The 72,089-nt window shown below is 36.3% G+C and overlaps 4 protein-coding genes across 13 annotated transcripts; 3 read left to right on the top strand and 1 right to left on the bottom strand.

The window, feature by feature from the left end:
- The first annotated feature begins 2,933 nt into the window (after positions 1-2,933).
- Positions 2,934-5,274, top strand: LOC150037987 (uncharacterized). The gene is made up of 5 exons (XM_090311101.1): positions 2,934-3,161; positions 4,063-4,242; positions 4,336-4,536; positions 4,635-4,759; positions 4,866-5,274. The coding sequence occupies exons 1-5, from the start codon at positions 2,934-2,936 to the stop codon at positions 5,272-5,274; spliced, it is 1,143 nt and encodes a 380-aa protein (XP_090167227.1).
- Positions 5,275-29,529: 24,255 nt separating this feature from the next.
- On the top strand, positions 29,530-40,210 carry SETH2 (UDP-Glycosyltransferase superfamily protein). Of its 9 annotated transcripts, XM_039023374.2 has the most exons (15): positions 29,530-29,650; positions 29,810-30,142; positions 30,498-30,568; positions 34,119-34,258; positions 36,009-36,254; positions 36,340-36,372; positions 36,459-36,581; positions 37,066-37,220; positions 37,864-37,954; positions 38,077-38,193; positions 38,308-38,411; positions 38,583-38,673; positions 38,765-38,894; positions 39,363-39,627; positions 39,775-40,210. In XM_039023374.2, exons 4-13 carry the CDS (start codon positions 34,139-34,141, stop codon positions 38,855-38,857), a joined length of 1,173 nt encoding a protein of 390 aa, XP_038879302.1. In that variant the 5' UTR covers positions 29,530-29,650; positions 29,810-30,142; positions 30,498-30,568; positions 34,119-34,138; the 3' UTR covers positions 38,858-38,894; positions 39,363-39,627; positions 39,775-40,210. The 9 variants fall into 9 exon arrangements, with proteins under 9 accessions (XP_038879302.1, XP_038879297.1, XP_038879300.1 ...); XM_039023369.2 differs by having other exon boundaries at positions 36,009-36,581; XM_039023372.2 differs by having other exon boundaries at positions 36,009-36,581; positions 39,363-39,483; positions 39,775-40,207.
- A 9,430-nt stretch (positions 40,211-49,640) lies between these two features.
- On the top strand, positions 49,641-51,976 carry LOC120071019 (alpha/beta-Hydrolases superfamily protein). Its single transcript, XM_039023004.2, has 2 exons — positions 49,641-50,329; positions 51,420-51,976. Exons 1-2 carry the CDS (start codon positions 49,981-49,983, stop codon positions 51,740-51,742), a joined length of 672 nt encoding a protein of 223 aa, XP_038878932.1. The 5' UTR covers positions 49,641-49,980; the 3' UTR covers positions 51,743-51,976.
- EML3 (Emsy N Terminus (ENT)/ plant Tudor-like domains-containing protein) lies at positions 51,945-57,122 on the bottom strand. 2 transcript variants are annotated; one of them, XM_039023003.2, is made up of 10 exons: positions 56,532-57,122; positions 55,220-55,425; positions 54,973-55,082; positions 54,621-54,852; positions 54,318-54,503; positions 54,173-54,241; positions 53,114-53,359; positions 52,901-52,969; positions 52,759-52,822; positions 51,945-52,287 (listed from the first exon to the last, which is right to left on the bottom strand). In XM_039023003.2, the coding sequence occupies exons 1-10, from the start codon at positions 56,557-56,559 to the stop codon at positions 52,241-52,243; spliced, it is 1,257 nt and encodes a 418-aa protein (XP_038878931.1). In that variant the 5' UTR covers positions 56,560-57,122; the 3' UTR covers positions 51,945-52,240. The 2 variants fall into 2 exon arrangements, with proteins under 2 accessions (XP_038878931.1, XP_038878929.1); XM_039023001.2 differs by having other exon boundaries at positions 51,945-52,290; positions 56,532-57,118.
- Between the last annotated feature and the right edge of the window lie 14,967 nt (positions 57,123-72,089).

Raw genomic sequence — 72,089 nt, 5'->3', positions numbered from 1 at the left:
GGCTTGTTATTAGATTTTACATGTTTATTTCTCTATTTTGTAGGTATTGAGCGATCATGAGGTGGAATCGGTGATTTTCAGCCAAGTAAGGTTAATTGGAAGCTTAAGAGATGATTTAAACTTTTAGGCTTAAAAGGAATTGAGGCAACCAAATTACCATCGAGCACAGTCAACCATTGAGTTATATTGAGTCAAATTCCACCAAGAAAACAAGTATTAAGCACCGAGGAAGAAAACAACGAGTATCAAGTAGCAAGCAACTAGTATCGAGTATCTGGCAGAACACTCAACATTGCAACACTCTTGTCAAGCTTTGGTCCAACCTCACTCGACGCTGGAAGGCAGTAGCATCAAATGTAGGGCAGCGTTGCAACTCTTCCCCAAGCGTCATGACGCTCCGTTGATAAATCAATGCAAGCATTACAATGCACCTCGACGCTCGACACTCAACACTGTAAGGCAGTGAGCTTATCGTTGCAACGCCCCCTTTATGTGTTGCAATGCTACGACAATTGACGCAAAATTGACATCTGTGTGGCACAAGCAAGCATTGCAACGCTACTTTGCAGCGTTGCGACATTGCGAGCAACCTATAAATGGAACGTTAATTTTCAGCAATCGACACAAATGCAAAAGATTAAAAAGTGACAGCCGCCAAACGTTTTCGTCTTCCAAATAAAGCGAATTCTGAGAGTTTAGTTCAGTCTAAGAGCCATTGAAGCCAAATTCCGACCGATCTTCATCAAAGTCAGCCTTGACTCATTCATCTTTTCATTGTAATATGCCTTTTAGAGGCTAGGTAATTTTCTTGGGATAGTTTGTATGTCTTAATTCTTGAAGTTGCTATTTAATTTATTCAATTTTTGTGAACCCTTTGGTGGATTTGATTTATTAATATTGAAATTTGATGAATTTTTCTGACAAACTAATTTATTAAATTTCTTGTATGCAAAATCATTCTAGCCTGTGAATAATTGAGTGATTAAGTTGCACATATTAGGATCGCATGTTTAGGGTCTAGACTTTTTCTAGCCAAATCCATGTATGCCTTAGTATAATCTTCCCAAATAAATCGCGCTATAAGATGTGGCTTTCCGGCTTGTAGTGTGTCTCGATACTTGAACCCTTTACTTAATTCTTTTCAGTATTAACTCGTATGTCACTGAAAAGGAAAAGTTTAAAACTGATTTAGAGCTAATTTAGATTGTTATCAAAATTGGCTAATTGGACTATTAGAATTTCTAATAGGTTGAGAGGTTCACATAAGTGAAAAATCAAATAGTAACTAATGATAGAAAAAAAAAATGCAAACTAATCCCAAGATTTTCCATTAATTTGATTCAATCTCTTTTATGTTCTACCTTTTATTTATTCTTCTTTGTTTGGCCTTTAATTTATTTTGCAAACAAAATTTGAATAACCAAACCTTTTTTTTACTTGGAATTCATTAATTGATCTGAGCTAATTCAACAATCTCCCTGTGGATTCGACCCCGGTCTTATCACTTTGCTACATTTGTGGTTTAAGTCTTGGATCAGTGAAAATAAATTATCTTTGCTCAGGCTGGGGTGCTCACGACATGCTAGTCTCAGAGTCCGAACAAAAATGACGTCGTTGCCGGGGAGACTTGGCAATTAGCTTAGAAATTTTTTGAATTCCTCTTAAATAAAAAACAAAGTATTTAAGTTCCCTTTGGTTTATGACCCGCTCCTCTGCAAGTGCATATTTTGTTTTCCTTGCAGATATTGACCAAGAGGAGAGGAGAATCCGAAGGAGATGTAGAGAAGAAATCCTAGAAGAAGAACATCCAGGAATAGCTAACAACATAACCATGGGAGAGGTAGTCCATGAGAAAACCTTGAGGGAGCTGGCAGAGCCCGACATGGACCAGCAGCCCCTGTGCATCATATTTCCACCTAACACGGTGTCGTTCGAACTAAAACTATGGTAATCAATTTACTGCCAACCTTCAGAGGACTTGCAGGGGAGAACCCTCATAAACACATCAGAGACTTCCATATGGTTTACGTAAGTATGAGATCCCATGGAGTCACTGAAGAGTAACTAAACCTTAGGGCGTATCCTTTTTCACTACAGGATGACACCAAGGATTGGTCATACTACTTGGCTCCAGGATCAATCACTACTTGGAATGATTTGAAAAAGAAATTTCTTGAAAAAAAAAATCGGCTTCTAAAGCTCATTCCATAAGGAAGGACATTTATGGAATTAAACAATTTGTGGATGAATCTTTATCTGAGTATTGGGAACGCTATAAACGATTATATGCTAGTTTCCCTCATCACCAAATTTCTTACCAATTACTAATTCAATATTTCTATAGTGGCTTGTTGACAGATGATAGGAACTCAATCGACTCAGCGGGCGGAAGTGCGCTTGCTGACAAAACACCTAGGGAGGCCCAGGAGTTGATATCACGCATGGCGGAGAGTAATCAAAACTTTGGCACCAGGGCCAATGAATCCGATTTAACTGGTAATTTTGAAGTTAAAGAATTAAAATCCCAACTTTCTAACTTGACTTCTCTTGTGACGCAGTTGGCCTAAGGATGAGTGGTTCAAGTTAAAGCCCGTGGAGCCTGTGGAGTGTCAGGACACGCATCTGAAGCATATCCCCAAGCACAAGTAAATGTAATTGGGGGTTACCAAAGGAAGTACAACCCGCATGGCCTAGTTTACAACCCAAGATGGTGTGACCACCCTAATTTGAAATGGGGAGGTCGAAGGCAAGGACAAGGGCATGAAAATTTTAATCAACCATTGTCGTCTTCCTCAGGTATGTCTTTAGAGGACATTGTTAAAACTTTAGCTGATAATTCCCTCAAATTTCAATAGGAAATTCAACAGCTGCAAAAAGACTCCCTCCAACTATCAAAGGACACAAAGACCTATCAACAAGAGACTAGGACAAGCATGGCCAATTTAGGAACTCAAGTCACACAGTTAGTCGTCACGGTAAGTCGTATAGAAACCAAGGGTTCAGGGAAGTTGCCTGCACAACCGAACCATGCCAACGTCAATGCCATCACACTGAGGCGTGGCAAGGAACTTTTGTCAAACAACCTATCACCAACTAGTAAGACTGATAAAGAAACAGAAAACAATGAGAGTGAATCTGGAACACCATCATCCACTCCCAAGGTAAGTAATCCTCCTACACTTGTTATTGAACCTTATATGCCTAAAGCTCCATTTCCTAGTAGACTAGCGTGACCAAAACAAGAACAGAGGGACAAGAAGTTAATTGAAATGTTAAAAAAGGTTCAGATAAACATTCCTCTCTTGAACGCAATCCAGAAAACCCCCAGGTACGCTAAATTCCTAAAGAAGTTGTGCACCAAAAAGAGGACAGGTAAGGATAAAGAAAAGGTAGTGGTAAGTAAGAATGTATCGGCTTTCCTGAAATATAATATTCCTGAAAAATGTCGAGACCCAGGTATGTTCACTTTACCTTGCATAATTGGTAAGAGAGTAATCTGGCATGCCATGTTAGATTTAGGAGCCTCTTTTAATATTATGCCTTACTATGTTTATGAGGATTTGAAATTGAATGATTTGCAAAAAAAACTATTGTATGCATCCAACTAGCTGATAGATCTTATATTCAACCCTTAGGAATTGTTGAGGATGTATTGTTGCAAGTTAAGGACTTGATTTTTCCAATTGATTTCTATATATTAAAAATGGATGACATCTCTACACCTTCATCTTCTACAATTATGTTAGATAGACCATTCATGAAAACTGCTAAAACTTAGATTGATGTAGATAAGGGTTGTCTATCTGTAGAATTTGATGAGGAGGTTGTATCTTTTAATATTTATGGTGCTATGAGATTTCCTGAGGAATATCTATCCTTGCGTTTAATTAAGACCATGATGTGATATATGAGATTGTGTTGGATGATGATAAAAACTCTAGCATGTTGGTTGCCCCTTGTATTGAATTGGATTCACCTGATTCACATGACTTATCTCTTCTTGATGTTGATAATAATAAAGTAGTAGAATCTTCTTCTAACTTCGATATTCTTGATTTGCAGGTACAAGGGATTGAGCTAAAGGCTTTCCCTAGCCATTTGAAGTACGTGTACCTAGGAGAAGAAAACACCCTTCCCCTCATAATCTCCAAGGAGTTGACAGCTGCCCAAGAGGAATCCTTGATTAAAACTTTGAAAACTTACAAGGAGGCAATTGGGTGGACTTTAGATGATCTCAAGGGAGTAAGCCCTTCACTTTGCATGCATAGGATCCCTCTAGAGCAAGGTGTCAAACCCACAGTCTAGCCCCTTAGAAGGTTAAATCCCAATTTGAAGGATGCCATTCTCAAAGAAATCATCAAACTCAATGAAGCCACAATCATTTACCCAATTCTTGACAGCAAATGGGTAGGTCTTATCCATGTTGTTCCCAAAAAGACTGACATGGCAATTGTTGAGAACGATAAGGGAGATATGGTGCCAATGCATGTACAAAATGGATGGAAAATGTGCATTAATTTTCGAAAGCTCAATGAGGTAACCAGGAAAGATCATTTTCCCATTCCTTTCCTAGATCAGATGGTGGAATGGCTCACCAGAAAACCATTTTTCTATTTTCTTGATGGCTTCTCTAGATTCTACCAAATCCCCATTGCCCAAGAAGACTAGGAAAAAACCACCTTCACTTGCACTTACGGTACATATGCCTTAAGGAGGATGCCATTTGGGCTTTGCAATGCCCCATGTACCTTCCAAAGGTGTATGATGAACATATTTTCTGATTTTATAGAGAAGTGCATAGAGGTGTTTATGGATGATTTTACGGTTTACGAAGAATCTTTTAAAGATTGTTTACATAATTTTAGCTTAGTATTGAGACGTTGCATTGAAGCTAACCTTTTTTTGAATTATGAAAAATGTCATTTCATGGCCTCTCATGGTATTGTTCTAGGACATCTAGTCTCTGAAAAAGGAATAGAGGTAGATAAAGCTAAGGTAGATGTTATTCCTAACCTCTCCTATCCTACCTGTGTTAAGGAGATTCGATCTTTTCTTGGTAGTGCAAGTTTTTACATGCATTTTATCAAGGACTTTTCGAAGATGGCACTTCCACTGTCGACATTGCTTCAGAAATATGTCCCATTTGATTTTGACAAGAAGTGTAAAGAGGCCTTTGACACTCTAAAGGAGAAGCTAACCACCACCCTGATTTTGCAACCTCTAAGATGGGATATACCGTTCAAGATCATGTGTAATGCTAGCAAGCAGTACTAGGACAAAGGGTCGATAAGAAGAGTCATGTCATATGCTTTGCATCAAGGACCCTGAATCCTATCCAGATCAACTATACCACGACCAAGAAATAATTTTTTGCCATTGTTTTTGCATTAGATAAATTTCATCCTTATATTCTTGGCTTTCCTTTTACTATCTTTACTGATCACTCTGCTCTCAGGTACTTGATGATCAAGAAGGAGTCGAAGCCTCGACTAGTGCGTTGAATGCTCCTTCTTCAGGAATTCAATTTGACTATAAAGGACAGAAAGGGAGCAGAAAACTTGGTAGCTAACCACTTGAGCAGGATTGTACAAGAAGAGGACCCCGTACCTATACGAGAAGATTTTCCAGATGAGTTCTTATTCTAGATTGCCATACCCACTCCATGGTATGTTGACATGGTGAATTTTCTGGTTACTAGTAAGTTCCCTTATGACATGCTTAGTTATAGGAAGGCCAAATTAAGGTGTGATTCAAAATATTTTGTTTGGGACCCACCCTACCTTTAGAGGATTTGTTCTGACCAAATCATTAAGAGGTGTGTCCCATATGAAAAGTTTGAATCTGTGCTTGCATTTTGTCATGAGATGGCCTGTGGTGGGCATTTTAGTCCTAAGAGAACTTCTAGGAAAGTGTTAGATAGTGGGTTAATTTGGAATTTTCTATTCGCCGATTGTTTTGCATTTTGTAAGTCTTGTGAGAGGTGTCAGAGATCAGGATCCTTGTTTAGGAGTAATAAGATGCCATTAAATTCAATCTTAGTGTGTGAGGTTTTTTATGTGTGGGGGATAGATTTCATGGGCCCCTTTCCTTCTTCTTATGGCTTTTTATATATTCTTTTAGCAGTTGATTATGTTTCGAAGTGTGAGGAAATCTCCACTAAGACTAACAATGTTGTTGTGGTTTCATGATTCTTAAGAGCTAACATCTTTTCTAGGTTTGGCATACCTCGAGCTATAATTAGTGATCAAGGTACTCACTTTTGCAATCTAACTAGAGGCACTCATGAGGAAGTACAGAGTGCACCACCAGGTCGCCACTTCGTACCACCCTCAAACAAATGGACAAGCTGAAATCTCTAATTGTGCGATCAATAGTATCTTGGAAAAGACTGTCAATCAATCAAGAAAAGATTGGAGCACGTGCCTTGACGATGCTCTTTGGGCCTATCAGAATGCATTTAAAACCTCTATTGGAACAACGCCCTTTAAGCTAGTCTACGGCCAGTCATGTCATCTACTGGTTGAAATTGAACATAGAGCATATTAGGTTGTTAAGAAATGTAATATGAACTTAGCCCAAGCCTGAGAGGAGAGATTATTGGAACTACAAGAATTGGAGGAGCTACGCTCAAAAGCCTATGAGAACTCAAGAATATACAAGGAAAAGTCAAAATTAATACATGATAAGGGTCTCTTGATGAAGGAATTTCGAGTTGGGCAGAAAGTGTTACTCTTCAACCCAAGACTATAACTTATGCCCAGTAAACTAAATTCTAAATGGCTTGGTCCTTTTGAGATTGTTAACTTGTTTTCTTATGGTGCAATGGAGATTAGAAGCCCAGAGACGAGGAAGGAGTTCAAAGTGAATGGGCATCGCCTTAAAATATTCAACGAAGGAGAAGTTAACGTGGTTTGCTCAAAACTCATGTTGACTCCATCGTCTATCTCTTGAGCCCGTATCACCAGGCATCGAGCAAAAGATGTTAAACGTTGCGCTACCTGGAGGCAACCAGGAGCTTGAATTTCTTTTGCTTTGCTTTCTTTGTTTTTTTTTTTTTTTTGTTGTTGCTAATAGAAAAGAGGCCGACTTCATTTATTTTCCTTAGGATCAAAATTTCTGCTCTTGAAGGAAGGATTTCAATCGTTCATGCTTGTGCCCAAAAATCCAGGGGAGTTTTTCTATTCCCCTTGCCCCTTTTCTTTTTTTTGTCCTTAGCCTTAGTTAAAGCATCACTATATATTGAGGACAATACATGTCTTTTAAGTTGGTGGTGGGTGAAGCATGCTTCGGGTGATTTTTTTTTTAAATGTAAAAGTTTTTGTTATGATAAATGTTTGAATATTTGCTCTGTTTGTCGTTTCCTTTCAATGAAAATTTGATGACACACTAAATGGGTTGCTTGTTCTTAAAAAGGGGTGATTTTCACAATTTTGAGCCTTTTATAATTTTTTTATGAAGAACCATGTAAAATAAACCTAGGTTGAAAATTTTTCTATTTTAAGTCCCTTAAAGTCTTAGAAACGAATTATCTATCTCGGATTTTCGTTGTCACCTCGAAAGGCCTCCTATTGGCTTGGGAGCAATATGTAGTGCCTGAGGGAAAAACTAGACAGTGAGAAAATAATAGCCTTGTATGTGAGAGAGAAAAAAAATAAGAATTATACTAGTTGCTTTTATCTTGAAAAAAATGCATAAAAAATGAGGCATAATCAGTGTGCCTGAAAAAAAAATATTGTGTGTGTGTGCATGGATAAAGGTGAAAAGAGCTACCTCCACCGTGCCTAGTTAGGACCCGCGAGAAACGAGTGATAGGTTCCCGACGGTTGAGTATGAAAGTTAGCCCTCTAGGTAAAACCGATGCCTTTTTCGTTTTGTGTGCGTTAGTTTCGGGCACCCTTAGATAGTATTGCTCTTTGATATGCAATAACAGTATGTCTCGAGCTAATGACCAAGCCAGAGTAGAGGGAAGATGAATTGAAAGTAGGATAAAACTTTTCTGGGTACTTTTCGATTTACAAAAAAGTTTCTGCCTTTTATAACAAGTTTCAATTGAGTAATTATTTGATTTTGATATATGATGCGACCTTTAAGACTGTTGGGAGTAGAGAAAGGATTTGAAAAATAGAGTGAATGATTGCTTTATCAAATTTATGACTGGGTGTTATGATCTTGCTCGGGAAGATCAATTCTTAAGTTGGGGGTGTTTGTTAGCTCTAAAAAAGAATTATTATTCCTAGCTTAATTCTGGCTCGTTATTGGATTTTACATGTTTAATTCCCTATTTTGTAGGTATTGAGTGATCATGAGGTGGAATTAGTGATTTGGTACCAAGCAAGGTTAATTTGAAGCAATTAAGAGATGATTTAAGCTTCTGGGCTTAAAAGGAATCGAGGCAACCAAATTACCATTGAGCACAGTCAACCATCGAGTTCTATCGAGTTCAATTCCACAAAGAAAACAAGTATTGAGCACCGTGGAAGCAAGCAACAAGTATCAAGTAGAAAGCAACGAGTATCGAGTATCTAGCAGAACACTTAGCATTGCAACGCTCTTCTCAAGCTTTGGTCCAACGTTCACTCGATGCTGGAAGGCAATAGCATCAAACGCAGGGCAGCGTTGCAATGCTTCCCCAGGCGTCGTGACGCTCCGAAGATAAATCAACGTAAGCATTGCAATGCACCTCGACGCTTGATGCTCGACGTTGTAAGGTAGTGCACTCAGCATTGCAACTGAAGGAACTCTTATCAAAGAAGACCTATGGGCGGAAGCAAGATCGTTCCAAATTCATTGTGACAGAAATACCACATTCATAAACATACAACAAGTTATGCATTTAATGACAAATTACGACATGCTTTGAACAATTAAATAACAAAGGACTAAGAGACATACCTCTTGAAGAACTTTTCTTCTTTGATCTCTCGCTCTCGTTAGGAATGATAACTCACGCAGTCACTGTGATCGCCCAGTTTATCATCCACCAAATTTTGCTTTCGTCTACCACCGAACGGTCTTCTACACGAACAGGCAGCAAGGAGGACGCAACCACTCAGTAACCTCGATATTCTCGGAGTGAGAATCAAATAGGTGTGGGCTCTGTTGGATTTGGTAAAGGGGAGAAGGAACAACGATCGTTTACAGCATCCAAGCAAGTGGGAAAGGCTTTGTGTCTATCACGTAGACGAGTGTTTGATCGTTTAGCAAAGGGTGCACGATCGTTTAGTAAAACAAGGCTGATCGTTTAGGTAAATCGCTTTCGCACGTGATCGTGTAGAAAAAGCTAGATGATCATTTAGCAAAGCTGCGTGCATACACGATTGTTTAGGACACCTTGAGCTATCGTGTATGCTCTCGTTTACTAGGCAATGGGCAGTGTACTGATCGTGTAGCAATTATCTGATCTCCTTGCAAATTGAAATTTATTTTCATTTTATCCTTCAGTTACTAAAACTGAATGCAACCTCCCACTATCTCATTCGATTATGGAGAAAAACCACCACCAACTATTTCATAATTGTTTAATTAAAATAAATATAATCATATTATATTTATAACCTATAGTTTAATATCAAATCATATGCAACATTTAAACCATAGTATTTTTCTCCTCTATTAGATATAAATCATATTTATATCCTTTTCCTCCAATTAATGTATCTCATATATCATGTCAACTATATCATATATAATTAACCAGTTCAATCATATCATATATAATCGAACTCCCTCTTGTCAATTTGAACACTTCAAACTGACCCAAAAACTGATTTTCAACTTAAATCCATTGAGCTACCAAGGGGACCTTATGATCCTATGGTTTGAAGCTCCAACGATATGTGAATAATTAACTAAACTCTTTAGCCACGAGATCTACCATTCGTTCACTACCAGGCATTCCACTAAAGACCGATCGTTGCACTCTTCTCACCATAGATATATTTATGTGTCCATCGGATATAACCAATCAACATTACAATAACCCTTCACAGATGCTCGTAAGTAAACCTGGGCCAATTTACCGTTTTGCCCCTGTAGTTACATTTAATTCCTTAAGTACCACTATCCCTCTAATGAATAATACAACATAGTCCTACTATGTGTGGACACCTCTCGGGTTATGAGAAGGTGTGTGGCACCACATCATTCAAGCCCTAGAATCAGCCCTTAAGGGATCAACCTATTTATTTACCCTTGCTTCGGGGAAGGAGTGAATTCCATCTTATGTAGCTGAGTTCCCAACTCCCAAATCAAACGAATCCCCAAAGTGGTAGGTTTGAGTTGGCAATCTGGCCACTCACACCCATGCAAATAAAAGGATCGCCCTCAAAGGTAGAAGTTCCCAACTCACTCAAGATTAAGGTCATGCGCCTATGGTTGTTTAGGTGAGATGTAAGTCTCTAGTATCAATGACATCATATACAGAGTCTAGTCATCTCGTGGTCAGGTCTTATATAAAATCTTTGTATAGGACACCCCTGCTTGCATGTCTCCACATGAATGGTCAGGATCTACCATCTGTAGTAGTTTACAACACTTGCAAACCTCTACAAAGCTGACCGTATCCGTAGTATCACCAGGATCAGGTATTCCACCTTAATCTTTATACTACAAACCTATCTAGGTTATCACTTAAGGCATGATCCACTTGTATATCTCATATACATGCTTAAGTTTACATAAGATAACCATGGAGCTTTGTTTATTGGATATGAGTAAATGTTAGAATGAAATAACAATTATTTTATTCATAAAACAATGTGTATAATTACAAACAACAAGACTCCGGAAGAATTAGGACACCAATCCCAACAGTTAATATACCAAAAAAATATTTGATAGACTAATGTATAATCATGTAACAAATGTATATATAAATAAATATTTAAAACATTTTGGTTGTATAATTATTTTTTTTTCAGATTAATTAGACGTCATACACACAAGATATTTGGTCATCACTACCTGATTACTGTCATGATGGTGAAGACATCTGGTTGATCGTTAGCCCTTTTATATGCTTCCATATAGTAGAGTGACATCATCCAGATTGTGTGTTGAGACAATTCGGTCTGCGACAAACGATACCTTCATTGTGCTATACACTCCAAGCACTACACCAGATTGATTTGAGAGGTAAGCACGACTAAGATGACGTCGAATTCACGCGAAATATATATCCTACTAGCATGGATGACATGATCGTTGCACAGGGAAAATAACAAATGGGCCAGCTGTATTAGATGACTACTTTCCCTGGTACAATTCAATCACGAGGCGATTTATCACACCTGACAACGCTTACTATTACTGCATGGTAAGAGATTTAACATAAAAAAAATTTCAAATATATGATATGAATATTTTTTAATATTTATTTTTTTCATCGTATAGAATAATTTTATCGGAGATGTACAACAATATTAGTACATCACAATTTACCAGAGTTGGTTCAATTTGTCACCAAACATTGGTCAACATAGAAAGTATTATTCAACAAACAAGACGATTCGATGTTGCTGACACTGACCGACGACGTATTCGTCGTAGACGACAATGAAAACATGGTGAAACTAATTTAGAGGCACACAAAGACAACCCCCATGTAGGGTAAGAGCCAGGGGGATCGTCTTTAAATTTCATGTAAATTTCTATTTTCAAATTCATGACATCTTTTTTTTTTTTAATATGAGTGCAGAATAATTATGTTTTTATTGTAGATTAAATATATAATTAAGTTTAATAATGAAGGAATTTGTGGACCCGATCCACGAGTCTTAATATTGTTGTACATATCCGATTAAAAAAAATTAGTCAATCGATTTTTTTAAAAAAAAAATCGTGGACCCGGTCCACGAGTCTCTCTTCGTCCGGTCCACCAACTAAGCTAACGTGGTACTGACTGGATTAAATGTTAATCATGTATCCCGTACACGATATCCCTTCATACCAAAACTACCCTATTTTTGTCAACATTTTCCATTCCCACCTATTGTTAAAAATTCTTTCCCATGTACCCATTTTTGTCAATAATTTGAAAATCCACAATATTTTCGAACTTGATCCTAAAAATTCAAGCTAAGATTTGAAAACTTATAAAAGTACCTTTGTCAAAACTTTTTTTTTTGTTTTGGAATTTGGTTCAAAATTTAGATTTTGAACGATACAAAGAATATTAGTATGGCCCTGTGCAAGGATTAATTTTTAGCAATCCGGTAGACTGGATATTGCCTTCTTGCCATGCTATATTGGAGTGAGAAAAACTTTACTAAACAGAATCTTGTGCCAAGTCTTTTTTGTTATCCATTCTGTTGTATCAATACAATATTTCCCTTTGGCTATATGAACTTTGTCCTTCATGTTTTTTAATTTAGCTAATTTCTTCTAGCTTTGTCTTTTGTATTCACTAGCAAGGAACTATTTTAGTGTTATAATGGGAATTTAGTTGATGTTTATATTCAGTTTAAATTTAGTTGCTTTGTGCCTTATAAAGCAACTACCTGTAAGACAGTATGGAAGATGCCTCATGAACCAACGACCTTAATTCAGTCGGTTTTGATTGATTGGATGTTTATGTTCATTTGTTTTAAAAAGAGTCGAAAACCGATTGACCGACCTCGAGCCTCGACTGACCAACCTTAATTCGATCGGATCGATTTTTGGTGCTTTTATGTACACCCCTACTATTTGATTACATTTCGTTTTGTTTATTGTATCATACTAAAACTTGGGCCCCACTCCAAAATCTGGAAAAAAAAAAAAGAAAAAAAACAACAAGATCAACAACAAACAAACTTATTGATAAGCAGAGGTGTTCAATCCAATTGCATCTGAAAATTACAATAATATTGTTACCACATGAAAATTATGGACTGATTTCTAAAGAAATAAAGAATAAGGAATAGTCAGAAATGAAATCATCTTTTCTATATTGAAGAATGACTAACATGATGGCTTTTATATAGGAAGCCCATTGTGCGAATACAATAAACAAATCATACAACTGAATAATAATAGAAACTAAAAACCAATTTATCAGTTGTAACAATAAAATAAAATAGAAATCAACTTAACAAAATCACTTTCAATGAGCTCTCTTAATACCCCCTAAAGCAAACGTTCTGTGATGAATAGTTTGAAGGAAATCGGACTCGAGATGTCCATAAGCAGCGAAAATAAGATCATTCTAAATTACAATCATGAATGAACATTACAAATTACAGTTGTACAGAAACATGCGGTTATACAATTAATATAGAAATTATAGCATGAAAACTCAAATGAACAAAGAGAAAACTCTATGAACATTTGAAGATTCGTCTCCACGCTCCTTTGCGTGACCACTTGAACAATAGCAACCTCGATCGTTCGATCTATACGACTGCAACACAGCATGAACACTTCGCGCTCGAACTCAGCGATCACCTCGATCACAAACTCCTCAGCAAAAACATGAACGGCCTCCACAGCATCTCGAGGGTGTCGAGTTGAGTATGACACCGCCAACAAGGCTACCTTGATGTTCTCGGTGTGAGAATCTAGAGGGTGGGCTCTGTTCGGACTTAGAATGAGGCAGTGAAGGAGAAAATACCGATCGTGTACACGATTGGGCAAGTGAGAGATGGCGGAGACCTATCGTATAGGTCGATGCCCAATTGTTTAGCTAAAGCTATGTGATCGTCTAGCAAAAGCTATGCGATCATTTAGCTTGGTCTTTTGCCTACAGACACTACACAATCGTTTACTTTGGGCAAGCGATCGTTTAGCAAAAGCCATAGTTCTATACGATCGTTTGGTAAATACTATACGATCGTTTAGCTCGCCACTGCATGATCATTTAGCTAGCCCAAGCCGTCGTTTAGTAAATCTATATTTACTTGATAACTCCGTGAGATTCTTTTTGCCAAGAGAAATCTAAAAAAAAACTTTTATGAAAAACTTACTAAAATTAGGGAAACCATTTTTCTTTTATCTCACGGTTACCATGAAAATCCAATAACCACCCACTCAATTGGTTATTAAAGAAAAAGAATTAATTATCCAATAATTAATATTATTATACATATAAATGATAACCAACTTATCATACTATATTTATAACCTATAGTTTTAATATTTCATCTCATGAAACATATAAATCATAGTTCTTTTTCTATTCCATGGTACTTAATGTAAATCTCATTTACATCGATCCTCCACTAGATATATCTTATACATCATACCAATTATATCATATATAATCAAAATACCTCTTGTCAATTTGAACATTTCAAATCAACACCAAGAACGGATCCTCAACTGAATCCATTGAACTACCAAGGAGACCTTATGGATCTGTAGCTCGAAGCTCCAATGGTACGTGAATAACTGACTAAACTCTTTAGTCATGGGATCCATCATCCGTTAACTGCCAGACACTCCACTAAAGACCGACAGTTGAACTCTCCTTACTACAGATATATTATGTGTCCATCTTAACCAATCAACAGTGCGACAACTCTTTACAGATCGCTCATAAGTACAGCTGGGCCAATAACCGTTATGCCCCTGTAGTCACATTTGTCTCTTTAAGTACCACTGATCCCTCTAATGAACATAAGTCATAGTCCTACTATGACCGAGTCTAGAGATGTCCAATTTTCCCGCAGGGACCCGGGATTCTCCGATTGGGCGGGGAATGAGGGAGGGAGTAGGGGGAAAATTCCCCATGAGCTAAATGAGGAAGGGGATGGGGAATGCATTCTTCGGCCCCACCTCAATTAGCTTTTACATATTTATTTATTATAGTTATCTATTGTTATGTTATTATATTATTATATAAATATTACATTTAAATTTCAAATTTGATTAATTATTGGGAAAGATAATGAATATGTTTAAATTGAATGTTTAAATTTAGATTATATATGTGAATAATTTAATTTATATTTATTTCTTTCTACTAAAAATTTAATTAGCTTTTTTAGGCCAAAATTTGAGTAATATATCTTTAAATTCAAATTGTTATATAAAACTAGCCATAATAAACAATTTAGTGATAAAGTTAATTATTTAATTAAAATTTGCTTACATTAGTGATTTAAATTAATTGACATTTTATAAAAAAAAAAGGTAACAGGGAAAAATTCCCCGTGGGGAACCCGATCCCTGTGGGGAATTTCACAGGGATGGGGAATGAAATGGGGAGCGGGGACGGGGATGGGGAATGGCATCCCTGACCCCGCCCGCCCCGTGGAAATCTCTAACTGAGTCTTCTCTTCCAAAGAGAAGTTGTGGCCACTATGTTCAAGTCCCAGAATTAGCCCTTAAGGGAGCAATCTCTCTACTTATCCCTGTTTCGGGAAAAGAGTGAATTCCATCTTATGGATTGAGTTCTTAGCTCCCAGATCAGACAAGTCCCCAAAAAGGTAGGCATGCTGAGTTGGCAATCTGGCCACTCTCATCCATACTAATCAAAGGACCGCCCTCAAAGGCAGAAGTTCCCAAAACACTTAGGATTGAGGTCGTGTCACCTATAGTCGTTTAGGCGAGATGCAAGTCTCTAGTATCAACAGCGTTATATACAGAGTCTAATCATCTCGTGGTCTAAGTCTTATACAAACTCTTTGTATAGGACACCCTTACTCGCACATCTCCACATGAATGGTCAGGATTTACCATTTGTAGTAGTTTGCAACACTTGCAAACTTCTATAAAGCGAGTCGTATCCATAGTGTCACCAGGATCAGGTATCCCACATTAATCCTCATACTATAGACCTATTTAGGTTATCATTTAAGGTATGATCCACTTGTATATCACATATACATGCTTAAGTTCACATAAGATAACCAATGAGCTTTGTTTATTGGATATGAGTAAATTCCATAATTAAATAACACTTATTTTATTCATTTAAACAATGTGTATCTTTAAAAAACAACGAGACTCTGGGAGAATTAGGACACCGATCCCAACACAATCATTTAACTTGTCTTTCAAAGGAAGGAATTTAGCAGTTGGTAGAGACTTTATGAACAGATCAACAATTTAAGCACTAGCTGGAAGATGTTGTATTCGAAATTTATTATGATAAACAAGATCTCTGACAGAATATATGTCTATTTCCACATGTCTAATGTGAGAATGAAAAAGTGGATTTGCACTTAGATGAACCACACTAAAGTTATCACACCATAGAGTTGGAGTTTTCCATAGCTAAACATGTAATTCTTTGAATTGAGAATGTAGCTAGATTAATTCATAAAAGACAAGAGCCAAACTCCTATATTCTGCTTCAGTACTAGATCTAAGGATTACAGCTTGTTTCTTTGAAGCCCAACGAATCAAATTTCCTCCAAAGTATAAACGTACTCCTAAAGTTAACTTTCTATCATCTGGATCTGATGCCCAATCAGCATTAGCAAACCCCTAAGCAAATCTTTTGGTTTCTTAAACAACAATCCATGATCAATAGTACCTATCAGATATCTCAGGATCCTTTTCATAGCTTGCCAATGAAATTGATTTGGAGAACGCATAAACTGGCATACCATGTCAACACTATAGGCAATCTCTGGACTCGTTAAAGTCACATATTGCAAGGAACCCGCAATATTTATATACAGTTTCACATCATCAAATCCTTCACCATGAAAGGCTGATAAAATAGAGCCACTTACCATTGGAGTAGAAATGGCATTGGCATCTTGCATTTTTGCCTTGTGTAACATATCTGATATATACTTCTTTTCAGACAAGAAGATTCCTCTATTCTCTGGATATGACACTTCAACTCTTAGAAAGTAATTCAATAAACTGAGATCTTTGAGAGAAAATTTATTGTTCAAGTCTGAAACTAGTTTATAAATCATTTGAGGTGAGTTGCCTGTGATAATAATATCATCAACATATACCAGAAAATAACATACCACTCCATTTTTACAATATATCAGAAAAGATGAATCAGCCTTGGAATTTGTAAATTTGAGTAAGTGTAGAAAAGAAGTAAGCCTTGGAATTTGTAAATCCGAGTAAGTGTAGAAAAGAAGTAAGTCTATAAAACCATGCTCTAGGAGCCTGTTTCAAACCATACAAAGCTTTCTTTAATTTGCATACTTTGTAGGAGCTAATTTAAATCATACCTGGTGGTTGTATCATATATACCACTTCTTCTAATATACCATGAAGAAAGGCATTATTTATATCTATTCGTCTTGACTTCCAGCCATGGTATAACACAATAGATTTTACTATTAGACTAAACGTCTCAGTATAATCAAGATATGCAACTTGATTGTATCCTTGGGTTACCAATCTTGCTTTATATCTAACTATGGATCCATCTGAATTTCTTTTGATCTTGAACACCCATTTGTATCCTATCACTTTCTTATCAATTGGTTGGGGCTTTAAAGACCATGTTTCATTTGCTATCAGTGTTTTGTATTCCTCTGCCATGTATTGTACCCAATGAGAACACTTCAAAGCTTCTTTCACATTTGGAGGCTTTACTTCAATATATTCGACTAAATATATTTTTGGTTTGAAAATGCCATTCTTCCCCCTGGTGACCATTGGATGTTGATTAACAACAATAAATGTATTTGGTATTGATGCAGGAGAGAATGACCCCTCAATCTCATTTGGATCACAAGTAGGCTGTGAAGAAGAAGTAGAAGAGGAAGAGATGGAATGTGAATGTGAATCAAATGGGGAAGTTTCAAGTAAATGTTGAGGCAAGTTATTATCCAATGGTAATGATGTAGAGGATTTGCTGGGTATTTTATTGGTACACTGGCTAATAGGATGTAAAGGATTTGATGGGTTGGATGTAGACAGGGTATTATGAGGACATGAAGATGGGTTATTTGATCAGGTAAAAGATGATTGATGATGTTTCAATATGGATAGAGAGATCGAGATATTAGGTGTGTAAGAAGGTTTTGAGTTTAGCTTGAAGAAAGATATTGTAGGAAATTTAAACTCATCAAACAGTACATGTCTGAAGACATATACACGACCAGATTCGGCTAGGCATTTATAGCCTTTATGAATATTGCTATAACCCAAAAAAATATAAGGGGCTAACCTAGGATCAAGTTTGTGTTTATTATATGATCTCAAATATGGATAACACAAACAACCAAAGGTTTTTAGAAGTGAATAGTTAGGTTGATACCAAAAATCTTCTCTAAAGGAGATGTTCGTTGATGAACTAATGTAGGTAGTCTATTAATTAAAAACTACAGTGGAAAAAGCATTGTCCCAAAATTCAAGGTTTGGAGAAGAATGTGATAATAAGGCTGGACGATTTCAACAATATGTCTATGTTTTCTTTCTACAATACCATTTTGTTATAAAGTATGAGGACAAGTCATTCTATGTTCAATACCTTGAGATTTTAGATAGGGAATAAATGAACGAAATTGACCCCTCCATTAGTTTGAAGACAAAGTATTGGTTTTCCTATAAGTTTTTTTTAATGTTTGTTTAAAAGATAAAAAAGTACTAAGTGCCTCAATTTTATTTTTAAGAAAATAGATCCATGTATATCTAAAAAAGGCATCAACAAAGCTAATGTAATATTTAAATCCATTCCAAGAGGTTTGATAAGATGGTCCCTAAATATCACTCACGATTAGTTGAAGGGAGAAGAATAAATAGTCTAAGAATTAGTAAAAGAAATATTATGGCTTTTAGAGATAGCACAATCATGACAAATCGAAGAGTTATCTTTTATTTGAATAGGAAATGCTACAAGTAGTAAGGACATGTTTAACAGTGTTTAAGCTTAGATGTCCTAGCCTATTGTGCCATATATCAAGTCAAGTGTAGAACATACACGAGACAGTTTGGTAAGAGATTGTGTGACTGAAGTAAGGAAGACTTGAGAGTTGTCTGTTGAGATTGAACGAAGGAAGATAGGGAATCTTGAGACTCAGCTTTTTCCACTGCAAAACAGTAAAGTCCATCAACAAGGTTTCCTTGGAGAAGAATTTTCTGATTGAGATCCTTCACAAAACAAGTATTATAGTGAAATTCAAAATAGACATGGTTATCTTTAGCAAACTGGCTAACACTTGAGATTTTGGTTATTTTGGGAACATGAAGTAGATTTCGAAGTTAAAAGATAGTATTTGGATATGTAGTAGCTAAGAAGCACAGACACCGACACGCGACACGATGACATGTTGATTTTCAAAAAAAAATAGGACACGACACATCGGGGACACGTTATTTTTTTAATTAAAAAATTAAATATATGTTGTGCAATCAATATATTGTGAAATATTCCATTTATAGCAAGACGCCGGCGTGTTTGGGCGTGGAGGTTTGGCTGATTGTTGTGGAGTGTGTCTAAGCGTGGAGTTTTGGGTGTGGAGATTGTTGACTGTTTGGAAGGTTGAAGGAATGAAGGCTGGTTGGAGCCTAAAGAAGTGGAATATGAGTTGAGATTTTGATAAATTAAAAGAAAAAACACAATAACCCTAAAAGCTAAGTTTTGGGTTGGGCTGATATTACAAGTTTTTGGGCTAAAAAATGGCAGTTTCATTGTTTTTTCATTCTAATTTTGCAGGTCCCATGTCCTGAACGTGTCGCAGTCATGTCCTTCAAGTGTCTAGTCGTATCAAAAATTAGAAAAATAATAAAATAATTGACACGTGTCCGACACCGACACTTGGCCATCTTAGGAGTGTCGGTGCTTTATAGTGTAGTAGGAAGAGAAGATTTTAAGAAGGAGATCCTATATGAGAGACATTCAAACTTGCACCATTGTCAACCAACACCATGTTGCTACCAGTGTATTCTGATCCGAAGGTCAAATTTGATGCATCATTTGTGACGTAATTCGTGGCTCTGGAGTATGGAAACCATTGATTTTCCCTGTTGAATTTATTTTGAATCGACATTATATTTATAGAGGAATATTTCATATTATGCCCTTGATTATTCATAGAAAAATGATGCCCATGTTGATTCAGATTTGGTCCTTGAAATCACTTTTCAAGAAGAAGATAACACGTCAGAGCTATATGACCAAATTTGCCACATACTTGATGTTGAGGTTTGCCATTACTATTGTAGAAACGTTTATTTTACTTATTCTTCTTATTTTTGCCTCTTCTATTTCCATCATTGTTATTTGATTGAGGGGAAGGATTAGGAATTTGTTTCGACCATGTTTGAGTAGTCAAGTTTACGGAAGGAGCATATCCATTTGAATTTATTGAACTATGCCTTTCATTTCGATTTTCTTGAGCAAGCAACTGAGAATACACTCTTTGTAAAGAGGGACATTCATTTTTATCAGTGATGACTGATATAATGGAATCAAATTCAGGACCTAATCTTACTAAGATATGCATAATATGTTCTTCATGTGATATTTTTTGGCCAGCAGCTTTCAAGGAATCAACTAAATTTTTTATCTTTTGAAAATATTCTTCTAATTTCATGTTTCCTTTCTTCATCGACTCCAATTTTCCTTTCAAATCAAGAACTTGTGCCATATTTCTAGAAGAAAAACTAGCATACAATATACTCTAAACTTCTTTTGACGTCAAGCAGTCCAACATCTTTGATAGGATATCTTTCGTCATGGCGCCAAGTAACTAGGAAAGAGTAAGACTATCTTGTCTTACCCATAACTCATAATCGAGATTCTGAAAGATCTCTTACCGAAGAGTTCCATGAGTATGTTTGGATCGCTCCGATCTCATCGTGATCGAAATACACAATTACATTCAAATGCACAGTTATGCAAACCACCAGTCAATCATCGGCATGCTTTGAACAAGAAAATATAAGGGAGGGAGGTGTCATACCAATTGAAGACAGTCTTTAAACTTTGGAACTCAAAGCAGCGGAAACCTCTACCTAGTCAACCAATGCCCAACAAATGTGTCAACTGCAGCAGCACGAACAACCGCAAACTCGTGAACGCCGCGGGGACGACACCACCAGAAAAGAGACCCAGGTATTCTCGGAGTGAGAACCCAAAGTGTGGTCTTTGGTGAATTTGGTAGAGGAATGAGAAAGAACGAATCGTGTAGGCGATAAGCAAGTGGGAGGGTAAAAGACGTTATCGTACAGCAAGATGCTTATCGTTTAGGAGAAACTACACGATCGTGTAGATTTTACTGAAAGACTTTAGAAATGGTATACGATCGTTTAGCAAACTCGGCACACTATACGATCGTTTAGGGAAGCTATTCAATCATGTAGGAACTAGCGTGCGATCGTTTAGGCGCGAGGTGGACGATTGTTTGGGCGCAGAGCGACTATCATATAGGCTCTTGATTTACTTAAGCGATCGTTTACGATTTCACCAACGCACGCCTGCGATCTTTTTTCGGACGAACGACGGACGATTCAAAATGAAACCAATTTCATTTTTATTCATCGGTTACAATAATCGAAGCTACCCCACTAATGCACGTTCGAATGTGATTTTGGGTTAATTATCATATAATTAACCAATTAAAATATTAATAAGTATAATCATATTATATTTTTACCCTATAATTTGATATCACAAACCTATTATAGTAATTTCTCTTCTACTTGATATAAATCATATGTAATCTAATTTCCTCCAAAATAATGTATCTCATATATTTAGCCAATTATATGATATATAATTAACTAGTCCAATTATATCATATATAATCGAACTTCCTCTTATCAATTTGAACATTTCAAATTAACCCAAACACTGATTACTTTATCCAAGCTACCTAGGGGACCTAATGGACATGTGGCTCGAAGCTCCAACGGTCCGTGAATAGCTGACTAAACTCTTTAGCCATGAGATCTACCATCTGTTAACTGGCAGACATTCCACTAAAGACCAACAACTGAACTCTTCTTACCACAAATATATTTATGTGTCCATTGAATAACTAGGCGCAAAAAACCAACCAGACTGACCTATTGGATAAATCAGCTGGAAGTTCTTCTCAGATACAAGGAAATGATTCAGTTCCAGAGCTAAAGATCGTAATTCTCGAACGAGCAATCAAAAAGATTCTGGAGTACGGTTTCATGTTCTATTTCACTCCCCGATGGGGGTTCTTTTCACCCTTCCCTCACGGTACTACTTCACTATCGGTCACCCAAGAGTATTTAACCTAACCAATCATGAGTACAATGACCCTTCACAAATGCTCGTAAGTACAGCTAGGCCAAATTACCGTTTTGCCCCTGTAATTACATTTCACTCCTTAAGTACCACTAATTCCTCTAATGAACAATACAACATAGTCCAACTATGTATGAACACCTCTCGGGCCAAGAGAAGGTGCGTGGTGCCACATTGTTCAAGCCCTGGAATCAGCCCTTAAGGAAGCTATCTATCTACTTACCCCTACCTCGGGGAAAGAGTGAATTCCATCTTGGGTAGCTGAGTTCCCAGCTCCCAAATCAGATGAATCCCCAAAATGGTAGGTTTGAATCAGCGACCTGGTCACTCGCACCCATACAAATCAAAGAATCGCCCTCAATGGCAGGAGTTACCAACTCACTCAGGATTGAGGTCATGTTACCTATGGTCATGCTAGTGAAGTGAAGTCTCTGTCATGAACGGTGTATATAATGAGACGTTAACACTTCGTGGTCAGGTCTTATACAAACTCTTTATAAAGGACACCCCGCTCGCATGTCCCCAACATGAATGATCAGGATCAGACCATTTGTGACAAGTCACAACACTTGTGACCATTTCATAAAGCGGGTTGCATCCGTAGTGTTGCTAGGATAAGGTTTCCCTCATATATCCATATACTATAGACCATTTTGGTTATCACTCAAGACATGATCCACTTGTATGTCATCATATACATGCTTGAGTCACATAAAGATAACCAGGGATTTTATGTTTATTGGTTTGTGGTAAAGCAAATAAAATAAGCAACTGAGCAAAATACAAGATGTGAAGTATATATCATATATTATACAACACAAGCATTCGTACAAGCTGTTTACAAACTACAGGACACGAAACTTTAGGGCATCAACCCCAAAAGATTCAACATTCTTGTTGAGGATGCGGATGATTCAGCAGCTTACTTCCCTAGAATCCCATTGAAATGGCCCTAATTTCAAATCCAATCTAAAATCAGTCAAAATCTCGTGGTTCTAACTTTCAAGCAAAGATTCATTTCGATTGGTTTCATGAAATCCAAAAATTATGATTCTCGAAGCTTACTTGTCAATAAACAGTTGCATTCTCACCCTTCTTCAAAACTCCATACTTCTTTCCCCTCATTGCTCTTCAATTTATAGAATATTCATCTCAAGCTACATCTATAGATTCCCATAATTTTTGTGAAATTTCACAAAATTACCCGAAACCCAAAAAATTTTCTATCAATGACCTTTTCCTAAAAACTTTTCTACCACTGACCTTTCCCCCATGTGAAATTTCAAAATTACCCCCAGTTTTTAGGCCTTCAGACCGTTTGGTGAACGCACCTCTACGAATACTTTAAGCGAGCATTTAGATATTACTAAGCGATCGGATAGAGATTACTAAGCGATCATATAGAGAATATTGAGCGATCGTTTAGATATCTATTATGCGATCGTTTAGTTTTTTTTATACGATCATTGAGATATCTATTGTGCGAATGTTTAGATATCTGTTATGCGATCGTATAGTTTTTGTTACGAGAATACTAAGCGATCGTTTAGCTAACTGTTACGCGATCGTTTAGATATCCATTATGCTATCATTTGGATAATTATTACATGATCGTTTAGTTTTTTTTTATACGATCGTTGAGATATCTATTATGCGATCGTTTAGATATCTGTTATGCGATCGTATAGTTTTTGTTAAATGATTGTTTAGGTTTTGTTATGCGATTGTTTAGATTTTGTTATGTGATCGTTTAGATAAATTTGTGCTAAATTTGTAGAATACAATTGGTGTTGTACATTTAAGTAAGAAAATAAATAACTAAGCGATCATTTAGATAAATTTGTGCTAAAATTACATATTGTACAATATAATTGGTGTGGCGCGGAATATAACTGGTGCTAAAATTACATATTGTACAGTATAATTGGTGTTATACAGAATATAATTGGTGTTAAAATTACATATTGTATAGTATAAATTTGTACAGTATAATTGGTGCTAAAATTACATATTGTATAGTATAATTGGTGTTGTATAGAAAAAACGAAGCGAAAATTACATATTGTTTAGTCTAGATGGGCCAGTGCCAGGTGTTATCAATGTTTGTCTGCATGTTTTCTTGTTATGTCCTCTTTGACCACATCGTGTACACCTGTGTATTTGTCGTGGCTCCTCTCCAATTGATGTGTATATTAAACATATCCAGATCGATATTCAGTCGTTGGTGCATCATAATCACTAATTCACTGACTGTTATATCATTTCTGACTTTCAAACCTTTCATATGACCACCAGCATAATTTCTTCCGGACTCATCCCAATCCCCACCAAATTGTACAAAGATGCGAAGTAGTGCCATTGATCTACAATTGGATAAACAAATTATTGATAAGTGAACGATCGTATATAAATTACTATGCGATCGTGTATAAATTACTGCACGATCGTATATAAATTACTGCACGATCGTGTATAAATTACTACACGATTGTGTAGTAAATGATTGCATAGTAATGTCTAAACGATCCCATAGTAATGTATAAATAATCGCATAGTAATGTATAAACGATCATATTGTATAAATTAGTACATAATCGTTTATAAATTACTATGCAATCGTGTATAAATTACTAAACGATTGTGTATAAATTACTACATGACCATGTAGTAAACGTTGCATAGTAATGTATAAACGATCGCATAGTGATGTATTAACGATTATGTATATATTACTAAACGATCATTTATAATTTACTAAATGATCGTGTATAAATTACTACACGATCATTTATAATTTACTATACGATCGTGTATAATTTACTATACGATCGTTTATAATTTAGTATATGATCGTATTGTAGTTTATGAACAATCGTGTAGTAATCTATACACGATCGCATAGTAAACGATTGCATAGTAATGTATAAATGGTCGCATGATAATGTATAAACGATCGTCCAGTAATTTAATGCTAAACGACACTTATTATGAAAGCGATTTGGGAGAAGAAATCGTACATTGAATGAAGGGTTGAAGAAACTATTGAAGGAAGAAGAAATGTGGACTGAATCCGACGATGAAAGCTACGAGAAAATTCGAAGATGTTGGGTTGAAACTCTAAGAGAAAGCTGCAAGAGAACAATAAGAGAATTTCGTAGGGAGTTCGATGACAGAAAGTGAATAATGAGAGTGACGTTCCATTCTCTTGAGAATATTAGTTGGAAATAAATGTTTTGGTGGAATATTGGTGGTGTATTGAATGCACATTGAATGAAGGGTTGAATAAATCGTAGAAGGAAGAAGAAATGTGGTACGATCTGAAGGTTGAAGAAAATTGGAGGCAATTTTGAAATTTCATATGGGGAAAAGGTAAGTGGTAAAAAAAGTTTATAGGAAGAGGTCATTGATAGAAAATTTTTTGGGTTTTGGGTCATTTTGTGAAATTTTTAATCATTTTTGCTCAATAATATTCTAAGCACAATTAATCATTCATTCCCAAGTAAATCAGGAAATTTGTACGGATGACCCAAAAATTGGGCCCAAAATGTCAAATGACTCATTTTTAAAAAATAATGTCAATTGATCCTCTGCTAACATCATTGCCATACCAAATTACGTAAATTGCCCTTACATCAGTCTCACGAGGTAAATCTCGCTCTCATCTGATTAAATGTTCTCGCTTTCGCTTGAAATTCCCTGGTTTGATGTGATTGCTCGTTAGTGTACTGTTGATTTGACAAAATGTCACAACGAAAGCCTAAAATCAAATTAATAATACCTAAACACAATACAATGGTGATTTCTTTAAACTCTAACTCTATTTCAAAGGTGATTACTTCTCTGGTTTTCGACGGTATTTGTTGAATGGAGATTTTTCGAACAAGGATTTCTAAGACGAGCTTTCTCATAAAGGAACAGCTTTTTTAGAAAGGTGAATTATTTTGAGCCTGTTTAATTATTTTTTAAGTGTTATTTCTGAAAAGGTAGCATTACGAAATTTTGTATTGGGAGAGAGTAAGAAAAAAGAAGAGTAAGAGAGAGTGTGAGATTAAGAGAGAGCGAGATTTTGAGAGAGCGAGATTATGAGAGAGCGAGATTTTGAGAGAGCGAGATTAGGAGAGAGAGCGAGATTACGAGAGAGAGCGAGATTTTGAGAGAGAGCGAGATTGAGAGAGTGAAAGCGAGATTTTGAGAGAGTGTGAGATTGAGAGAGCGAGATTTTGAGAGAGAGCGAGAGTACACTTCAATTGCTTGTACAGCTTAATAATAAATGTTCTCTTGCTTTGTAGGATGACAGAAAAGTGTCTATTTATTCGATTTGGAAGTAATTGGGATGAGAATGAAAGTTCGTATATTGGGGGACAGTTGAAAGGAATCGTTGTACCCCCTACATTGAATTATGAAGAGCTTAAATCTCGCATTTACAGGGCTACAAAAGTCAGTTCTTTAGAGTTTGATCTTATCCTAAAAGTTAAATATAATCTTGAATTTGAAGCCCCTCCACAATGCATAATGGATGATGATGATGTTCACTTCCTTCTTTTGCGATAAGAGCTTAGTAGACTTCAGATAGTTGTAATGTTGAAGTCTAAATAGGACGAAAGGGTTGGAATGGGGTTTGGAAATGTGAGTTATGAAGATACGGCTGTGGACAGACAATACGAGGAATCATACCAGTTTCGTCGGGAAGAGGATGATATTCCATTGTCTACCAACACTGTACCATCAACATTCGATTATATGGATTGTGGTCCTTCAGTGGATGTGGATGTGAATGAGCAACCAGTAGGATTGAATGAAATGGATCGTGATCATGGAGATGTGCGTCGTTCTACAGCAGCTTTAGTGGTTCCACTATATGTGTCTTCAAGTCATAGGACAGAGTTGATTATGTCTGGCACTTCTTCATCTGGGACAGAGGACGTTGAAGTTGGTCAACTATTTTTGAGTAAAAAGGACTTGAAAATGAGATTATCTATTATGTCCATCAACATAAATTTTGAATTTAAGGTCAGGAAATCAACCAAATCTCTGTTCACTATCAAATGCATTGAAGAGACATGTAAATGGAGCCTTTGTGCAGTCAAAATGGAAGAGTCTGATATATTCAAGATCACAAAGTATTGCAGTTCGCACAAATGTTCCATAGGAATTTTGAATCACGACCATAGACAAGCAACTGCTACGGTTGTTGGTCAACTCATCAAAGATAAGTTCACGGGCATGGGACATATTTATAAACCTTGTCATATCGTTGAGGATATGAGGAGAGATTATGGCGTGAACATAATTTATGATAAAGCGTGGCGTGCAAGGGAAGCCGCGTATGATCTCACTAGAGGTATTCCAGAATACTCATACTCCATACTACATGCTTATGGAGAAGCGCTAAAAATAGAGAATCCGGGTACAGTCTTTGAAATCGAACTTGAAGATGAGGTGCATTTCAAATATATGTTTATGGCATTAGGGCCTTGTATTAGAGGTTTTGCAAGCTGTCGACCTTGTATTATTGTTGATGGGTCGCACTTGAAAGGAAAATACAAAGGCACCATATTGGTTGTGGTTTCTATGGACGGGAAAAATCAATTATACCCACTAGCATATACAATAGTGGACAATAAAACCGATCGATCATGGAAATGATTTATGTCAAACTTGAAATGCAGTATCGGAGAACCAGATAATCTGGTGTTTATGTCTGATTGGATGGTATCTATCGACAATGCTATTCGTGCATTTTTTCCCATAACATTTCATGGATTGTGCACATAGCATATAGAACAAAATCTTGTTACAAATTTTAAGGCTAACACGGTTGTTGGGATATTTAGAGATGCAGCAAGGGCATTTCGCATGACAGAGTTCCAGACAAAATAGGACGAATTCCGCAGTTTTAGAGATGGTGCTGTCACGAAATATTTGGAAGACATCGGTCTTCAATGGTGGGCACGGGTTTACCAAATAGAACGAAGATATGATAACGTGTCATCCAACAGTGCAGAGTGTTTCAATTCCTTAATTAAAGAGTACCGGCTAATGCCCATAGTATGCTTGATTGAACATGTTAGAGGAATGCTCAAATCGTGGTTCTACGAACGGAGGAATTACTGAGCATCTCGAACGACATTGCACTTTGACTACTGTGAAACCCGATTGGCAAGTGAAGCCGATAAGGGCAGACAATATCGGGTGAAGCTTATTGATTGTTATCGGGTACACGTGCGAGATAATCGATTGGACACGTGCGAGATAACTCTAAGTCCTTGTATTTTTCTTCAAGTTGACGGAGGTGTAAAGTGTCCTTCATCGCTCAATTACCAAAATAATTGATAGTAAGTTCATATGAGGACTGCTGGTTCCGATTAACTCGTGTTGGGGATTGCCATAACCAGTCATCAACAAAAGGTCATCCTTCGAAAAAGTGACAACCTTCCCACAAACAGAGAATGACATTGAGTTTGATCTTGTCCTCTTCACTTCTCTAAGCAACATGTGATGGACAATTGGACTGTTAAATACCATGTCAATGTCTACAATCGCCCCAAAACTGTTCTCTTGAACATGTCCAACTGCGTCGGCGTGAGCTTCTCTTTGACAATCTTGTTTGCATTAGCAATGTGGGCCAAACTGGTTACTTAATCGGAAAATCGGTCGGCTTTGGCTATTCTAAAACATGTGGCCATCTTAAATCACTCCTGCATGAAATAAAAATTCAATCGGTAAACTCCTTCAGGAAAAAAAAATGTAAAACAACATTCTGTTTAAATCTCACTGGATTCGCTCTCGCTGGTGTCACTCTCTCCAGTATCGCTCTCTCAAGTATCGCTCTCTCCGATGTTGCTCTCATTTATCTCCCTTACATTCTCTCTTTTTACTCGTCTTCAACTACTTAACACATCGAAAACCAGAAAAACAAACAAAAAAACCATAGTTCACTCATCTCGCTCACATTCGCGCTCTCCAGTGTCGCTCTACCAATTTCACTCTCACTTATCTCGCTCACAAACTCTTTCTACTCGTCTTCAACCACAAAACACATTGAAAACCAAAAAAACAAACAAAAAAAACCATATGAGTGTATTTCTAAACCCAAAACGAGCCACAAAGCCCCATTACCGATCAATGTAAGACATTTTCAGGCACATATTGAAAGATTTATCGATCAGATTCAATTTGTCAGCGGCAGTAGAATTGTTTGCAAGTCGGAAATAATTTTTTCGTTTATGAGCGATACGAAGCCATTAGCCATGGAAAATTTGAATGAAGAATAGTTTAGTTTTGGTGGATTCTCAGTAAAAAGGTAAGAAGACGAAGAAGTAAGGGCAACTTACGTAATTTGATATGACGATGATATCAGGTCAATTGACATTATTTTTTAAAAATGGGTCATTTGATATTTTAGGTTCAATTTTTGGGTCATCCGTACAAATTTCAAATAAATCCTTTTTTGGGCATCCTCCATTTCACCGGTTATTCTTTCTCTCTTCGCCTTTTCCTTCTCCACTTATCGATGCTGAATGCTGAATGGTAATGGTGTTCTTCTTATTGAAGTTTGTTTGCGGGTTTTCTTGTATGCAATATCACGAGTTGTTTGCTAGAACACTAGTGGGGTTTGTTGATTTATTAAGGCGAACCACATTTTCTATCTGAATTACTTGTACAGTCATGAACAACATCTTCTTGCAGCCGTTGCAGACCTCTTCGCTGGCGACCACAGACCACGAGCGACCGTCATGAGTCTCCTCCTCCAGGGACGCTACGGCAGTACCCACGAAACCCAACCCAGGTGATTGTGTTAGCTTGGTTGGTGTACTCTCTTTTCGACGGTGAACACTAGCGACACTTTCGAACGCTGCTCCAGCAGTGATTTTCAACGACGGTATGTTGCGTGTTTGGTGGTCGAATTCTTGGCTCACGCTTAGATTGTCCTCAAATCAGTCTACCATCTATCCATAAGGTTTGGATCAGCAAGTTTAGACATATTCGGACACCAATCGACAAAGAACGAAGCCCTTTTTGGTAAGATTCAATGAGTGTAGTTGCTCGATTTTTCCTTTCAGATTGGATTTAAGTGTTCAAATTAGATTATAAGTCATTGGAATTCTTCTATTGTTATGTTTGGATCAATTTTGAAGTATTCGATTAAGGTTCAGTAAGTATTAGCGCACTTTGAACCCTTTTGAACTCGATCAAAGTATGTTAGATCAGCCTGTGACTGGTGGGAACTTTCTATTTGTAGTTTTGGACTATTTTGTAGTGATCGATTAAGATTTATAGTGGATTTTGACTTAGAATATATCTTTTAAACAATCTCTTGGTCTCGATTAAGGTTTTTGAACTGAGTTAACTTCTAAACGTTGTCTTATTTTTTTAGGCCTCTAGAAGATTGGAATTCAAGAAGGTGAAATTGAAATTTTGATTGAGATTATAGAACTGTTAATCGAGGTAAGTAGCTGCATCCCTTACAAAGCAGAAAATTGTTTCAACAATTATGTTTTGAATGTCTGACAAATGTATGAAAGCATGATTTATGTGATTTGAGGATTGAGTGAAATTGTTTTGTGTATTTTAATTGTTTCTGTCACATGAAAGTATGTGATGGTTCAAAATTATTTCAAACGAAAAATATGTTTTTGAAATGTTTGAATGGTTTAGTTTGTTGAATTCTTTTGTTTTTGATAGAATCAACTGCTTTCATTGATAAAAGAAAATGAAAAAAACACAAAGGATACAAAAAAAGAAGCCACGAAGAAACCTGCTAGAGAAAGGTTTCCAACTAAGGAAGATGAATTCTTCTACTGAAATTGTTATTTGAAATTGCATATTTTGTTTCAAATATTATGAAAGATTCAATTAGGGCTATCCGGATATGCCAAATTTTGTTTTGGGATTGTATGTTTGTTGTGTAGTAGCCAGATTTGGAATTGATGGTAAATGGCATGATTGAAACATATTTGTGGGAAGACACTTTATAGTCGTTTGGCATTCCATTGGCATGAAGATTTATATGTTGCACTCAGACGGCTTCACACTTAAGTGCATTGAATTTTCTGGTAGATTTTTAATCATCATATATGAATGAATAGTGTTTTGAAAAGCCCTCTCGGGCGCTCATCTAGGCGCGTCTAGGCTTAAGACCAAGGTCTGGTTCAAGGCGAGGCTCACAACCTTGCACATTGGTTTCTTTTTTTTTTTTTTTTTTCATTATTTTAAAAAATAGTAATAATTAGAGCTTTTCCTTCCTTATTAACTAAAAAATAGCCCGCACTTTTTTTGCTCCTTGCGCTTAAGCCCAAAAGACTATTGTGCTTTATTGTGCTTTGAGCTTTAAAAAAGACTGAGAATGCATGACGTAACGATTAGTGTTACCAATGGGTAACATATGTCTGGTCTACTCCAATTATGCATTTTTTCCACTTTGTTAAATGAAAGTATTGAATGATTGAAAGTTTTATTTAATTAAAAGTATTTGAAAGTTTTGTTTTATTGAAAATCTATACAGGAAATTGAGAAGTGCTTATTGAGAATTTGTTGTTCTTATTGGAAAGAAAGAGGAAAATTGGGGAAGTGTATATTTTATTCAATCACTTCTCACTATAAATTAGGAATCCAACAAATAATCCAAAATCTGAAAAACCGAACTAAACCACTAGTTTGGTTTGATTTTTTAGTATAAAATTGGATGTCTTGATTTGTATTTGGAGAAAATAAAAAATTATTGGTTTGGAGCTTTTCTTGATTGAAAAGACCATTCAAAACCGAATTGAGTCGAGGGTATATATATACCCTTAAAAATAAATTCTAACCTTAGGTCCCTTTTTAGTATTTTAATTATTATGGTGCATTTATATTTGTTGTTTAGAAAAATGACCAAGTATTATGGTGCATATATTTTTGCTACTTAAAAAGAGCAAAAAGGACCAATTTAAAACAAAAGCACAAAAAAAGGAAAAAAAAAAAAAAAGAAAAAAGAAAAAAAGGAAGGCAAAAGATTGAGAACCAAACCGACAATAAATTGAATCGAATAAAAATCAATCTGTTGGTTTTGTTCTTTATTGATATCAGTTTGGTTCATTTCTTTGTAAAATTGATCGGGTTGGTTTGGTTCTTGGTGTGCCCCAAAATTGACAAGCCAAATTGACTTTCGCCTCTACTATAAATACCAATTCGGAATGCTAAAATTAGTTTAGCTAACAACATGAAATCAACAACAAACTCCACTAACCTAATTCTTCAAAACTATCCACTGACTCCAAATATAGATACTTAAACTAACTATCTATCAACAACTTTTCTAGAAATAGGACCTTGGACTATTTCAAAACAACTAAAAATTGACTTGCAACTTGAGTTAACTAACATACTCTTCTCGACTCAAATGCTGGCATGTTGTAAACACCTAGCTTGCTCATAAGAACTTGAAAATGACTAACACTGAAAGACTTAGTGAAGATACTTGCTATTTCCTCCTCTGCATTGCAATTGCAATGAATTAGTTGCACTTCTCCTTCCTTTTGCATCTCTCTCAAAACTTAAGGGAGTGTTTGGAGCATTGAGTTGGTTATTATAGTCAATGGGTTATAATAGTCTGTTTTGAGGTGTAGATCATTTTAATTTGAGTGGTAATAATCCGTATTTTGGGTGCAAACTATTTTAGTTTGGGTAGAAAACAGTAAACATTGTAACAAAGAGGGAAAAAGGGGATGAGTAGGAAATAGTAAACATTATAAATTGTAGGCTATAATAGTTGGAAACACCAACTATTAAAATTGGAGCCCCAAACATAAAACCCACTCCACCCACTTGAAGTTGGGGGCCAAACACCACCTAATATATTATCTTAAAATGTTTGGTCCTTCCATGGAAAAATGGATTCAAAGAAATAACTCAATTAGCTTGATTACCTACAACGATCTTCATACTCTCTTCTTGCTTTAGATGTAAATCATGCATCCTTCACCCAAACAACTTGGTTTATTGTTGCAACTGCAACAATGAACTCAAAGTTGAGATATAGTGGCTCAATCAGTTGCAATAGTGGCTTAATCAACTACAGAAGTTGAGTTCATTCCGCAACAGTTGTAGTAGTAAACCTAGTTGTTTGGTTGAATAAGTTGATGTATGACTTACATTTGAAACAAGAAGATAGTGTGAAGGTGTTTGTGGATAATCAAACTACTTTACTGCTTCGAATCCAGTTTTTCCTAGGACCAAACATTTTAAAATAATTTTTTTTTTGAAAGATATGCAAAAGGGAGGAGAATTGTAGTTGGTTCATTGCAACTCAGAGGAGCAAACAACAGTTATATTTGGTAAGTCTTTTAGTGTTGTCATTTTTGAGCTCTTAGGAGCAACTTAGGTGTTTGCAGTATTTCAGACAGGAGGAGTATGTTAGTTAACTTAAGCTGCAAGTCTATTTTTAGTTGTTTTGAATTAATTCAAGGTCCTAGTTTCCAAGGGAGTCGTAAAGAAACAGTTAGTTTAAGTATCTATATTTGGAGTTAGTGGCTAGTTTTGTAAAATTAGGTTAGTGGTGTTTATTACTTATTTTATGTGGTCAACTAAGCTATTTTTAGTATTTAGAATTGGTATTTATAGTGAGAAATGATTGGATAAAATGTATACTTCCCCACTTCTCTTTCTCTCTAATAAGAACAACAATACTTTTCTACTCAATTTTGTTTTTTTTTGAAAATATTTTCACCTGAAGGATCGGGTGGTAGTTTTGGAAGAAATGAAGTTTGGTGCATTTTGGCACAAGGCATTGAGAGATTTATTTTCAGGATCTGATAGCTTATCTTAGATATCGTTTGTAATAGATTTTTTATTCGGCTGTATAGTGTTCTAGTTTTTTAATTTTACTTTTCACACTTTTGTTTATAATAACTGTATAGTACGGGTTGTTGCAACTATGTTGTTTGTGTGAAACCAATTTTGTTTCTTGTGTACGAGGGTGGTTGGCTGTATTGGATCACAATGTTTTGCTCATCGGCAGGTTTTTGGGAGATCTTTGTGATGAGTGATCAAAGAAGACACAGAATTTTGATGGTCTCTGATTTCTTTTATCCCAACTTTGGTGGTGTGGAAAGTCACATTTATTGTCTCTCACAATGTCTTCTGAAACTTGGTCACAAGGTTAGAGATGACCCTTCAATGTTTTGTTTTGTTTTATTTTGTTGTTTTTATTATTATTATTATTATTATTCTTTTAAGGAAGCATAAACTATTCATGGATATGATGAATTGGAATACAAAAAAAAAAAAAAAAGTTTTTATCAGTTAACAACTACAAAAAACACCTTCAGTGATTAGCAAGGGTAGTTAAGCTATAATTATAAAACAGAGGAGAAAATTTTCTTCAAGCATGGCTAAAGGAGATCTAGATTCTATAAAATAGTTTATCTTGACTCTCATTTGTGAAGGTGCGGCCTACAAGCATTGCATTTGAACTAAAGATTCCATAAGAAAGATGTCCTTCTATGAAGCACAAACACGGATAGGATACGATGATACGTCAATATCCAAAAACTAGGATACTGATACGTTAAAGATACTTTTTTAAAAAAAATTAGGATAGAGGTAAATTTAATATAAAGATACCAAATGTAATCCACTAAGTCCATGAAAAATCATAAAATGTCTAGTTAATGACAATAGTACAAAATACAATACAAACACTAAAATACAATTCAATAAGCAACATTAGAGACATTGAACTATAATAGTCAATTGAATGCAATAGAAAAAGGGACTTAGATTGATTATAGAATAAAAAAAAGATCAGAGAGAGAAGTATGAAGGTAAATGAAGAACTTCTTCGTTGAATTGTTCAAGATATTCAAGTGGGTATGAAAGTAAATGAAGAACTTCGCTGAATTGTTCAAGATATTAAGTGGGTTATATTTTGCGGGACTTTGTGGGGACTTAAATGAAGATGAAGATTAGATGATTCTAGGGTTTGGTCTTTTATTTTTATTTTTTTCCTTTTAGTTTTGGATTAGGCAGTGAGCTTTTTAAATAAGTTGCTTGATTTGGATTGGGAAAGATTAGATGAGTTGTTTATATTTTTTCTTTAAAAAAAGGTCAGCGTAAAAATAGATACGCCAAATCGTGTGTCAAATCTGTATTCGGGAAGTATATCAGAGTGTCGGTTATGATACGGATTCTTTGCCTAACATGAAATATCTGTGCTTTATAGATGACCTTACTTGATTAAGATATGTTTTACAACAGTATCTTTGAGTTTAAAGGTTCCCTTGGATAACAAATGATTTTTTTGGTTTTGAAATTTATGTTAAAAAATCTAACTTGGAACCTCTCTCTCTCTTCCCTTCACTACATTCGACTCTACTTTGTCTAGATTTTACATCCTAAGAGAATATATATATATATATATATATCTCAAAATTGTGTGAATCTTAACTATTAAATGTAACATATCATCTAGTTTGTTATTTCTAGAAGCGCTTAAATGTGTCAAAGTATACAATTATGTGTGTTTAAGTGAATGTGACTCTTCGTTAAGAGTAAAATAGTAAATTTATGGATGCTTTTTCAACAACTTCATCTCATATATATATCCACCTCGTAATTGAATGTCCAAGTCTCTTATTTTGTAACAAAAAAGCTGACAAGCTCAAGATCAGGAGCCCATGAAGCGGACATAAATATTCTTATTATGGAATTTTTTTGCACTCGTACATTGAATAAATTAAGTAATATGAAAAATCATAGATATACAGATGGGAAATTTTTCAATATTTTGGTCCCAGTCTCCATCGAGTTCTCTTTCCTAGCTTTTTGCATGCTTAGTAAGCCAAATTTGATATCTGTGCAAGTTTAAATTTCTATCAATTGTGAAAATTTTTAGAAATCAATTGTCTAGGTTGTGGCGATGACCCATGCTTATGGAAATCGTAGCGGTGTGAGATACATGACAGGTGGCTTAAAAGTGTATTATGTACCATGGAAACCATTTCTAATGCAAAATACATTGCCAACATTCTATGGGACACTTCCAATTGTCAGGACAATCCTGATTCGAGAAAAAATTACGTTAGTGCATGGCCACCAGGCCTTTTCAACTCTTTGCCATGAAGCTTTGATGCATGCAAGGACCATGGGATACAAGGTTGTATTTACAGATCATTCTCTATATGGTTTTGCTGATGTGGGAAGCATCCATATGAACAAAGTATTGCAATTTACTTTAGCAGATGTTAGTGAGGCTATATGCGTTTCACATACTAGTAAGGAAAACACAGTTCTACGATCAGGTTTGCCTCCAGAAAAGGTTTTTGTAGTACCTAATGCTGTTGATACTGCTATGTTTAAGCCTGCTTTGAACCGACCCAGTACAAATGAGATTATCATTGTGGTTGTAAGTCGATTGGTTTATCGCAAGGGGGCAGATTTGCTAGTCGAGGTCATTCCTGAAGTCTGTCGGATGTTTGCTAATGTAAGTTTTAAGTCAAGCTGATGGTTCTTTGAAGTATAAGCATTTGATATTCTTCTTCTATGTGGTTGATTCGCCTGAACTTATTCCTAGGGATGTTTCTTTGGTTTTCTAGTCTGGACTTCCTAGTTCAATGGTTGTATTGAGTTTTGCCATAAGTCAAGTGATAATGTACTTCATTAGTTTCTTAGTGCACGAATCCCTGCCATTTAAGAATGATATCAATAGCTTGGCCTATTTATATGTCAATATCATTAAGGTTAAGTCGAATTTTATACACATTCTCAACTTTAAAAATAGAATTCTAGTATAAAATTCAAGTAAAATGGTGCTTAATGATTACAATTGGGTATATCAATGAGTATGACCATTATGTTGTGGAGTGATGCCCTATGTCTAGGATGGAAATTTCATGTCGTGAGCATGCTCATCTGCAGAAAGATGTGATTGGAGTATTTAATTCTTAGATTACATGTAACTTTCACAGGTGCGATTCATTATTGGAGGAGATGGACCAAAACGTGTGCGGCTGGAAGAGATGAGGGAAAAGCATGGTCTTCAAGATCGAGTTGAGATGTTGGGAGCTGTTCCACATGCTCACGTTCGATCAGTTCTTATATCTGGCCATATATTTCTTAATAGGTTGCCACTTCTGGAGTTTTCTACTTGAACTACAGATTTTACTCAAGGTTTAAACTAAATGTTTTCATTCTTTTTGAAAAAATAAGGTTTTTCTCTGTTCTTTAATTGATGTTGTCAATCAAAACTAAAACAATTCTGCCACTGGGTTGATGTCAAATGAAATTTTATTTATTTTTTCCATCCTTCCTGGAGTGAAAGGTGAATACGAGAAATGTTAATTTGGTGCAGATTCGAACTGTGAATTTTTGTTAAAAATGAGGTTGACTTATTTTCAATCTCTGAATGTTGGTACTTTTAAAGACTTTGGGAATAGAAACAGTTTGAGAATCATGTTGTCATAGACCTTGTACTACTGTAGTAAATTCAATATCTTTTGGTGTTTACTAAAAGGATCATGGAACTTGTAGACTTGAAAATAAACCATTTACATGATTGTTTCTGTTTTCTCCATGTTATATTTGGATTTTCATCGCCTCCATGCTGTTGGTTGCTACATTTTCCTTGATGTTTATTCTAAAATCAAAGAGTACATGGTAATGAAGATGTTGACTAGAACACAGAAATCTAGTTGTGTGTTGGTTCTATCATCACCTGTCTGTAAATGTGTATTTTCATTTCGGTCTGACTCTTACCATTCTTACAGTTCTTTAACGGAAGCTTTTTGCATAGCCATATTAGAGGCTGCTAGTTGTGGATTATTAACAGTTAGTACACGGGTTGGAGGTGTGCCAGAGGTGGGCAAGAATAGAAGTTCATTTCTACCTCTTCCATTTTAATATTTCATAATACACTGTCCTTTAATTTCTTGAACTTTTTGATTCATTTTATGATTTGGCCGTTTATGTTATGTTCTCAGGTTCTACCAGATGACATGGTTGTACTTGCAGAACCTGATCCCGGTGATATGGTACAGGCTATTAAGAAGGCAATTACCATACTTCCTACGATTGACCCACAAGAAATGCATAATCGTGTGAGTGCATTCTTTGAAGGAAAAATAACAAAACGTTTCTCTAGGAACATCTGGCAATATTTTACGTACTAATTTTGTTCTCTCTCAATCTTAAAAAAAAAAAAAAAATCTTAGATGAAGAAATTGTATGATTGGCATGATGTTGCAAGGAGGACAGTTATTGTTTATGACTATGCTCTGAGAAGCTCGGATCAAAATCTTCTTGGACGACTCTCCAGGTATTGATATGTTGGTGTGTCACCGTTTAGACAGAGAATTGATATGCTTAAATTGGAATTTGAGAGAACACATCTGTCAGAATCCAGATAATTTGGTCAATCTGAAAACTAGAGCAATCTGTTTTGTCATTTGTGCAACTTGCTGCGTCACAACTAAAATCTATATTTCAGGTATCTCTCATGTGGGTCGTGGGCTGGAAAGCTTTTTTGTTTGGTTATGATCATCGACTTTTTGCTATGGTATTTTTTGAAACTATGGCAGGTAATATAGTTGCACTCCTTTTGGTTTCACTGCAATATCTTCCAATGTTCATTTTATATTGTATTGACTACCCTCTAAACTCTAAATATAGCCTGATGAGAACATTGAAGTTGTGCCTGATTTTAAATTGACGTGCAATCAAGATCAGGGGCCAATGCATGACATCAACGTTGAAAAGCCATAAAATGGCTACGATCACACTGTCAAGAGTGCTTTTCCAGGTATATAACCAAAGCATGGATGCTGCCTACTTAAACTACGTGTAGATCCATGATTTTTGAGCCATGTAGTTAGAAAATTTAAATTGTATCTTGTAACTAGCTTCAAAAAGATAAAGGAAAGGCAATCCTTTCCTGGATAAATGAAATGCACTTCGTTGCCTTGTTCTTCTCTGCAAATGTCTGACAGCAAAATTATTTTCACTGTAATGTTGGGAAAAAAATGAAGTATGAATGACCAGTCTAGTTTTCTTGGAACTACTATGCTGACATTGCATGTGCCCTTTTTATCTCTCTTTTCTTGAATACTATATCTTGAATTTTCATCATTTTTTTTCCTTGAAAATTTATATACCAATTTAGGATTTAGGGCACTCGTGAATGTCAACATCATATGGCTTGTGTTTGCTTTGAATAGATACGAATATCACCTTTTGCAAAATGTTTTCTAACGAGATATTCGTTATGCAGGCGTATGTTACGAGGTTGAACTCCAGAATCTCATTCCTGTGCAATGGAAAGAAATGCATCGTCTTCCTTTTATCCTTCGTCGTGGAAAAGGTTCAGAAACATTTTTGTTCGTGAAAACAAGGTATTCTTCCCCAATGATGTAGGCTGACGCTTATTGAGTATTTTCAGAAGGAATATACAGAGATATATTAAAGAGAAGTATGTAACTTAATAACACCTAGCTCATAATCACAACTGTTTGTTGACTCCGGACCCTTCATGAGAGGTAGGAGTTTCTCTCTCTTGTGTGACTCTCACTATTTCATTTCCTTTTTTCTCCCACACTTTGGAAAGTTGCAATCTTTTTATATGGTCAAAACTTTCACATGGTTGGTCTTGCATAGGAGGATTTACACTGTTTACTTTGTTCCAGGTCTTATCTATGTTGGCTTCAATGGCACGCCTTATGCAAGCATAAGCTTTTTACGATCTTGATTATGTTTTGTGGGGTACTCTAACTTGTGAATCTGAATTGGGATCATTTCATGGAGGCTTTCTGGTGTGATTTTGGTCCATAACATAACATATCTCGCCACTTTATGTTGATGCTTCCACCTGTTGCTTCAAGACATAGGAGAGACCACCTTTTGTACAACATTTTTCTTTTCTTTTTTGCTATTCTTAAGAGTCGAGGGTAGGTATGATTTATGATATTTCTCTTTAGATGTTTGACGAAAGAAATTTGTAATCAACGTTTTCAATATTTTCAATTCTACTGTGTAATTTGCACTTTTTTTTAACCAATTTGTAATCTGAATTGGGACCATTTCATAGTTGCATAAGAGGAGTTTGTTTGTTTGTTTGTTTTCCGTTCTTTTATCTCCGGCCTTTTGATCGAGTCATATGTCTAAACAAATTTTCATATTAGCTAAGAGTGTTAATAATGCTTAGAATTGTAGTGTTTCCAAAGTAGGTGAGTAATATTAAATATATGATATAGAAAGTGTATTGGAATAATGGTGTACATTGTACTATTTGTACTATTTGTATTATTTAACTTCTCTTATTCTATGCATATAGGTATTGTTGGGAGTAGTCTAGAGAATAATTGATGCCCAAAAAAAGGACTAGAAATGATATGATTTATATTCTAAAACTAATGTTATATAACCATCACTCCATTTTTACGTGTGTTGATACTTGACTCTTACTCTCGTTTTGCTTCTTTTTTTTAAAAAAAAAATTATTTTCTTGAAATTTTTTGAGTTGACCATTCCTTTAAACATAGCGAGTAACAAAAAGGGAATAATGAATAAAAGAGAAAAGAACAGAGAAATGAAAATTACATAAATAAAATCATAAAGAACGAGTCGATAAATAAAATCACAAAGAACGAGTCGATAATTAGAATTGAGAGCAATTGAATCTTACCATGAATACATAATGGAATCCATTCTATAATTTCACTTGGTAATGGCACAAGCAAAAAAGTTATTAACTTTTGGATTCCATTTAGGCTTCTACACGTGGATTCGACATATTAATACATAATTGAAATCGCATTATTTATTTATTAGAAACACAAGAATAAAAATGGGAATTATTGCTAACATTGTATAGATCAATGGTTAGGTTCAAATTTTTTCCCAATATTTGCCGATTATTCTTTAATAAAAAAAATAATGTCAATTGACCATCTGCTAACATCATCGTCATACCAAATTACTTAATTTGTCCTTACTTCATCTTCTTACCTTTTTACAGAGAAAACCCACCAAAACCAAACCATTCTTCATTCAAATTTTCCAAGGCTAATGGCTTCGTATCGCTCATAAACGAAAAAAACTATTTCCGGCTTGCAAACGATTCTACTTCCGGCTTGCAATCGAATCTTATCGGTAAATCTTTCTTTCAATATGGTTTTTTTTTTGTTTTGGATGTGTTTTGTGGTTGAAGACGATTAGAAAGAGTTTGTAAATGAGATAAGTGAGAGTGAAATTGGTAGAGTGACGCCGGAGAGAGCGACACCGGAGAGATAAGTGAACCTATGGTTTTTTTTTTTTTTTTTTTTGTTTTTCTGGTTCTCGATGTGTTATGTGGTTGAAGACGAGTAAAAAGAGAGAATGAGAGGGAGATAAGGGAGAGCGACATCGGAGAGAGCGACACCAGCGAGAGCGATGTCAGTGAGAGCCATTCTAGCGAGAGTGATGCCAGCGAGAGCAAATCTAGCGAGATTTAAACAGAATGTTGTTTTACATTTTTTTTTTCTGAAGGAGTTTACTGATTGAATTTTTTAATAAATGTAGGAGTGATTTAAGATGGCTACACGTTTCAGAATAGCCGAAGCTGACCGATTCTCGGTCATGTAACCAGCTTGGCCCACATTGCCAATGCAAACAAGATTGTCAAAAAGAAGCTCACGCCAACGCAGTTGGCCATGTTCAAGAGAACAGTTTTTGGGCGATTTGTTGACGTTGATATGGTGTTCAACAGCCCAATTGTCCATCACATGTTGCTTAGAGAAGTGAAGAGGACAAAATCAGACTCAATGACATTCTCTGTCTGTGGGAAGGTTGTCACCTTTTCAAAGGATGACTTTTTGGTGATGACTGGTTTGTGGCAACCCCCATCACGAATTGATCGGAACCAGCAGTCCTCATATGAACTTGCCATCAAGTATTTTGGTAATCGAGTGACGAAGGACACTTTACACCTCCGTGAACTCGAAGAAAAATACAAGGACTTAGAGTTTAAAAACGATGATGATGCTGTGAAGATCAGCCTAGTTTATTATACTGAGGTCGCAATGATGGGGAAAAACAAGTAGAAAAATGTAGTTTACCTCAAACGTTTCAAGGACGTTCAAAGCTTGGAGTACTACAATAGTCTTGATTGGGGTACCATTATTTGGGAGAGAACATTGGATGCCCTAAAAACTGCCTTGAATGATAAGAGCAGTCTATACAAGACTAGGGTCAAATCAAATAAAAACTACGTTGTGAAGTACTCCTTACGTGGATTTCCACAAGCGTTCCAGGTAAATTTGATTAACATAATAATCGTGTTGTTTGATCTAACATTACTATTATTCTTAATATATTTTAAATTTTATTTAGGTATGGACGTACGAGATCCTAGCTTCATCGATAGTTGGGAACATTGCGAAGCGAAGGAGCAAGGTGGCTTTGCCCCGCATATTATGATGGTCATGCTCCCACTCAGTGTCCTTCAAAGTACTCGAGAGAGAGATATTCGAGTCTAACAATGTACATTTACTCTATGCATAACATGTTTATCTGGTTGTTAAATTGACACTAACCAGTTTACTGGGTTGTTAATGCAGATAAAGGTTAAAGAGGATACTGTGATGTCAAATGCTGAAAGGAAGTTTTGGGATACCTCAGTGGAACGACGACCTATATTTGAGCTAGGTGCAGATGATGATAGTTCTGAAAGTGGCTCAAGGTCGATGAGTAAGGGGGTAGTCCCGAGAGTGAAAGTGACGGTGATGACCATCATGGAGATGATAATGATGAGGTTGTCAAGATAGAGGGAGAGGATGAACCCGAGCATTCTGAGCACGAGGATGCTGAATATGGAAGGGTGGAAGGAGGGACATACACACGTAGTGATGATATGTTCCATGATATGATGGGGGACGTACGTGACCTATGGATGAGGAGTGTCGTGAGTGTGCTGCCCGCCGTAAGGAGGGAGCCAATACAGACGAATCTACTTATTCGTACCTGTGGTCCATTGATAGCGTACTATCGAGGTTGGATGGTAGTATATCAGGTTTAGATAGTCGTGTATCCAGTATGGAGGAAAACATGACTGACATGAAAGGGCAATTTTCGGCCATCTTGTCATTGTTGTAATCTATGTGCAGGGTTTGCATCATTTTATTTCTTTATGTGTTTAGCTTTTACGTGTTCGTGAACTCACCATTTTACTTTACTAATTGAAGGGTTCCACAGTGAATGAGGAGACGACCAGGTCACCCATCCTATCTCGGGAGCCCGATACGACTGCAACTGCCTCTGACACTCCCATCCTCATCCCCCCTCTATAGCCCGATACCACCCCTTCACCTACTCCCAACCCCCCTGTACAGCCCGATACCACCATTACCACGACATCATCGATTGACGTCAAACCTATACAGGCCGATGTCCCACAAACAAAGCCCGACATGTCTGCCTTACTTACCATGCCACATACAGAGGCTGACATGTCTGGCATCCCAGAGGCAAACACTTCTGGGATTGTTATGACCACAGAAGAAGTTCCACTGGTGAGTAATTTATTGATCAGTAATGTTTGTTTATATTTTTATATTTCTTGATGAGCAACGTTTTGTTATCTGTTTTTGTAGGATTCTTGATGAATTAGTCGTAAGAGAAAACCGTTTGATAAATATACACCCCCAGCCCAAGTAAAGAAGAAAAGTGTGGCTAAACATCCTCTCCCAGGTGTAGCTACGTCAACATCCAGATCGATCATCACATATAACGTAGCACACGCCATTCCACACAATATCATGATAGAAATGATGGACTGGATCTCGGACGACAATACAAACAACGAGGTTTGAGAGAACTCATTCAAACCACTCGACAAGCAATTCTTCAAGGAAATGATTACCCCGAATTCGTTGGTCGAGTGCAATGTAAGTGTCCTAGTCTTTATGTCTTTACATATTGTCTATCATGTACGTTTACTGACATATTATTTTTTCGTGCAGACCATAAACACTTTATTTTATTTTATGAGAGATAAATTTTATACCCGGCCCGACATGTGCATGAATAAGTTCACCATCTTGCCAATTGGTGTAATGGTAAATTTTGATATTTCGTTTCTTAACTTCTCATTTCGTTAAGTTTCTTGGTCTTTACTTCTTTACTTAACTTCTCATTTTATTTGACAGAGTCACTTCAATGCTCGTGGCGGGGTATTTAAACAAGTCACTTCTAGAGGCTGCCCTAGCTTGGGAAGATGAAAGCACGTATAAAGACTACGTCACCGATAAATTCGATGTCAAATGGGCAGATGTGGATTTCGTTTACACGGCGATGAATATCAATGACCACTGGATGGTCCTTGCAATGGACATTAACAGAGGCCACATATTCGTGTTCGATTCACTTTCGTCATACACACCAATGACAAAGCTGGTGAATTAGCTAGAGCCATTGACGGTCACAGTACCATCCCTACTTCACTACTGTGACATGGATTGATTAAAGTCGGACCTATCCACAGCCCGTTGGAAAATCTCGCGATCTAAGAACGTCAACATACAACACGGGTCGCTTGATTGTGGCATCTTTGCAATAAAACTTCTGGAACACCTGGTGACTGGTGTTGATCCATCCGTAATCACTCAGGAGAAGATGAATGAATATATGATGCAATTAACGTGTCAGCTATGTGCAAACACTCCATGTTTTTTTATATGTATAGAACATTGTATTTTTTATTCTTGGTAAAAACATTCATTTATTTTTTATGTATGTAAAAACATTCATTGTATAATTGAACATATATTTTTATGAAAGTTCAAAGTTCAAAGTTCAGTATCAGAATTTTATCAGAACATGCATTTTTTATGTATAATGGAGCTACTGCTCTTTTCATTGTATAATTGAATTGAACATCTATTTTTTTATGTAAGTTCAAAGCTCAACATCAGAATTTTATCAAAACATGCATAATTGAGCTTAGAACATTATATGGTTCAAGGTTCAAAGTTCAAAGATTGAGAGAGCGAGATATTGAGAGAGAGTGAGATTGTGAGAGAGGGCGAGATTGTAAGAGAGAGCGAGATTAAGAGAGCGAGATGTTCAAAGAGAGCGAGATGTTCAGAGAGAGCGAGATTGTGAGAGAGAGAGATTGTGAGAGAGAGCGAGATTGAGAGAGTATTTGTTATCCATTTTGTTACAAGTATGAGGATTGAGAGAGTATGAAGTCATTATTTTTTGTTACACGTATGAAGATTGAGATAGTATTTGTTATCCATTTTGTTTCAAGTATGAAGATTGAGAGAGTATGAAGTCATTATTTTTTGTTACACGTATGAAGATTAAGAGAATATTTGTTATCCACTTTTGTTACAAGTATGAAGATTGATAGAGTATGAAGTTATTGTTTTTTGTTTTCAGTATGAAGATTGAGAAAGTATGAAGTTATCCATTTTTGTTACAAGTATGAAGACTGAGAGAGTATGACGATGGAGAGAGTATGAAGATTGAGAGAGTATGAATATTGCTATTATATAAATACTCCAGCTTGTTATTGTTTTTTGTTTACAAGATGAAAGTATGAAGTATGAAGTATTACAAGTATGAAGTATGTTACAAGTATGAAAAAGTATGAAGTATGTTACAAGTATGACATATGAAAAAATGGTCAATGGTATTTATAACTAAACTGAATGAGGGGTGTTTGTGTCTCGGTCTCTGGCATTTTTGGCACGTCGCACGGTTGTAAATGGTTCAGTACAATTTTGGTGGTTATGTCCATAATTCCCACCCGACCACACTTCATTTGTCTACAAAATTCTCCTCTAGATGGTATTCTTTTCACTCTCCGTCGCCTAGCTTGTGGCATCAACTTCGGAGGAAGGATAATCTTTTCTACGTATCCAAAAGGTCTTTTCCATTCAGATATGTGGCCAAGTGGATTTATAGACTCCACATACGCAGCCATTAGAGAGTCCACTGAATAAAATCAACTGCAAAGACCGTGGATGGGTATATTTCTTTCCTTGGCAGTAACAATTGCATAGGAACACGGTATACCAAGTGAGTCGAATTCCTTACACGTGCATTCCTTCGTGTGAAGATTGACAATACCATCCAATCAATTATCTTGCACGTGTACCCGATAACAATCAATAGACTTAACCTGATATCGTCTGCCCTTATCAGCTTCATTTGCCAATCGGGTTTCACAGTAGTCAGAGTGCAATGTCGTTCGAAATGCCCAGTAATTCCTCCATTCTAGAACCACGATTGGAGCATTCCTCTAACATATTCAATCAAGCATACTATGGGCATCAGTTGATACTCTTTAGTTAAGGAATTGAAACACTCTGCACTGTTGGATGTCATGTTATCATATCTTCGTTCTATTTGGTAAGCTCGTGCCCACCTTTGAAGATCGATGTCTTCTAAATATTTCGTGACAACACCGTCTCTAAAACTGCGGAGTTCGTCCCATTTTGTCTGGAACTCTGTCATGCAAAATGCCCTTGTTGCATCTCTAAATATCCCAACAACCATGCTATCCTTAAAGTTTATAACCAGGTTCTGTTCTATATGCCATGTGCACAATCCATGAAATGCTGTGGAAAAAAATGCACGAATAGCATTGTCGATAGATACCATCGGATTAGACACAAACACCAGATTATCGGGCTCTTCGATACTACATTTCAAGTTTGACATAAACCATTTCCATGATCGATCGATTTCATTGTCCACCATTTCATATGCTAGTGGGTATAATTGATTGTTCCCGTCTATAGAAACCGCAATCAACATGGTGCCTTTGTATTTTCCTTTCAAGTGCGACCCATCAACAATAATACAAGGCCGATAGCTTGCAAAACCTCTAATACAAGGCCCTAATGCCATAAACATATACTTGAAATGCACCTCATCTTCGAGTTCGATCTCAAAGACTGTACCTGGATTCTCTATTTTTAGCGCTTCTCCATAGGCAGGTAGTATGGAGTATGAGTATTTTGGAGTACCTCTAGTGAGATCATATGCGGCTTCCCTTGCACGCCACACTTTATCATAACTTATGTTCACACCATAATCTCTCCTCATATCTTCAACGATATGACAAGGTTTATAAACACGTCCTATGCCCGTGAACTTATTTTTGATGAGTTGACCAACAACTGTAGCAGTTGCTTGTCTATGGTCGTGATTCAAAATTCCTATGGAACATGTGTGCGAACTGCAGTACTTTGTGATCTTGAATATATCAGACCCTTCCATTTTGACAGCACGAAGGCTCCACTTACATGTCTCCCCAATGCATTTGACAGTGAACAGAGAATTGGTTGATTTCTTGACCTTAAATTCAAAATTTCTGTTGATGGACAGAATAGACAATCTCATTTTCATGTCCTTTTTGTTCAAAAATAGTTGACCAACTTCAACGTCCTTTGTTCTAGATGAAGAGGTGGTAGGCATAATCAACTCTGTCCTATGACTTGAAGACACAGATGGTAGAACCACTAAAGCTGCTGTAAAATGACGCACATCTTCATGATCGCGATCCATTTCATTCAATCCTACTGGTTGCTCATTCCCATCCACGTCCACTGAAGGACCACAATCCATATAATCGAATGTTGATGGTACAGTGTTGGTAGACAATGGAATATCATCCTCTTCCCGACGGAACTGATATGATTCCTCGTATTGTCTGTCCACAGCTGTATCATCATGACTCACATCTCCAAACCGCATTCGAACATTTTCGTCCTGTTTAGACTTCAACGTTACAACTATCTGAAGTCTGCTAACCTCTTCTCGCAAAAGAAAGAAGTGAAGATCATCATCATCCGTTATGCATTGTGGAGGGGATTCAAATTCAAGATTATATTTAACTTTCAGGATAAGATCAAACTCTAAAGAATTGATTTTTGTAGCCCTGTAAATGCGAGATTTAAGTTCTTCATAATTCAATGTAGGGGGCACAACGATTTCTTTCAACTGTCCCCCAATATAAGAACGTTCATTCTCATCTCAAGTACCTCCAAATCGAATAAATAGACACTTTCCTATCATCCTACAAAGCAAGAGAACATTTGTCATTAAGTTATACAAGCAATTGAAGTGTACTCTCGCTCTCTCTCAAAATCTTGCTCTCTCAATCTCGCTCTCACTCAAAATCTCGCTCTCGCTCTCAAAATCTCGCTCTTGCTCTTAAGATCTCGCTCTTTCAAAATCTCGCTCTCTCTCTTACTCTTCCTCTTTCTTACTCTCTCCCAATACAAAATTTCGTAATGCTACCCTTCCAGAAATAACACTTCAAAAATAATTAGATAGACTCAAAATAATGTTTCACCTTTCTGAAAAAGCTGTTATGTTCCTTTCTGAGAATGTCTCGTCTTGGAAATCCCCGTTCGAAAAATCTTCGTCGAAAACCAGAGAAGTAATCACCTTTGAAATGGAGTTTAGAGTTTAAAGAAATCATCATTGTATTGTGTTTAGGTATTATTGATTTGATTTGAGGCTTCCATCGTGACATTTTGTCAAATCAACAGTACACTGACGAGCAATCACATCAACAAGGGAATTTCAAGCGAGAACAAGAGTGTGTAATCAGACAATAGCGAGATTTACCTTGTGAGGCCGGTGTAAGGGCAAATTAAGTAATTTGGTATGACAATGATGTCAGTAGAGGGTCAATTGACATTATTTTTTTAAAAAATGGTCATTTGACATTTTGGGTCCAATTTTTGGGTCATCCATACAAATTTCTCCATTTAACTAGAAACTTACAATATTAATATTCAATTAATTGTATCGACCATAGGAATTAAATTGAAGTATGATCCACAGTTTCATTCTAAAGTTTAAAAACCAAATAAATATAATATTCAAAAGTTCAATAATTTAATATAATAAATTAAAGTGAAAAAGTTCATATTATGCTTTGTAGTTTGCCAAAGAATCAATTTCTTTTTATTTGAGGGTGGAACATTTGAACTTTTGATGTTAATGAAAATTGTACGTTGTTATGAAATCGACAAACATAGAAGTGAAAAATTTAAATAGTAAAGATCGACACAAAATTTTACGTAGTATACTAATATTGTATTAACTAAATCTACGAGCAGAGTGAGGGAACAATTTTATTAAGAAATATTAGATAATACAGATTCCAGAGATGTCAACACATTACTCCTAAACCCTCGTTTATTGGTCGGGTGGTGAGATCCTGTACTTAATCATTTGGAACATCAAATAATAGATTCAAGACATTTTAATATACTTGATAATTACCATTGAATTATATTGTCGGTTTAAAGAATTCATTTTGATTTTAAAATTCTAACTTTTTATCCTATTAAATCAAAATTAAGTTTAGTTCAACGAGGCATAGTCTTCATTCGAAGAAATAAGAGGTTTACTTCTCATTCAATAGTTATTGTACTAAAAAGATCGATAATATCGAAGACCTCTATAGTACCCAAAAATAAATAAATAAATAAAAAATTAATACGTACCTAAAATCATTTTTTTTTTAATTCTAAAACCCCCCCAATAAACTAACTAAAATATAACCCGAAAACCAATTTGAAAAAGAAGAAATTTCCCAACTTTTTATCATTTTGTTCTCCACAAATTCTTTCAATTCTCAATTTGCTCTCAAATCTGTCATTTCCGCTTTTGAATACCAAATTCCCCCATCAAATTAATCGTCTCCTTTAACCTTCTTCTTCTCAATCCCTACCAGTCGCCATCAATTTGTTGTATCAATCTACTCCCCAACCAAAATCATTGAAAAAATCCTCTTCTCTACAACCCATAAATCCCAGTTTGCAGCCTTCGATCCACTCCTTAACCCTTCACTTCCTCTTCATCGTCGTCTGTTTTTTGAACTGCCGGCGATGTCGAACTTTACCGTTGAGTCTTGTAAAGTCGAAACCAGTGATGGGGTAAAGCTTCACACGAGGGTTTTCAAGCCAAAAGATGAGGAAGCAAGGGAAAATCTAGCGGTTGTTTTGGTCCATCCTTATTCCATTTTGGGTGGTTGTCAAGGGCTTTTGAGAGGAATAGCCGCTGGGTTAGCGGAAAGGGGTTATAGAGCTGTGACTTTTGATATGAGAGGCGCTGGGAAATCTTCTGGAAGGGCTTCTTTGACTGGATTCGCTGAAATTAAAGATGTGATTGCTGTTTGCAAATGGGTTTGTGAGAAGTTGTCTGTTCGTCGAATTTTGTTGGTGGGTTCATCTGCAGGTATGGTGTTTTTTTTTAGTTTCTGCTGTGGGATTTTGTGAGGGATATGACTTGATTTTGGTAAAATGTTGTTGAGATTGGTTGTCTGCCTTGGTGATTGCTTTTAGATATGATCATTCTTGCATATTGATTGTAATTCTTTTCAACATCATGCCCTAGACTGTTGTTTGTCACATTTGGATTCTTATTTATAATAAAACTCTCTGGTTGGATTTTGTATGATAGCTATCCAGGAAAAGAAGAATTTTGTTCATGATCTTTCTCTCTACCTATCAAATGTTCGATTCTCCATTTCCACAAAAAAATAAAGAAAAGTAGGTGCCTGAAAGGGCTGAGTGTTTCTGTTTTTGTTTATAGACCAATAATCTTGTCTAGCTGCCCATGGAATTCGTAAGAGATTGGCATGAGAATGGTATTTAAGATTTTGGACGTCGAAGATGTAAAAGAGAATTCTCTGAGAAAATGGTGATTAAATGGAATAAGGCTTCAAAAATACAAATTTTAAGGTATATAAAGGTATAATTCTCTGAGATCCAAAGAATTGATCAAACAGAAGCTTTCCTTTGAATAAGACATGATCATAGGGCTTGCTAGTAGTCTTGGAACTCACCAAAACTAGGTTCTGGTTGAATTGCATCCTACAATTCAATGGCAATGTTGCTTCAGTTGTCATCTGTATGGTTTTATTTCCTCCTACAATTCTGGTTGAATTGCATCCTATAAATTATTCAATGGCAATCTTCAGTTGTACATGATTGTTTACAACTTTTTTATAATCCTGTGTCTAGAACTGTCTAGATTGTTCCGGACGAAACTGTTTTGAGATTTTAAAAAAATGGCACACCCTTTTGCTTTCTCATTTTAAATTGCTAGACTTACTACTATCTTACCACATAGACACATCACAGACAATTGGAAGAAATAGTGTTGAAGCAAAATTGATGGTGGGATTGAGGGGGTGGTATCACATTGATGATGCATTTAGTAAAATTTAGACCAGAACATTATTTTCTATTAATTTGTGGGGACAAAAAGAGCAGGTGAAAGCATTCTGAATCACATGTATCACATGTAATTGTGTCCTTTTCAGGCGCTCCCATTGCAGGCTCATCTGTGGATTTGATAGAACAAGTGGTAGGCTATGTTAGCCTTGGCTATCCTTTTGGCCTAACTGCCTCAATTCTTTTTGGAAGACACCACAAAGCCATTTTACAGTCTCCAAAACCAAAACTTTTTGTGATGGGCACACGGGATGGGTTCACGAGTGTGAAACAACTGCAGAACAAGTTAAAATCTGCAGCAGGACGTATTGAAACACATCTAATAGAAGGTGTGAGTCACTTTGAAATGGAAGGCCCTGCATATGATGCTCAAATGGTGAATCTTATCTTTCATTTTATTTCTTCTTTGTAGGATATCAACTTTGCTTAGAATATTTGTGTGAAAACAGCCCTTATTATCATTGTGCATTAGGTTTTGCAATATTAACTTCTTGCGTGTTGTGTAGGAAATTTAAAGGTTTTGGCAACATATTTTGTATTAGTGAAAAGCAAAACCAAGCATCTGCCATAGGGCTGGATATGTATTAACACAGCATATATGAGTGGCAGCTGAGTGACTAATCTACATGAGATTCTATTGACTATAGAATAAGGTTTTACAAGAAAAGAACATTTCTACTGAAGTTAAAGGCTAGAGATTAAAATAAAACAAGAACTCTTAACAATCAATAAACAAAAGCCATGGCAAGGCACCAGTAACTGCACAGTTGGTCATAAAAATTTGAAAACACCATTATGGAGCGGCGTGCTGCTGTGTGTCCCATTCAACAAAATGGATTCATCACCATTGCCATTGATTATTGGCAAGCCTGCGGGTATAAGCATTTTCAAGTTTCGGCCACTCTATACATCATACACGAACCATCGATTGTCCTTGAGAATATGGTTCTCTCCCATCTGCTTGAATCCCAAAAAAGAAATGATAAAACGAGGAAGAAACATGGTCTTCTCACAAGTCACAACCAATTAACCCAATTTAACCTTTTTTGTTATTTTAAGTTATAAAAAGAACATAATGTATTGAGATTGGGGTAATGAAATGGTGCCAAGATGCAAGTTCAATAATCAGATGAGTTTTTATTTTTCATTCGTTCACCTGGCTAATGTTTAAGCACAAAAAGCTATCACAAATACATTGATGATAAATACCAGAAACTTTTGGATCCATTTATCAGTACTCCGAATATAAGTCAAATGATTGAAGAGAACGATTTTTACAAAATTGGGAGACCAATGACATTGATAAAAGGAAAGCATAATAAAGGAAAAAAAAGGTGGTTTTCAGACACAATGTACATATACAGAACCGATGCAATATCATATAAATTATGTACTGTACACCAGTAAGCATGTTTAATTAGTTATTACCACTTTCACCATCAGATGCATCTTCGAGCCTTGCAATTGCATCAACAAGGGATTGCTCGTGATCCTGCATTTGTATAAATTCAGATTAAGTTGCATGAATAAACACAGCAATGTTAGAAGTCGAGATCAAACAAACTCATACTTTCAGTACTTTCTTGGCCTTTTCAATCTCCATGGGATCCGGATGATTAGCACCAAATACTTTTTCCACCTGTTTGAACTCCAAGGAAACAACGTCACCAATTGAATTAACCAAAAAAACTAGCAGAAAATGAATGATGAGAAGATTTTTTTATATAGTTGGAATAACAAAGAATTTCATTGATGGTATGAAATCATTTTTGATCCTGCACACCTCCTTAATCAGCGTATCTGTATGAAGTATTTCAATATCACCCGTAGCCTGCTTCCGAGATCCATTTTGGGATACAGGTAAGTCTCTCCTTGATTGACCCTTCGTGGTTCCTCTACCCCTTCCACCAGCAGCAACTGCACCGCCTCTTGTCATGGACTTCTTATTTCCCCTCCCGTGCCCAGGGCGAGCACCACTGCGTGATACTACAGAACCCTCTCGTTCCCACCTAATATCTTCAGGAGATATCTAACAGGAAAAATGTATAAATAATTCATAAGTGACAATATTCCACTTCAGATCAGGATTTCAAATAGAAATATGACCACTGGGTTTACAGCCGGTCATTTCCTCATCCAATTAATAGTCCTGATCTCTAGGTGAAAAATGAAGCAAAATTTTCAGAAACACTACGCTACAGGTCATCTGGTTTACAATCAATAGCAATGACTGTTAGGGGTTCGATTTGAGCATAAGTGTACAAATTCTTGAACAGCTATAAAGATCATGAGCAGTATACCAGCAATTATACTATTAGAAGGTTGGAAGACAGTTAAATGGTATTCCACTCTAAATCATGAGTTCTACAGAGACGTGACAATCTATAATTGCCGCTGCTTCAATCATCATCCAGTTGCAAGTTTGACCAAAAAGCTTAAAATTAAGCACCACCATACATTACAAGCATGTATAATATAGCTATTACTTCACCTTCAGCAGTGAACAATTGTTACAAGAACAAACCAAACAGATCCCATTCTATAATGGAACTATTGAAGTATGTGCTTGGCTTTGATCTAGCACGTAGAATATCCCAATATGATTAGAAATATCATATTGATCATGCCACCTATTTCGTTTAAGTCTAACCTAGGTCCAAGTTGATGAAATATATAGCTGATCTTAAAAATAAACTAAACAAAATCCAGAATACTTCTCATTTGTCAGAATGAATATGCGAAGAGCAATCCTTTTAATAGAAGTAACATTCTTGAGAATGAACAAGAGGAAAATCTAGCAAGCCCCTTATTTATTAATTCATTTTGAGGGTGGGAGTAGTACCTCTTTAAGGTTGACCCATTCCCATGTCTCATGTGCTGTATTGATATCATAGACCAAAGCATGACGACCCTGTCCCAAATAAAGATCTATGAGATCAAGGAGAACAAACGTTTGGAGTAAAAATCAAATCAGTGATAGAACAAACCTCAGCATGGTTAAAATCAGTTATAACAGCCTCATAGAAGCTGTTATCTTCAGGCCACCTAGTCCAAACTTTCCGTCCAATTAACGGTTCGTGGTTGACTCCTTCAACATTTTCATTTGAAGCAAAGGCCCCTAAAGAACCTCGATTGTTCACTTGGCCACTTCCGGTAGGACCTGTATGCATGGACTTCACAACAAGTGCTGCAATTAATGCAATGCATTGACTAGATAACAGAGGATAACAAATATTAAACAGAGAAAAATTACTCTAAATTCTTCAATAGGTACAATTTATAGAACTTACTGATTTTGTCTTTGTAGTCCTAGCTCCAGGGGGCGGACCACGTCTTAAGGCTGACGAAGATGGTTGCGTACCAGGGGGTGCTGCAGGAGTAGGTGCACCTTGGGACAAGGAGGCCTGGGAAGTTTTCTGTTTCTTCCGTGATGCTGAGGCAGTGGGGCTGGGTACGGGATCGGCCATGGGTTGATCAGAATTGAGCTTTCCAGGTTGTTGCCCATTTGCTGTTCTCCATTCCCTAAGAGCATTAATCATAACAATGAATAACAAAATAGCATGATCCATACCAACTCTGGTAAGTACCAGTACAAGACAAGCTATACCATATCCAAAATAAAAGATCACTGAATGATCAAACCTTATCCTTTTGATGACATCATCCGCATTTACCCTAGATAAAAGTTTTCTGTGTTCTTCATCTGATACTCTCAACTCCTTTCTTAATTCTGTTATTAAACTTTCCTTCTCCTGATGAAAGTTAAGATTGTAAGGAACCAGAAAGCTGGGCATATATATATATATATACACACACACATATATATATGAATATATGTATATATATATTTTAATGAATTCAAAGAACAAACAATTAGAGAAAAAGATACCCATGTAATTGCATCAGATTGAGCTTTAAAAGCGCGCAGGACTGAACTATATGCTTCCTGCTCAATGTGGTGGATCTGCATTTCCATATCACCGAGCATCCTAGGTAACGTAGAAGAATTTACCGGTGCAGATCTTCCATTCCCAGCAGGAAGCCCACCTCTTTGAAATCTACTTTGATGAGGAGGAGGAAGGTCATCATCTGTTCCTGCAGTTGTTTTCCATCATAAAGTTTTAAAACTAGAAGAAGAAATCTTCTGATGAAAGCTGCCATTCTTATTTAAAAAACAAAATCGTCCAAGCAAGTTCATGAGACATCTTCCATACCGTCTTACAGGTAGTTGCTTTATAAAGCACAAAGCAACTGAATTTAAAATGAATATGAACATCAACTCATTCCCATTATAACACTACAATAGCTCCTTGCTAGTGAATACAGAAGACATAACTAGAAGAAATTCGCTAAATTAAAAGACATAAAGGAGAAAGTTCATATAGCCAAAGGGAAATATTATATTGATACAACAGAATGGATAACAAAAAAGATTTCTTTCATTTCTTTTTAAATGGCACAAGACTCTGTTAGTAATGTTTTTCTCACTCCAACATAGCATGGCAAGGAGGCAATATCCAGTCTACCGGATTGCTAAAAACTAATCCTTGGACAGGGCCATACTAATCTTCTTTGTATCGTCCCAATTTTATCGGATGTCACCAAAGGGGTCTAATGGACAGAGAGAATAACTTAACTGAACCCACGATTACTGAGGCTCAATTTGATAACAACTTCGTTTCTAGTTTTCAGTTATTGAAAATTGTACTTCTTCTTCCTAATTTGTTTACTCTGATTCTCCCCTATCTTAAAGAAAATCTAGACTCTAAACCAAATTTAAAAAAAAAAAACAAGTTTTGATAAAGGTACTTTTATAAGTTTTTTAAACTTCACTTGAATTTTTAAAATATTAGTAGGTTAAGAAAATAGAGAAACTCATAAGCAAAAGTAATATTTGTAAGTTTAATTCTCAAAAACCAAATGATTATCCTTCGTGTCAAGGAACAGCTAACGGAGGTAAAGCAAGCAACAAAAATGCATAAGAAAAAAAAAATCAACACAAGGGTACTCACTTCCATTATGAAATTCGTTTCTAAATGAACTTATCAGTTAGAAGTACAGGAAGTGGATGAATTACTTAAAACAACGAAAAAACCCTAGCCATTATCAATATTAAAGCATAAATTATAAGGCAAGCTATTTGCTATTGAACCCTAGAAAACCCTTCAAAAGTTCAAAACCAATCTTTTCAATTTACTCACCACTGCTATCCGACGGTTCATACTCCATGGAAGTGCCTCTCACCCAAATCAACGCTAACCCACTTGAACCCACGAAAGGAAAGCAACTTCACGATAAACCCAACTCTTGAAACGCGGTAAGATTCCTCAGGAATCAACGGGAACAAAGCCGACAACAAAACAAACAAACCCAACAAGAAAATTTGCAGAATACGGCCCAAACTCCAAGCTTAAGCGTCACCCATGGAAGTCCAAGAAGCTAATTTTGCAAAGAAAACGCGGATCGAGTGAGAATCAAGACTCGATCCGCTCTGAAAAGTTCAGTGGACAGTAATTGGAAGAATTTTAGAGGAAAAAAACACATGAATATGACGAATCTGAGATTGGGAATTAAGGGTTTTTCGTCGTGAGAGGGATTGAAGGTGTGAAAGATGAACGAGAAAAGAGAAGCCGTTCTGGGTTGGGAGGGAAGGCGGACTTGAAATCGATTAATTTCTCCATCTGTCCATTTTGTTTTCCCCTCAATAATTTCTTTCAATTCCGCATGGCTTTCATACAATTTGGCCTTTAAGCACAAAATTGTTTTGTTGGTAACAAAATAAAATTTCTTTTTTTGGTTCTCCATGTTACCATAAGATATTTATCCACATTTTTTTTACATAATAGGAAACTCTCTGATAACACTCTCAAGTTTTCACTTTTTAAAACTAACACACAATTTATAAATTCATTAAACTATTTTTTTTTATCAGATTATATACCTATTTATTTTTTAAAATATTATATAATTTTCCCAAATCTTATATATTTTCAAATTTTCAACAAATCCAGTTATCTTTATCAAATATTTACGTAACTTTTCAAATCTTTAGCCCAATTTATGTTTCTTCCATTACATGAATTTTCACATTACCAAATAGTTTTAACGTGATTGACTTTAATAAGTAAGATATGAGAAATATATAGAATCTCGGTGTTAATCTATTTGAAAATTCATCGAAAAAGTCCAACTATATAGAATGTCGATGTTAATCTGTCCGAGATTAATATCGAGATGTTTATATATTTTTCATATTTTACCTTTTTTTATAAAATTTAATCTTTCCCAAAATTTAAAAATTAAAATGCAATCATTTTGAGTTCCGTTTGGATAATTGGTAAATTTATTTGGAAGTTTGGAAATTCATATAATTGTAGAAATTAAAATTTAGATAAAGATTTGAAAAATTAGGTAAGTATTTGATATGATATTTGGTAATGATAACTTAACTAGGAGAAAATTTGAAAATATATAAGATTTGGTATAAGATTTGGGAAGATTATATAATATTTGGATAAATTAGGAGAATATTGATGTGTCATATGTTCGAGATGTACCGAAAATGCCCAAAACAATTGACAAGTTAGAATAAGTTAATTTTTTAAAACCAAATCTCAGTAGTCGATCTCGTCCAAGATGGACCAAGAAAACCTAGTTTAACGAGTTTTCAAAAGATGTACTAGTTATGAAAAGTGAAAACTTGAAAGTTTTATTTCTGATAATTTGCTATTTTAATGGACAATACACCAAAGGACAAACTAGTTTCACGAGTTTTCGAACTTGAAAGGTTTGGTGTCTTATTCTGGTAACACTATCGGATGCAGCCCACTCTATAGTTGTTATAATTTGTTGTAAAGTGCTAAAAACAAAGTGATCATGATTCGTTCATGTAGTGACATGAGGAGTGGGGACATCCTGTGCAATGAGTTTGCATAAGATCGGACCAAGAAATAAGTTACTCTTACTCTATAACATTGTTTACTGTTTAAAATTGACTATTTCAAAGCAATGACCTAGGTAACTTAACCTTAATCTTAAGCTAACTATGAACTTCTCTTTATTCGGGATTATCCTTAGATATGCATGAGTGAGGATTGACTCAATAGCGTCGGCTCAATAAGCCTCCCATTTCAGGAGTAAGACCGGGTAGATAGTTGGAGACATAGGGTGCAAGATGGAATTCACTCATATTTGCTTTTAGGGTTAGTAGAGAGGTCGTTCTGATTCTAGGTCTTGAACAAGGGGCCCCACCCTCTCATTGGCCTGAGAGGGACTCGGTTTGATGATTGGATCTCAAACCAATTGTTCATTAGAGGATCAGTGGGACTTAAGGAACAAGAGGTAATCTTAGGGATAAAACAACTATTGACCCAACCGTTATTACGAACAATCTGTGAAGGATTACCTTACTAATAATGGTTATATTGAGTGGACACAATATATCTATAGTGAGGGAAGTGCAACTACTGGGCTTTAGTGGAGTGACCCAGTGGTTAACGAATGAGGATTAATTCAGTTTAAGGAGTTTAGTCAATTAATCTCTGGTCGTTGGAGCTCATGAACTGTAGGTCCATCAGGTTTCCTTCCTAGCTTACAAACTGAATAAACCTTAGAATAGCGTGATAAACTAATTTGAAACGTTCAAATTTGAATTAAAGGAATTAGTAATTATATGCGATATAGTTACTCATTTAATTATTGAATTAAATGAAATTGGAGAATAAATCGATATTGAAATTTGATTTAAATATCAAATTACATGAATAGGGATTCATAGTAGTGAAGTTGGTGTTTAATTAATTTAATATTTGATATTAAATTAATAGAATTAATTAAAATTTTTAATTAATTAAATCAATTAAATTTAAAATTGAAAATTTGAATTTTGTGAAACTTCAAATTTAGTAAATCATTTTGTTTAATTTAATTTTTGAAAAATTAAATTAAATTTGATTTAAAAGAAAATTCAATTAATTGATTTATCAATTTTAAGAATAAGAATTGATTATAAATTCATTTTTAATTTGATTAAAAAGTAGAATTTAAAATTAAAATTGGAAAAACCCACTAAAGTGGGATTTTTCCACTTTCAACCACCTTACTCACTATTCCACTCTCAATCCATTCAAATTTCTGAAGTAGGAGGTGTTTTGTGATTATGCAATCTAATTGCATGGACTTCCTCCTACTTAAAACACACAGAAAATTGAGCTAGGATGAACATGCAAGTGAGATTTTGCTGAAGAAAGATATTGAAGAAGGGTTCTTTAAGTTTATGCTAAAATAACCTGTTTCTCCTTTAAATTTTTTCCCAAATTCATATCGTTTTGAGTCTCACAACTCAATCTAAGGTTCCTAGAGGATAGTTGGGAAGTCCTAGTGGTGGTTCACGACTAGAAGAGGAGAAGATTACAGTTGATTTTGAAGTTTGAAGAAGGTCTTTAAAGGTATTGTTGAAACCCTCTTTTCTTTTGAAGAGCATGCTTGATTTGAAGTTAAAATTGATGAATTAGAGTGCTTAATGATTATATTTTCTTCCGCTGCTAGCTTGCTAAAACTAACAATTATAACTTTCATTAAACAAATAGTTATAGTTGCAAAAAAAAAAAAAAATGTTATAATTGTAATACCCTAACTCATAATCTGAAGGGAATGAGGTTAAATAAGGAAATAGGATAGAACAAATAAAATTCAAGAAAATTTAGATAAAAATGATTCAAGTGTTATCTATATGTTGGTGGGTGCAAAGGGGCATAAGGACGTGAGGGTATCTAAGAGCGAAATCAACGAGAGCATTGAGAGCAGAATCAACGAGATTGGAGAGAGTAAGAAAATGGGAGAGAGCGAGAATGGAAAGAGCGAGAAAGTGGGAGAGAGAGAGAATGGAGAGAGCGAGAGAGCGAGAGTGGAGGGAGCGAGAGAATGGGAGAGAGCGAGAATGGAGGGAGCAAGAGTTTGAGCGAGAAAGTGGGAAAGAGCGAGAGCCACGAGAGCAAAACCAGTGAGAAAGTTGGAGAGAGCGAGAGCCACGAAAGCAAAACCACCGAGATTGGGACAGATGGACGCATTTGAGGAGAATTGGATGCGTTCATTAGTAGTTTGGATAAATAAATCAGAAATTAAGCAGATGAAGTGGCAAAGGGAGATTTCATGCAAAAGACTTTTTATTAACTTAAGTAGGAGGTGTACGATTAAGATTACATGCAAATTAGATAATTTTGGGATGGCAAACCCAGAATTAGACAACTCAAAGCTCGGCTAGCCAGAGTTAACGTGGGCAGCCTAAGGAAGAACCATTTGTATGTTGAGTTGTTGTGAGGAAAGAGGCTGGGAACGACTATAAATAGAAGCCCTCGGCATGAAGGTTAAACTCATTCCAAACAATTTCAGTAGTAAAAATCCTAAGTAGAGAGTGAGCATTTAGTGGGGAAGTTGTCGTTGGTAGTGGAGACAAGGAATTCGAAGGAGGTGCTGCACAAATTCATGTTTTGTTTGAGTAGGGAAGATATTTACAAGTAAATTGCATTAGGAGGATTTGCTGACGGTGAGTGGTTACTATGTGTTGTTTTGATTTATGTATGTATATGTATATATGAGCCTTGTACGTAGAGGGTAATGTCAAATGTGCATGAGTAGGGATGCATGATTTCTGTTGTGATTACCGTGATATTACATGTTATATTGTGATGGAAACTAAAATTATACCCGGGATATGGTTAGTATGTTTGAAAAGGGTACTTGGGATATGCCCAACGAAGTGAGATACATTCAGACTCGCCTTGATGGGTTGGATGAAAAGGCCGAAGGAATTGAGGCACTAAATGCCCAAATAGATGGGCTATCGATACAGGAATTGACACCGAGGGTTGATTGGCTAGAACACAAGACCACACGGCTCGGTAATTTTGAACGTGAGGATAGCTCTACGAGCCTTGTCGCACACATGGTCGAGCGTGTCGAAGAGCTAGATAGTTTGTAAAAGACCATGCTAAAGTTGTTCAATGACTTGATTGATGACTTTAGAGCAACCATATATGCCATCAAGGTTGAGATGTCTAAGATGAAAACGCTAATGAATTTAATGATGCGTTTGGTGGGGAACCAGACCCTGAACCATACATGCATCATGCCTAACAAGTTCAAGATCCCAGAACCCAAAGCTTTCAATGGGAACCGTGATGCTAAAGACTTGTGAATTTCATCTTCGGTATGAAACAGTACTTTAAAGCAAGTGGAACTATTGCTAAAGAGACTAACGTTACATTGGCTTCTATGCATTTTTCTGATGATGCGAAGCTGTGGTGGAGATCCAAAGTAAATGACATTCAAAATGAGTATGTACCATTGAAAATTAGGGAGATCTTAAGAAATAATTGAGGGCTCAATTCTTCCCAAAAAATGTCAAATTTATTGTGAGAAGGAAACTAAGGGAACTTAAACACACGAGAACCATCAGGGACTACGTGAAACAATTATGGGCTGTCATGTTTGACATCAAGGATGTGTCTGAGAAGGATAAGGTGTTCTGCTTTATTGGACTAAAGTCATGGGCAAGGACTAAATTATACAAGCAGAAAGTCCTGGATTTTACTTTAGCCCTGGCTACCATTGAAAGATTACTTGACTACAGTAGAGAACCAACTCCTCAAAAGAAAAATGTGCAACCTCCAAATTTAGGGAATAAGGCTTCTAAGCTCAACCCTCGAGGTTTGAAAGCGACAAGAAACCTCAAACCGCAGGTGCAGACCCCTTCCGGGGGTCGTATCAGTCAAACCCAAATCAACCAAGGCTCATATCTTGCTTTTTGTGCAAGGGCCCTCATTGGGTAGCCGAATGCCCACACGGAGTTTTCCTGACAGCCCTGTAAGCCTCAGTACAAGGTTGTATACGAATATGAGGCAGAGACGAAAGTTGAGAAGAAAAAGGAAGATGGGGAAACTTCCCAAATGGGAGTGTTAAAGTTCTTGTCAGCAATTCAAAAGAAAGCCTCCTATCAGAAGGATGCTTTGGAAAGAGAACTTATGTTCATCGATGCAGTCATCAACTCTTGACCTACAAAAGGCATCACAGACTCAGGTATAACCCATAATTTCATTTATGAGCAAGAAGCTCGTCATTTGGAATTGAAGGTTGAGAAAGACACGGGCAAGTTGAAAGCTGTTAATTCTAAAGCCCTACTGATTATGGGGATATCCAAACGGGTGTCTCTGAAGTTGGGTGAATGGTTTGGAAGCATTCATTTGGTTGTGGAACGCATAGATGACTTTGATATTGTGCTCGATATGGAGTTCCTCTTAGAACATAAAGTCATTCTCATACCCTTGGCCAAGTGTCTTATCATTACAAGCAGTAACCCCATGGTGGTTCCCACCACCATTTAGCAACCTAGTGGGGTAAGGATGATTTCTACCCTACAACTGAATAAGGGGTTTAGTCGAGAGAAGCCTACCTTTATGGCAATCCCGCTTGTCGATGAATCCTTCGAGACAGAAGGCGTTACCGTTGAAATCGAAGAAGTTTTAGATGAGTATACTGATATTATGCTGCAAAGCCTGCCAAAGACATCATGTAGTATTGATCATGAGATTGAACTTATACAAGGAGCCAAACCACCAGTAAAAAGTGTGTACCGGATGGCTCCCCCTAAACTTGCTGAACTCAGGAGACAGTTAGATGAGTTACTAAACATTGGCTTTAGCTCAGCTAAAGCTCCCTATGGAGCTCTTGTGCCGTTTCAGAAGAAGAAAGATGGGACGTTTCGACTATGTATTGACTAAGGGCATTGAACAAGGTCACGGTTCGCAACAAGTACCCTTTACTGATCATATCTAATTTGTTTGATCAGATAAATAGAGCTCGATACTTTATGAAGCTCGACCTTCAATTAGGCTATTATCAAGTTCGCATAGTAGAAGGCGACGAACTAAAGACAACATGTGTAACAAGATATGGAGCCTTTGAATTTCTTATAATGCCCTTTGGTCTAACAAACATCCCCACTAAAGGAGCTCTTATTAAAGAGCATCAATGAGCGCATTCGAATCTTTCCAATTTTATTGTGACCAAAATACAACACATACATTCTAACAGATAGTTATGCAAATTAACACTAATTAACGACATACTTCGAACAATAAAACACAAAGGAAATAGTTCTAATACTAGTTGAAGACTCTTTTAAATGTTGAACTCAAAGTAGTGGAAGAACCTCTACACGAACTATCGGCCAGCAAATCAGTCGGCTGCAACAGCACGATCGTCTACACGAACGACAACAACACGAATAGTCACAAACAAGTAAACATTTGGGACGACACCACCAGTTGAAGCCCTTGGTATTCTCGGAGTGAAAATCCAAAGTGTGGTCTTTGGTGAATTTGGTAGAGGTAGGAGGAAAGACAAATCGTGTAGACGATAAGCAAGTAGGAGAGAAAGAGCTATCGTATAACATGGATGCTTATCATTTAGATGAAGCTACACGATCATGTAGATTTTACTAAGCGACCGTTTAATAAAAGTTAGACGATCGTTAGAAAACGTGGCACGCTATGCGATCGTTTAGGAAAGCTAAGCAATCTTTTAGGGATAGACGTGTGATCGTTTAGGCGCTGGTATGCGATCGTTTAGACAATGAGCTACTATCGTATAGGCTCTCAAGCTAGGTGATCGTTTACATTTTCACACCGATTGCGAATTTATGAACTTTTTGCAAAATGAAACCAATTTTCATTTTATTCATCGGTTACCATAACCGAATACGACTGCTCCCACTAACGCACGATTGAGGAGAATAAAACGGTCAATTATCTCATAATTAACCAATTTAATAATTAATGAATATAATCATATTATATTCTTATCCCATAGTTTGATATCACATATCTACTATAGTATTTTCTCCTCTACTTGATATAAATCATATTTATATTTAATTTCCTCCATAATAATGTATTTTATACATTTAACCAATTATATCATATATAATTAATCAGTTCAATTATATCATATATAATCAAACTCCCTCTAGTCAATTTGAACATTTCAAACTGACCCAAACACTGATTCTCGACTTTATCTAAGTTACCCACGGGACTTAATGGACCTGTGGCTCGAAGCTCCAACGATCTGTGCATAGCTGACTAAACTCTTTAGCCACAAGATCCACCATCCGTTAACTGCCAGACATTCCACTAAAGACCAACAATTGAACTCTTCTTACCACAGATATATTTATGCGTCCATCGGATATAACCAATCATGAGTACGATGACCCTTCACAGATGCTCGTAAGTACAGTTGGGCTAATTTATCGTTTTGCCCTTGTAGTTACATTTCACTTCTTAAGTACCACTGATTCCTCAAATGAACAATACAACATAGTCCAACTATGTGTGAACACCTCTCAGGCCAAGAGAAGGTGTGTGGCGCCACATCGTTCAAGCCCTGAAATCAACTCTTAAGGGAGCTATCTATCTACTTACCCTTACCTCGGGGAAGGAGTGAATTCCATCTTATGTAGCTGATTTCCCAGCTCCCAAATAAGACGAATCCCCAAAATGGTAGGTTTGAATCGGCGACCTGGCCATTCGCATCCATACAAATCAAAGGACCGCCCTCAATGACATTAGTTCCCAACTCACTCAGGATTGAGGTCATGTTACCTATGGTCATCCTAGTGAAGTGAAGTCTCCGTCATGAACGGTGTTATATAACGAGACGTTAACATTTCGTGGTCAAGTCTTATACAAACTCTTTGCATAGGATGCTCCCACTCGCTTGTCCCCCACACGAATGATCAGGATCAGACCAATCTGTGATAAGTCATAACACTTGTGACCATTCCACAAAGCAGACCGCATCCATAGCGTTACCAGGATAAGGTTTCCTTCCTATATCCATATACTACAGACCATTTTGGTTATCACTCAAGACATGATCCACTTGTATGTCACCACATACAGCTTAAGTTACATACAGATAACGAGGGATTTTATGTTTATTGGTTTATGGTAAATAAAATAAAACATACAATTGAGCAAAATCAAGATGTGAAGTAAATATCATATATTGTACAACACAAGTGTTCGTACAAACTGTTTACAAACCACAGGACACAAGACTTTAGGGCATCAACCCCAACACCCACAACATTCTACACCATGATGAACCAAATGTTCCATGAGTACTTAATCAGTTTATGGTGGTTTATCTCAATCACATAGTCGTTTACAGTCTCATTCTGGAAGAACATCAGATTCATCTCCGATTAGTCTTTGAGAAGCTAGTGCAAAATCAATTATATGTCAAGAAAGAGAAATGTGCTTTCGTGTAAAGAAGAATTAACTTCCTGGAGTACGTAATTGAATATGGAAAGATTGGAAAGGACCAGGATAAGTTGCAAGCTATCCAGGAGTAGAGAGCCCCCGCTTTTATGATAGAGCTACGTTCCTTCTTAGGATTTACTAATTACTGTCGCTGATTTTTCGAAGGATTTTCAAGAAGAGCTACCCTACTGACTGAACTACTGAAGAAAGGCATCATTTGCCAATGGTCAGTAGAACGCCAGACCACATTTGAAGAGTTAAAGGTGACCATGACAAGAAACCCTATCTTTGGATTGGTTGACGTGTCAAAGTTGTTCGAAGTTGAGATCGACGCATTAGAGTATGGCTTCAGAGGTGTCCTCATGCAAGAAGGTCATCATATGGCCTATAGAAGTAAAAAACTCAATAATGCATAAAGAAGATACACGATTCCTGAGAAAGAGATGATGGTCGTGGTCTATTGTCTAAAGGCCTGGAGGCAGTATCTATTGGGGTCTTTGTTTGTGATGAGGACCATCATCTGTCAATTCTTTAGTTAGCCAAGTTAACTTCTAAACAAGCTCGATGGTAAGAATTCCTGACTGAATTCAATTTCAAGTTTGAACACAAGAACGAGATAAGTAATCAAGTCGTCGATGCTCTGAGTCGGAAAGGCGAGCATGTGGCCCTATGCATGTTAGCCCATATTCACGCAAGTAAGATCGATTGGTCAATGCACGACATCATCAAAGAGTTCTTACAGAGAGACTCCTCCGCCCAAGCTGTCATCATCCTGTTGGGATTGGCGTCCTAAATCTCTTGTATTCACGTAATTTGTAAACATTGTACAAACAAATTTTATTAATAAAATAATTGTTATTTTATGAGCATGCACTCAATCTAATAAACTAAGATCCTAGGTTATTTTATGTAATTTAAACATGTATGTAGAGACATACGGGTGGATCATGTTTAAATGATAACCTGAATGGTTTGTAGTAGATGGATAAGGCTGGGTACCTTATCCTGGTGACACTACGGATACGACCTGCTTTATAGATGTTACATGTGTCATAAAGTGCTATAAATGATCTGATCCTGATCATTCACGTGGAGACATGTGAGCAGGGGTATCCTATACAAAAAAGTTTTTATAAGATTAGACTACAAAATGATTACTCATTATATAACTGTTGGGGTTGATGCCCTAAAGTTTTGTGTCCTATAGTTTGTAAACAGTTTGTACGAACGCTTGTGTTGTATAATATATGATATTTACTTCACATCTTGTACTTTGCTCAGTTGCATGTTTTATTTGCTTTATCACAAAACAATAAACTTAAAATCCCTAGTTATCTGTATGTGACTCAAGCATGTATGTGGTGACATACAAGTGGATCATGTCTTGAGTGATAACCAAAATGGTCTGTAGTATATGGATATAGGAGGAAAACCTTATCCTGGTAACGCTACAGATGCAACCTGCTTTGTGGAATGGTCACAAGTGTTGTGAATTGTCACAGATGGTCTGATCCTGATCATTCGTGTAGGGGGCATCCTATACAAAGAGTTTGTATAAGACCTGACCACGAAGTATTAACGTCTCGTTATATAACATCGTTCATGACAGAGACTTCACTTCACTAGGATGACCATAGGTAACATGATCTCAATCCTGAGTGAATTGGAAACTCCTGTCATTGAGGGCAGTCTTTTGATTTGTATGGGTGCGAGTGGCCAAGTTGCCGATTCAAACCTATTATTTTGGGGATTCGTCTGATTTGGAGCTGGGAACTCAGCTACACAAGATGGAATTCACTCCTACCCCGAAGCAGGAGTAAATAGATAGATAGCTCCCTTAAGGGCTAATTCTGGGGCTTGAACGATATGGCGCCACACACCTTCTCTTGGCCTGAGAGGTGTTCACACATAGTTGGACTATGTTGTATTGTTCATTAAAGGAATCAATGGTACTTAAGAAGTGAGATGTAACTACAGGGGTAAAATAGTAAATTGGCCCAACTGTACTTACGAGCATCTGTGAAGGGTCATCGTACTCATGATTGGTTATATCCAATGGACACATAAATATATCTATGGTAAGAAGAGTTCAACTATTGGTCTTTAGTGGAATGCCTGACAGTTAACGGATGGTGGATCTCGTGGCTAAAGAGTTTAGTCAGCTATTTACGAACTGTTGGAGCTTCAAGCCATAGGTCCATTAGGTCCCCTGGGTAGCTTGAATAAAGTCGAGAATCAGTATTTGTGTTAATTTGAAATGTTCAAATTGACAAGAGGAAGTTCAATTATATATGATATAATTTGACTAGTTAATTATATATGATATAATTGGCTAAATGTATGAAATACATAATTTTGGAGGAAATTAGATATAAATATGATTTATATCAAGTAGAGGAGAAATTACTATAGTAGATATGTGATATCAAACTATATGGTAAGAATATAATATGATTATATTTATTAATTATATGATAATTGGCCTAAAATATCTCTCGGACATGCGTTAGTGGGAGCAGCCGCCTCGGTTATGGTAATCGAAGAATAAAAATGAAAATTAGTTTCATTTTACAAAGATTTGGAAAAATTGGCATCGGTGTGAAAACGTAAACGATCGCATAGTCGAGAGCCTATACAATAGTCGTTCAACGCCTAAACGATCATACACCTCGTGCCTAAACGATCGCACGCTAGTCTCTAAACGATTGCTTAGCTTTCCTAAACGATCGCATAGTGTGCCATGTTTTCTAAATGATCGTCCACCTTTTACTAAATGATGGCTTAGTAAAACCTACACGATCATGTAGCTTCTACTAAATGATTAGCATTTAGCTATAGGATAGCTCATTTTCTCTCCCACTTGCTTATCATCTACACGATTAGTTCTTCCTCCTACCTCTACCAAATTCACCAAAGACCACACTTTGGATTCTCACTCTGAGAATACCAAGGGCTCCATTTTGATGGTGTCATCTTCACTGCTATTCACTTGTTCGTGACAGTTCGTGCTGCTGCAGCCGATGCATTTGCTAGGCGATAGAGTACGGGTGGAGGTTCTTCCGCTGTGTTTGAGTTCCAAAGCTTGAAGAGGGTCTTCAACTAGTATAAGTACTCTTTCCTTGTAATTTTATTGTTCAAAGCATGCCTTTAGTTAGTGTGATTTTGCATAACTGATGTTAGATTGTATATGTTGTATTTCGGTCATGATGAAATCGAAAAGATCCGAATGCGCTCACGGATGCTCTTCGTCAAGAGATCTTTCAATAACACCGTTAATAATAGAGATTTACATTTCACTAGGATAACATTAGGATGACCATAGGTGACATGACTTGAACCTTGAGTGAGTTGTGAACTCCTGCTTATGAAGGCGGACCTTTAATTTGTATGGGTGAGAGTGGCCAGATTGCCGACTCAATATGCCTACCATTTTGGGGATTCGTCTGATTGGGGAGTTGAGAACACAGCTACACAAGACGGAATTCAATCTTCCCTAATGTTGGGGTAAGTAGATAAATTGCTCCTTTAAGAGCTGATTCCAGGGCTTGAACATGTGGTCACACCCTCTCTTGGCCAGAAAGAGACTTGGTCATAGTTGGACTATGACTTATTATTCATTAGAAGGACTAGTGGTACTTAAGAAGTTAGATGTAATTACACGGGCAAAACGATAATTTGGCTCAGCTGTACTTACGAGCAATTTATGAAGGGTCATCACACTGTTGACTAGTTATATCCAATGACACGAAAATATATCTGTAGTGCGAAAAGTGCAACTATTGGTCTTTAGTGGAGTGACCGACAGTTAATGGATGTTGGATAATTTGATTAAAGAGTTTAGTTAATTATCCAAGTACCATTGGAGCTTCAATCTACAGGTCTATAAGGTCCCCTCTGTAGCTCAACATGGATTATTGAGAATTAAATTTAGATTAATTTGAATTGTTCAAATTAATTGAGGAAGTTGATTATATATGATATGATTAATTAAATTAATTATATGTGTTATAATTAATATAATGTATTTGATACATTATAACATTAAATTTATTTTGAGAGGAATTAAGTATTCGAAGATGATTCAAATACTAATTATATAAATGAGGTTCATATAATTAAATTTGAATATAAATATGATTTATGTTAAGTATCATAAATGGTAGAGAGGAAATTAAATATTTGAATATGATTCAAATATTAATTATATAGATGAGATTCATATAATTGAATTTAGTATAAATGTAATTTATATTAAAAATCACAAGTAATTGAGAAGATTAAAACTATAGGTTATATTGTATTTGATACAATATAAAAATTGTAGGTTATATGTTATATTTGATATAACATATAGGTTATATATATATATATATATATTAATTAAATTAAATTGATTTTAATTAAATTAAAGGGAGGGAGTCACAACTCCCTCCCCTTAATTCTCTCAATTCAATCATGCAGAGGGGTGTGGTTGGTTGAGGTTTTCATTTCGATCTTCCTCAGTTTTTTACAGAGAGCTCTCTGCCCTTCCTCCTCTTATCTCTCTACTTCCTCTCTTAAATTCAAGTAAAGCCCACAACTCTTGCTTGAATTCTCATTTCCCAGAGAATACAAAAGGTTCTCAAGTAGTAGTGCCCATTTGGGTTTTTCATTTTTGGAGATCGAAGTGTTCGTGTTCGTGGATCAAGGAAATTCGAGAAGAAGTTGTTCTTTAAGGGTAAGTCCAATTTCTTCCCTTCTTCTTATTCCCTAAAAGCATGCTGTAATTTTAGTTTGTTAATACATAATTTTATCTTTCTGTTATGTAATTTGAAATTCTATGAAAACAAAAAATTGGGACCGATCCCCACATTTCCCCGTAGGGACCTTCATCAGTTCCCTTCACACCCTAACTAAAGTTTGCAAGACTAGACAGTTATAGGTTGAAGGAGATTTGTTGTTAACTAGAGGCATTCTATTGTATGTTCCTAGAGCTAAAGACTTGAGGAAGAAATTGCTACACGAGTACCATGATACCCTGTGGCATCCGGGTTGGCAAAGAACCTATGCATTGTTAGAGAAGGGCTATTTCTGGCCCAACATGAGAGACGACGTCATGTAATACACCAATACTTGTTTTATATGCCATCAAGACAAGATCGAGAAAGCGGAAATTGTTGGGCTCTTTGAACCCTTGCCCGTGCCAGCTAGACCATAGGAAAGTGTATACATGGATTTCATTACCCACCTCTTGATGGGCGGGCATTGAAACGCACACAAAATATGTGTTATTTACCTTAGATTTAGGATGGTTTTTGATATAATTTGATAAGATTTGATGTGTTTGCCAGTGTTTTTTAGGTTTTACGTTAGAGAATAGATTCTCAAAGTGAGCTAAAAAGGACCAAATTATGCCTAAAGAAGTCAAAATCGAGCAATGAATCAAAGGGAGAGAAAAAATAAGTAAGAAAATATGAAGATGTGAAGATTTGCTGACTGTCATCTTTTGTCAGTCACTAAAAGAATAATGTAAAGCATAGGGTAGCTACGTTGCCCTATTATGCTGGAAAGCAGTAGCTACCCTAATTGAAGTGTCACTACGCTATAGTGTATCGTTGTTACACTACGACTGATGATGGAAAAGGCCGCGTGAGTTAGGGTGCAGCATCGTTACGCTACAATGAGTGCATCCTTAGGCTACAGCAACATCAAGCAGCGTTGCAATGTTGCCTTTCCATAAATGAAAAATCCTGCATTTTAAAAAAGATTTATACCCTAATTTTGCTTCCTCTGTTTATTTTGGTCGACTTTCAGCATTTGAGAGAGAAATTACACCCGAAAAGGGAAGATCGAAGGATGATATTCTGACCTAAAGAGAGAGTTTATGCTAAAAAGTTAGAGAATTAGAGGGATATTTTGAAGGATGTTCGAGTTCCCGAGGTGACGATCAAGGCGAGCTTGGATGATTCAAGAGATCAAAGAAATCTTCGAGAGGATTCTACTTCAGTTCCCTTTTCTTTCTCTACATCTTATGCTTGAATTGATGTATGAAAATATATTTGTGCAAGCTATGAGTGGCTAAACTTTCTTGTTTTAGGGTATTGATGAAGTTGTTATGAATTTATATTATCTTTAGTTCTTTTCATGGATATTGTTTGAACTCTTTACTTTTTAATGATATCGTATTTCATTCTTGTTGATAGGTCATCAATGATTTGCTAGGATAAATGTTTAATTGAGAGATTGAATGTTTTACCGGACCTATATCATTAAATCATTATTAATCTTTCATGCTCATAATTAGGTTAATAGTGAAAGTTGTTGATGAAAATTCTTAATGCCTTGTTTCTTAATATGATTTCATGAGATTTAGTTATCAATTAAGTTGTATGAGAATGTGTTATTTATGAGAGAAAGTAATCTTGTTTTATGTTTCTAGACTTAGGCATAACGTTC

The sequence above is a fragment of the Benincasa hispida genome, chromosome 2, assembly GCF_027475165.1.
Source record: "Benincasa hispida cultivar pf3 chromosome 2, pf3_genome.v1.1, whole genome shotgun sequence".
Taxonomy (NCBI): Eukaryota; Viridiplantae; Streptophyta; class Magnoliopsida; order Cucurbitales; family Cucurbitaceae; genus Benincasa; species Benincasa hispida.
This window is presented reverse-complemented; position numbering and strand designations above follow the sequence as displayed.

Excerpts from the sequence above, each read along its gene's own strand:
- EML3 (XM_039023001.2), bottom strand. The coding sequence starts at position 56,559 with ATGGAGTATGAACCGTCGGATAGCAGTG. Across the intron at positions 54,853-54,972 it reads GATGTCATCAAAAGGATAAG|GGAATGGAGAACAGCAAATG; the intron begins GTTTGATCATTC and ends TAATGCTCTTAG. Across the intron at positions 54,242-54,317 it reads CTGATTTTAACCATGCTGAG|GGTCGTCATGCTTTGGTCTA; the intron begins GTTTGTTCTATC and ends TATTTGGGACAG.
- LOC150037987 (XM_090311101.1), top strand. The coding sequence starts at position 2,934 with ATGGCCAATTTAGGAACTCAAGTCACACAGTTAGTCGTCACGGTAAGT. Across the intron at positions 3,162-4,062 it reads CACCATCATCCACTCCCAAG|GTACAAGGGATTGAGCTAAA; the intron begins GTAAGTAATCCT and ends CTTGATTTGCAG. Across the intron at positions 4,243-4,335 it reads CTTTAGATGATCTCAAGGGA|GATGCCATTCTCAAAGAAAT; the intron begins GTAAGCCCTTCA and ends CCCAATTTGAAG.
- LOC120071019 (XM_039023004.2), top strand. The coding sequence starts at position 49,981 with ATGTCGAACTTTACCGTTGAGTCTTGTAAAGTCGAAACCAGTGATGGG. Across the intron at positions 50,330-51,419 it reads GTTGGTGGGTTCATCTGCAG|GCGCTCCCATTGCAGGCTCA; the intron begins GTATGGTGTTTT and ends TGTCCTTTTCAG.
- SETH2 (XM_039023369.2), top strand. The coding sequence starts at position 34,139 with ATGAGTGATCAAAGAAGACACAGAATTTTGATGGTCTCTGATTTCTTT. Across the intron at positions 34,259-36,008 it reads TTCTGAAACTTGGTCACAAG|GTTGTGGCGATGACCCATGC; the intron begins GTTAGAGATGAC and ends TCAATTGTCTAG. Across the intron at positions 37,955-38,076 it reads GGGTTGGAGGTGTGCCAGAG|GTTCTACCAGATGACATGGT; the intron begins GTGGGCAAGAAT and ends TTATGTTCTCAG.